The following is a 72,089-nucleotide window of genomic DNA, read 5'->3' as shown; positions in this document are numbered from 1 at the left end:
TGGATGAGAGAGTGAGAGAGAAAGGGTAGAACACCATACTCAATTTAGGGTGAGAAATGTAGTAACCAAAATCACTAAACATTGCTAATAGTAACAACACCTTATATTTATATAGTACTTTGTAACACTTTTTCGAAACTTATTTGATTCTCATAATCACCCATGATTTTAAAGATGAGGAAGTTAAGATGTAGCAGCCAAAGTGCCTCATCTAGTTAGGAGTGGTGGGTGTCACAACTTCAAATCCAATACCCTTTTCCAATGCATTCCTCTCTGAAGTGGGGAAAGTTAGCAGAGCCTTCCTATTAAAATAGGAACAAGATGTGTTCTAAAGCTGACACTTGAAAAACTATACAGTGTTCAAAAATGGTCTATAGGAGTCAACTAAAGAGACTTAAGTTAGATTCTGGAAATAAACTTCAACATGGAGTTACTCTCTATCTCCTTGAGGAAGCTCTAAAACCATGACCTCCTTCATGTCCCTTAAGATTTTTCAGGTTCAATCTGGAGGATAACTTTGATAATTCAGTGACATGTTCTAATTATTCATTCACTCATTGAATACACAGTTATTCAGCACTTATTGGAAGATAAGCATTCCTGGCATGGAGGTCTGTCACTATAAGATTATCTCCAAGTGTAGGAGACTGTTGGACTAGACAAAAAGTGAGTACAATCATGGTATTATTGAATCTTGTCATGTTGGATGAAGGGTCTGAGCTTACTATAGATTCCTATGATACACTGGGATCTTTTCCTGAAGTAATAACTATACCTTAGGCATAAAAATAAATGCAGTCAGTGAAGTATTGGTATATGTTCTCATGGTAGTCTTGCTCATTGCTGGCTTCCTGAGGGTATACATCACACCGTTCACCTCTGGTAACCCATGGTCATGCTAAATGTTTAGCACCAAGAACTTGCTCAAGTGCTTCTTGTCAAATGAATGACAAAGAGCATTGCAACTCAGCTCTGCAGAAGAAAATGATGCTGGGCTTTAGGAGATATTGAGCACCTTTGTATGCACACCACCAGGGAGGAACCATGGGTGAGTCTGATGTGGTTCTCTAACTTGGGGGACATTATACGTTAATGGATATGTATGAAAGCAGAAAAATAAGTTATATGTGATAATCAACCTACTGCCAATAACATATATAGATAGAAAGAATTATTCAGACAATAATATTAGAATGTATTTTATAAACATATTATGTATGCAGAAAATAAAAACAAGAATATAGGAGTATGTGCTTTCAGATTCCAAGTGAGTAAGCATCGTACAGATATAGCCTAATATTTAAAAATTCATCTTTCCTTCATCATTCATGTATTCAACAGTATCTGTTGAGATTCTATTATGAGCCAGGACTGTGCTATATTCTAGAGGTTCAGACAGAACTGAACCAGAACCACAATACCTGCCTTCTTCCTTAAAGTTTAGTGATGGCAATAAGTATTGAGCCAATAATATTACCAAAAAATGCATAATTACTAACTGCAATAGGGATCATAAAGCAAAAGAAAAGGATGGAATAGCAGATAAAGGATAAAAACTCATATAAGTGGGGGAGGAAGTTTCCCTGGGTGCATGCTGTCAGAGCTAGGGCCAGGACAGTACCTTCAAGCTCTCCAGGGGTAGAAATATAGACAAAAATCATTCCTGGAAAAAGCAGAAGAATGTGCAAAGGCCCTGAGTGGAAAAGGGCTAAGCAAATTTGAGGACCAGAAAGAAGGGCAGGAGGCAGGAATGTACAAAGAGATGAGGTAAGTGGTCCAGATTGTGTAAATGTGGACAGAAATAGGGGAGCTCAACAATTAAGTGGACTTGTTTCATTCATTCATTCACTCATGAATGTACTTAATACCAGTAATTTTTCTAGTGTCAAATATCTGAAAACCATATAAGTCAGAGGGATATATTATTTATATTAGTAATCTTAGAGAAAAGGGAACTCTCCTACATGATTGGTGGGAATGTAAATTGGTACAGCCACTATGGAAAACAGTATGGAAGTTTCTCAAAATACTAAAAATAGAGTTACCATATGAGCCAGCAATCCCACTCTTGGGCATATATCCAGAAAATACATAAGCTCTAATTCAAAGAGATACATGCACCCCAATTTTCATAGTGACACAATTTACAATAGGCAAGACATGGATGCAACCTAGGTGTCTATCAATAGATGAATACATAAAGAAGATGTGGCACATATATACAATGGAATATTACTCAGCCATAAAAAAGAGTGAAATAATGCCATTTGCAGCAACATGGATGCACCTAAATATTATCATACTAAGTGAAGTAAGTAAGACAGAGAAAGAGAAATATTATATGACATCACTTATATGTGGAATCTAAAAAATAGTACAAATGAACTTATTTACAAAACAGAAACAGACTTGCAGACATAGAAGACAAACTAATAGGTACTAAATGGGAGGGGGGGAGGGATAAATTGGGAGTATAAGATTAACAGATGCAAACTACCATATAAAAATAGATAAACAACAAGGATTTAGTGTATAGTGCAGGGAACTATATTCAATATCTTGTAATAAACTATAATGGAAAAGAGTCAAAAAAGAATATAGATATATACATACATATGCATATTTAAATCACTTTGCTGTACACCTGAAACTAACACAACACTGTAAATCAACTATACTTCAATTTAAAAGAAGAAGAAGAAGAGAACAAGGTGGTGTCTTTCCAGTTTGGGGATTTATGCTGAAATGAACAGTTTGTAATTAAAAACTGAAAAAAAAAAAAAAACTCTTTTCCTTTTTCAAAGCCTGGGCATGACCCAGGTCCCCACCTGAGGGAACTGGAACCACTGAACTTCCATCATGATGGTTTTGTGGTCTTCAGAGTGGCTGAGCTCCAAATACGGAGGGAGAAAAATGCTTCTCCCTTCTGTGTGTGACTAAATTTTCCACGTATCTCTGTCTGGCTTATAAATATCACAGGCAGCCAGCGAGTTACTGCCTGGTTGAATGATCTCCTTTACAAGCCTCTTTCTAGGTTTTTGAGTAGAGGTTCCCCTTATTAATTTTACCAGCCAGCATTCACTTAGCATTTGCTTTGAGGCATAATTGACAAGCAGGGTGACACCCTCCTGAGAGAGAGCCATAAATCAGAAATAATTTCCAAAATTGGCTGAGGGGCTGAAGTGTTGAATAGGCAAATACAGGTAAAAATCTCTTTATTAGGGCTGACAAGGACAGCAAATGTCAGCAAAGTGTTTCCTAATGTACCAGGTGAGATTAATTTGGGGGCCTTTCCTGAGCCGATGGTGTGTTGTGTGCTCTCTAACAAGACACCTCTTGGGGCTCTGAAGGAGGCGAGTGGTGGGGTTGTAACAGAAGAAGGAGCCAAGTCTTGGAAGGCAGAGAGCTCCAATTCTGCAGCATCACCCTCCTTCTGGAAAAATCACTCTTCTGCCTTACACTATATTTGCATTTTGCATCTTTAGTGGAAAAGAGCTGTAAGTCATGATCCAAAGAACTTGGCAGGATAATGAAACCAACCAACGTGTCCAAAAGGAAAGAAATAATCCACAGCATGGTAACTGAAGAAAGAGTTTCATGAAAAATGGGGATTTGGGAAGGTTGGACTGAACATGTATACAATTTCCTCCATTCAAAAATAATAGTATGAATTAAATTCACATCTTGGGAATGTGAATAATGCCTTGGGAAAAAAAAAGGATAATGCCGTTTTTTCCCCTTCTATTTCAGTTTCACAGGGATTCAAGCATAAGCCCCCTCCAACCCAACTTCATAGACCTTCATTAAAAGGACAAAATTTGGTCATTTCATAAACTGTCTACACAGATGCTTGTTTTGTAAATTAAAAAAAAAAATTGCACTGCTTTTAGAAAAATTCCAGATATCTATTTAAAGATGTTTTCTAACTTATAGCTGACAGCAGCAAGATGAAAAAATAGAAAATAAGATGAAAATTATACACTGGGAAAAATTATATACCAGATCATTCTGGGAAGTCTACACGTAGCAAAATTTTAATCCTATCCTGGAAGGTTCCCCTCTTAACAGCTCATAAAAGAGATCAGGCTAGTGAATTTAATCCGTAGATGTAGTTAAGAAGGCATATTTTTAGAAAATTAAGGAATGAAGATATTTACTAGCCAGCATCAGGAACATAACACTTCTGAGGGTCACTTTATTGGACAAGCAAAAATTAGCCATATTAAAAAAATGCTGAGCAGCTACTAAGATTAGACATCAATTCTATGCCAAACACTGTACTAGGCACCTTTCCTATTTAGTCTTCACAAACCCTGCAAGGCACTAATTAGTATTAAATTCAGTGCAAGCTACAGAAGCTCAAAATAATAGTGACTTAAATAAGACAGGATGGTATTTCTTTGAAATAAAAATATGTAAAAGGCGAGCAGCTCAGTATTGCCACTGAGATTCTGCTTCTCAAAATCCCACCAGATGAGCAGCCTTTCCACCCATGTGAACCTCACTCCCCTGAGGGTGTGGTCTTCTCTCCTTCATGGTCCAAGATGGCAGGTCTAGCATCTCATGTGCATTCTGGGTGCCAAGATGAGGAAAAGATGAAGAAAGGCAAAGACGTGTGTCAGCTCTCTTCAGAAAGTTTCTGGCAAGTAGTTTCATGACATTTATATCTCATTCATCTGAAGTTAACTGCAAGAGAGTGTGGGAATTGTAGCTTTTATTCTGGGCAGCCATGCACCCAGTGAAAACCAGGGTTCCTCTGATTATAGAAGAAGACAAAAATGAATAGAGGGAGACAATGAACACTCTCTAGCATAATATTATTTTTCTCTGTTTTACAGATTAGAAAACAGAATCTAAGGAAGGTAAAATAACTTTCCCTAAATTAAAAAAAAAAAAAGCTCGTAAGCAATTTTAGAGCCTGTATTCTTCTCATTTTGCCATAAGGCATAAAAAGGATAAAACCAACCCAATTAAATTTTTTACACTGCCAATTAAATTCAGTCCAATCCAACTAATTCTAAAAGCTCTATCTTGCTCTCACCATAAGTAAGAAACTATTTTAGGCATAAAGCACTGTGCTGGCTATGAGAGGATTTATGGAACAGAAATGTGAATGGAAATATAGACATGCTATATCTTTTTAGTACGTCTATAGGTGGCAATGTGGATGAAAACATAGATACAGGCAAAATCAGAGACTGATTCTTGGGGAAGCTGAGGAAGCTTAAGTCTCAGGACCACTTACTTGCTTCAGCCTTCGAAAGCCCAAGGAGGGGTCCCAGCGCTGCGTGACATGGTTATCCAATTTTGTGCAGAAGATATTTTAAACATAATGGGTTAAGATTTCTGTCTCTTTCCTTTTGGCTTCAACTTTTTTCACATTTTTGGGTAGAACAGTGCAGTGGCCCCAGTCTTTTTGGGGACCTACCTTAGAGGATGAATTGAGAATCTATTTAGTCTGGGTTTATGAAGATCTATTTACATGGTTCACTGTTATTTCTATGCACAGTCAATTTATTATTAGCAATTCTGGGATAGGAATGCCTTAAGTACACTCTGACAAGTACACTTTTACAAATAATCAAAAGTAATGAATAACATCAATACACTGGGGGGAAAAGTCAGTATTAGGTGATTTGACATAAACCATTCATATTGAAAGAGCTACAAATATCACTTACCTAGAAGGAAGCAAACTGGTTAATGAGTGATGTTGAAGAGTATTTCACTCCTAAGGAAAAATTGAAATGCCCTGACTTCTTAAAGCTCATATATAAAAAGACTTGAGAAAGATTTCCCCATGTTTGACAATAATTCTACATTTTACATAAAAATTGCCATTAATGAGAGTTGTGAATTTTAAAATATTTTTCCAAACGTTCAATAGTTTTAAAACTACAGTTTTTCACCATGTTAAAAAGAAAAACTAAATTTTTTCCAAATTTCTCTATAGAATGAGATATTATGAAATTAGTTATGTGAAGAGGCACTCAAAGAGTATGTAGGAAAAAATGTAAGGGAAAAGTATTACAGAGATGCCAGACTGTTAACTTGAAAATTTATTATGGTAATAATCTGGATTTTGTGATATTTGTGGCATTTGTTAAGCTTTTAAAATTTGCAATTTGTTGTGCTTCTTTTTTTGTTTTAAATAAATGATGCACTTAATACCTGATGCTGTATATTATTAATATTTTTTCTTAAAGAGGACAGTCAACATTGTGTAAGCTTCAAGGTTAATAAAAATTGTCCACTATGGGTATAATTACAAGTCAGAATGTGACTCTCAGGGCCTTCGATAGCTACAGAGCAGGATGAGGATCTGCAAGTTTGGAGGATTTGGGGCAGTAATAAATTTCATTCTATGGAGATAAGAGATGGAAGGGAATATTTGGAGAATAGAAGACTGAAACCTGTAAGACTGAACTAAAGTGAGATGGGGAAGACCTGGGTTCTGAGAGGCTGAGAAAAAAAAAATGCAGGAAGACATATAGTGAAGGGATCTAAAGACTACACTGCTGTGTCTTGCTCAGTATAAACCTCTTCATCTTTCTTGCAATTTTTTTTAAATTAATTAATTATTTAAATTTGTGGCTGCGTTGGGTCTTCGTTGCTGTGTGTGGGCTTTCTCTAGTTATGGCGAGCGGGGGCTACTCTTCATTGTGGTGCACGGGCTTCTCACTGCAGTGACTTCTCTTGTTGCAGAGCATGGGTTCTAGGCACGCAGGCTTCAGTAGTTGTGACATGCAGGCTCAGTAGTTGTGGCTTGCAGTCTCAGTAGTTGTGGCACACGGGCTCAGTAGTTGTGGTGCACGGGCTTATTTGCTCCGTGGCATATGGGATCTTTCTGAACCAGGGCTCCAACTGTGTCCCGTACATTGGCAGGCATATTCTTAACCATTGTGCCACCAGAGAAGCCCCAGCAATTCTTCATTAAAATAAAAATAAATGTGGCTCACCAATGCTGTGGTGCAAGTGGACACTTTGATGAAATACAAGGGGACCAAAATAAGCAGACTTTTCAAGTTTGGTCCCTTGATAAAACTGAGAAAGAAGGAAGCCCAAGATAAAACAGAATCAAAATCCATGTTATAGAAATGGAGAGGAAGGAAATTTGAGGGATGTGGAATAAGCTATATAGAGGAGATGATATTTCTTTCTGCCCTAAAACTTTCTTTGATAGAAATAAAGACTCAAGCAAACCAAGGGAGTCTGTATAAGAGGATGCAAGACATGTTTATTTCTACATGCTGCTTTCCGTTTTAGGAAAAATTAAACTCTATCATTTAGGTCTGTCAATCTGACCTCTTTGCCTAGGTTTTAATCAATACTATAGTTTACTTTGCCATTTTTGTACATAGCAGCATCTTTTTTTCTTTTTACATCTTTATTGGAGTATAATTGCTTTACAATGGTGTGTTAGCTTCTGCTTTATAACAAAGCGAATCAGTTATACATATACATATGTTCCCATATCTCTTCCCTCTTACGTCTCCCTCCCTCCCACCCTCCATATCCCACCCCTCCAGGCGGTCACAAAGCACCAAGCTGACCTCCCTGTGCTATGCGGCTGCTTCCCACTAGCTATCTACCTTACGTTTGGTAGTGTATATATGTCCATGCCTCTCTCTCACTATGTCACAGCTTACCCTTCCCCCTCCCCATATCCTTAAGTCCATTCTCTAGTAGGTCTGTGTCTTTTTTTCTGTCTTACCCCTAGGTTCTTCATGACATTTTTTTTTCTTAAATTCCATATATATGTGTTAGCATATGGTATTTGTCTTTCTCTTTCTGACTTACTTCACTCTGTATGACAGACTCTATGTCTATCCACCTCATTACAAATAGCTCAATTTTGTTTCTTTTTATGGCTGAGTAATATTCCATTGTATATATGTGTCACATCTTCTTTATCCATTCATCCGATGATGGACACTTAGGTTGTTTCCATCTCCGGGCTATTGTAAATAGAGCTGCAATGAACATTTTGGTACATGACTCTTTTTGAATTATGGTTTTCTCAGGGTATATGCCCAGTAGTGGGATTCATAGCAGCATCTTAAACTTTATTTTCCTGTTATTTAGAAAATATTGCTATTATATAGAAATACTGTTAATATTTATATATTAACCTGGCATCCTGTAATATTCTGTAATTAATTCAAGGATTTGTGTTTTATTTTTTGTGGTGTCCTTAGGATTTTCTATGTAATAATTTTGTTTCCTATGAATAATGTTCTTTTAAATATTTATGTCATTTTTCCTTTTTATTGCACTTGCTCAACCTTTAGGAAAAATGAAATAAAATAGGACTTCTTACTGATGTCTTGATCTCAGTTGAAAACATTAAATGTACCACAATTAAATAAAAACTTTTCATAGATATCTCTTTATTAGATTGAGAATATTCCTAGTTTTCTGTGAGTTTTTATCATGAATGACTGTTGAATTTTGACAAATGATTTTTTTCTGCATTTATTAGATAATCATGTGATTTTTCTCCTTTGTGCTACTAATGAGGTGAATTTAACTTTTGAATGTTGAACCAACCTTGCCTTCCTGGGACAAATCATATTTAGACAGAACATATTTTTATGTATTATTGTATGCTATTTCTCAATACTTTGGAATCAGGGTTATGCTGAACTCATAAACCAAATTAAGATGGTTTCCTTCCTTCTTATTTTATGAAAGACATTGTCTGACATTGATATTTTTTCTTTAAATGTTTGAAAGAAGTTAAAATTGAAGGCATCTGGGTCTGGAGATATTTTTTTGCTTGTTTCTTTGTTTTGGGGATGGGGAATAAGAAACTTTTAAATTTTATATTTAACATTTTTATATTTAATTTTAATATTTAATTTTAATAAATATAGAGTTTTATGGACTATTTTTGTTCTTTAAAATATATGTTGAACTCCTAACCCTTATTGTGTCTATATTTAAACATGGTGCCTCTAAGAAGTAATTAAGGTTAAATGAAGTCATAAAGATGGGGTCCTGATCTGATAGCATTAGTGTCCTTATGAGAGACACCCAAGTGCCTAATAAAGTCCACATGATGCCATAGCAGGAAGACAGCCATCTGCAAGCTAGGAAGGGAACCCTTATCAGAAACTAAGCTAGCTGACACTTTGGTTATGGACTTTTAGCCTCCAGAACTGTAAGAAAATAAATTTCTATTGTTTAAGCCAGCCATCTGCAGTATTTTGTTATGGCAGCCTGAGCTGACTAACATATAGGAATATGCAAATTTTCATTTTCTTCCTGTTGACCATTTGGAAATTTGTATTTTTAAAGTAAATTGTCAATTTTGCCTAGGCTATTAAATTTATTGGCAAAAAAACTTAAAACATCCTATTATTATCCTTTTAATTTCTATAGGGTCCATAATGATGCCCCTCTTTATTTTTCTTGATAATTAGAATTGTCTCTCTTTTTACTTGATCAATCTAGCAAGCTGTTTATCAATTTTATTCTTTTTGCTACTTATACTTTTGATGATTTTCTTTATTGCTTCTGTTTTCTATTTCATTGATTTCTGATTTGATTTTTTTTTTTTTTTTTTTTTTTGCAGTACACGGTCCTCTCACTGCTGTGGCCTCCCCCGTTGCGGAGCACAGGCTCCGGACACGCAGGCTCAACAGCCATGGCTCATGGGCCCAGCTGCTCTGCAGCACGTGGGATCCTCCCAGACCGGGGCATGAACCCGTGTCCCCTGCATCAGCAGGCAGACCCTCAACCACTGTGCCACCAGGGAAGCCCCTGATTTGATCTTTTATTGCTTTACTTCTACTCTCTTGGGATTTACCTTATTCTCTCTCTAGTTTCTTAAAGTGGAATTTTATTTTATTTTTTTAATAAATTTATTTATTTTATTTTTGGCTGTATTTGTTCTTCGTTACTGCATGCAGACTTTTCCCTAGTCGTGGCAAATGGGGGCTACTCTTCGTTGTGGTGCACGGGCTTCTCATTGCGGTGGCTTCTCTTGTTGTGGAGCATTGGCTCTAGGTGCGTGGGCTTCAGTAGTGCAGGCTCCGTAGTTGTGGCTTGTGGGCTCTAGAGCGCAGGCTCAGTAGTTGTGGTATATGGGCTTAGTTGCTCCACGGCATATGGGATCTTCCTGGGCCAGGGCTCGAGCCTGTGTCCCCTGCATTGGCAGGTGGATTAACCACTGAGCCGTCAGGAAAGCCCAAAGTGGAAGTTTAGATTATAAATTTTTTTAATTTACTGTTTTTACTTTTAAGCATTTAAAAGTATAAATTTTCCCTAAGAACTGCTTTAGCTACACCCCACAAATTTTGATGTTATATTTTTATTTATCATTCAGTTAGAATAATTTCTAATTACACTTGCAGTATTTTACTTGACCCCTGAGTTATTTAGAAGTCTATTGTTTAACTTCCATATGTTTTAGGTTTTCTTATCTATTTTATTGTTTCTGACTTCTAATGTAATTTCATTGATGTCAGAGAAAAAAGTTTACAAGATTTCAACTTTTTTAATCTATTGAAATTTACTTTATAGCCCAGCATGTGATGTAACTTGTTGAACACTCTCTGTATAATTGAAAAAAAAATATCAACATGTATTTACCGTTACTGGTGTAATGTTCTATAAATGTAATTAGGTCCAGTTTTTGATAGCATTGTTCAAATCTTGTATATATGTAATGATTTTTTGTTCAGTTTTTCTATTACTTATTGATAGAGATATACTGAAATCTCCAAATATGACTCTGAATTTATCTAGTTCTCCTTTTAGGTCTATTTTTTTCTTCATTTACTTTGAAACTGTGATTAGATGAGTATATGTTTCAGACTGTTTTACCTTTGTGAATACCTTTTTTTTTTTTTAAATTGGAGTATAATTGCTTTACAATGTTGTTAGTTTCTGCTGTACAGTAAAGTAAATCAGCTGTATGTATACATATATCACCTCCCTCTTGGACTTCCTCCCCACCATCCCACCCATTCAGGTCATCATAGAGCACAGAGCTGAGCTCCCTGTGCTATACAGCAGGTTCCCACTAGCTATCTATTTTACACAAATGGTAGTGTATTTATGTCAAACTTAATCTCCCAATTCATCCCACCCTCCCCTTACCCCCATGTCCACATGTCCATTCTCTATGTTTGCATTTCTATTCCTGCCTTGCAAATATGTTCATCTGTACCATTTTTATAGATAAGCATTGATACTTTTTTCATTATTAAATGACCCAATTTATTTCCAGTAATAATATTCCTTGTTTTCAATCTACTATGTTTCATATTAATAAAATTACATGAGCGTTCTCATAATTACTCTTCCCATGACATATTTTTTTCCATTCTTTTACTTTCAATCTATCTGTGATTTTATATGTAAAGTGCATCTCTTTTAAGGAGCATCTCATTGAGTCTTAGATTATATCCATTCTGAATTTAAAATTTTTTACATGGAATGTGTTACACCTATTTACATTTAATATACTTAACTATATGTCTAAATTTAAGTCAAACATTTTTCTTCTGTTTTCCTATTTTTTCCATTTTTTGGTTTCTTTGTTTCTCTGTTTTTGTTTTCAATATAGATTAATATAGAAATTTAAAATATCCCATTCTATCTCTTCTATTGATTTTTTAGCTATACTTCTTTGGATTATTGTTTTTGTGGTTGCATTTGAGTTTTACTGTATGTTTTCTTAATTTATCACAATCAGTCTTGAGTTAGCTTTGTACCATTCTGTGTATAATGAAGTAACCATATAACTGTGTAACTTTATTTATACTTTCTCCTACTTTTTGTGATATTTTTATCATACTGTAATTTTAAATATTAAAACCTCATAATACATTGTTATTTTTTTTCTTTAACTAGTCTTTTAAAGAGTTTTTGATTTTTAAAGAATTTAAGAAAGTAAAGGAAGTAGTCTTTATATTTACCATTTCTCTTAGGTCCAGAGGACTGTGAGACCACAGACATGAGGCTACATGATGGTAAGACCCCAGTTAGATATCAGGAAACAGATCCTGACAAATGTGACACTGTGAGTTGGTGAAATCTTTCTGCTTTTACTCCCAGCCTCTGCTTAATTGTCTACATTCCCCTGTAAAGGAAAACTTGACTGAGAGGATTCTCTCTGCCTTTGGGCTTCTCCAGATCAGTCTGTCATGGCATCCCATAGATTCATCAAAAAATCTGGTTTATTTCTTCTTGTCTAAGTAAATACTGTCCTTTCTGAAAGATTTGTTCCTCAGACCACCAGCCCAACACCTTCAGCAATTGACCCAAGGTTTGAGTTTGTCCTATATTTTTCATTTACTAAGAAAAGTCTTGTCTTTCCAGAGTTTAGTTCTTTTGAATTTCTTTGTGTCCACAGATCTTTGATGATATTTTTAAAAAGTATGTGTTGTTTGTTGTTGTCTTTTAATTGTTATTCATTTGGTGATTTCTTATTATTTTCTTGGGAGTTAAAGTCTATCATTTCTTTCTTTATCCTAAGCAAAAGTGGGAGATTCTAGATTGTCTCACTCTTTTCTTCCTTCATTCGTTCTTTGATTCCTTCCTCCCTTCCTTCCTTCCTTTCCTTCTTAATATATAAAATAGATTTCTCTGCACCCCATGTTCCCACAATTCAAGATAAACCAATGCTTTAAAGCTCAGTTTAAGTTTCCCTTCTCTGTGAAAATCTTTCACAAATATACACATACATGTCCACCTCTGACAGAATCTTATTTAGCAGCGTTATCATTCTTTTGGCATTTATATAGACTGTTCTTCATGGTTAGTTTTTTTTTAAGAGTTTTTTAATTAAGAGTTCTTAGTCAAGAAGTGTTCCTGTCCCAACAGAGTTCTACTTCCTTGAACATAGGGGCCATGTTCTTTGTTTGTTCATTTGTTGTTGTTGTTATTTTATTTTTTTAATTCATTGCAGCTCAAGAGCCAACAGAGTAACCATGAATTTGTTTGAAGATAACAGTGCCCATAATTATGACAACAATTCTCTTGTCTGAGATTGCAGGAAATAAGAGATATGAAGTTGCTTTTCCACATAATAAATCTTCATTGGCACAATAAAAGATGTAATGAAGCACTCTCCAAATACACATATGCTTACTGTGTATATATTATTATAACATAAACATGAATATCTTTAAACATAAAGTCAGGATGTCTGACTCTGACAAATATAAATATACTCAAATGTGTAGATAACCTTATATGCTGTGACCATTTATTTTATTCTGGGTACAAGTGTTTAATATAGGCTTTGAGAATTTACAGATTATGATAAAATACATAAAATTATGGTGAAAAATATCTTCTATTTAGTTCATTTAGGAAATTAAACTTAGGAAATTTAGGAAATTAAATTAATTTAGGAAATTAAATCCTCATTATAAACATATTAAGAAAATTTTTAGTGATGAAAATATTGTTTAAAAATTCAAACACAATTCAGTGTGTCTTTCTTTGAAAGCAAATTTCTACTTCTCAGATGCCCCTCCTTTTAGTATCCAGCATACTTGTAATGATTCTTCTTCAAATTTAGAAGTATTATGAAAACATTGTTTATGAGAATGATGTTCACTAATCATGGTCATAAATTAGAACATTATGTTACATTCTTAATATATATAGTTACACAGGCATTACTTGAAAAATGTAGAGTACATTTTGAGTTAAGAGATAGTATTTTCTATAGCAAAATTATCTACAAATGCTATATAAAAATTAGTGCAATAGAGGGGGCAAAATACAGAGAAAATTACTTGAGTGGATCCACAATCAAAGGCCATTAACTAGGATTTGCATCCTGGCAAAATTTTGATAGTCAAGATTTATAATCTAAGTTTCTGGTGGTCACTTTCCATGTCATGATTAAAATTTTGAATAAGTCACCTTAAGGTGGTGTAGCTTCATGGCTTACTTTTACTTCAGAGATTCACCAGGCCCTACTTCTTGTTCATTTCCCTTGTACTCTAGAGTGTCCCTGGATCTGTTCCCCTGTTGAGAGTGTCCTGCTTCATCATTCTCTTTCTCCCCTGTCTCCCTATTTGGTTCTTTAAGGTCAAAAAGAACAGAAAGTTGTGAGACCTATAACAAACTCAAAAAGGCAAATTTATTGGTTAAACATTGGGCTTAAAGAATCTGTTCCTAAAGAAAGTTAAAGAATTTTAATTAGAGTTTGAAAAGCAAACCCAAGAAATTCACTCACCACACTGAAAATAAGTAAAAGTAAAATCTTTCATTTATGTCTTTCACATTACATTGTGCAATGTTACTTAAGGTCATGAGGAATATCTTACTCATGCTTGCATCTCCAGCAGCTCACCAATGTCATGGCTAAATACTGGCTAAACTAACTAAAACAAAACAAAACAAAGCAAAAAGGGAAGAAAGGAGGCAAAGTTAATTTAATTTAATAAGTTAAACAACTTGGACTTTAAAATCATTTTAGTCTGAATCCTAGGACAAACCAATTTATATTGGTTTATATATATATATATATATATATTGGTTTATATATATTAAATTCATATTTAATTTAAAATGTTTCTTGATTTATTTTTCAATTTATCACTCACCCTTTTACAAACCCTTTCAGATCTTAGTTGAATCTCTCACTTATTTGACTTGTCTCATATGTGAATTTTCCTGTACTCTTTAGAGAAAAATCTGCAAACATTGTATGGGTTGAATAATGACTGGCATTTGTTTCTCCTTAGAAGCTGTCAATCATTGCCTCCCCACATACTCCCTCCTCTCAGGGAGTCCATCTTCATCCAGGGACTCTCTCAGGTAGTTGGTCTTACTCATCCATGTTTATTCTAGGAAACAGAAACCTCATCCAAACTGGTTAAATGATACCAGAAATGTCCAAAAGTAGAGTAGCCTTTAAAGTTAGTTAGAAATCTCAGTGATGTCACTACAGAACCTCTTATCTGTTTGATCTGATTTATGTAGAATCAGCTTCCTCCACGATTTCAAGATGGCAGTCAAGAACTCTAAGAGAAACATACTTTTTCTTCTACAGTGAGAGAGAGAGAGAGAGAGAGAGAGAGAGAGAGAAATCTGGATTTGAGCTGATTCAAAAACAAGAGAGAAGTTAGGAAGTTGAAAGAGTAAGTATGGACAAAACTTTTGAAGAGTTTTCTATAAAGGGAACAGAGTAATAGAGTGATAATTGGAGGGAGATGTGGAGTAAAGGGGGAATAAGAGAGTGTGTGGGATATTAAAATTATGATGATGGTGGTGATGATTTTTCCAGAAGGTTGGGCCAAAAATAACTGTTTGAGCATGTTTTTCCATGTTTACTCACCATTTGTATCTCTTTTTCTGTGATGTACTTGTTCTTTGCCTATTTTATTAGGTTATGTGTCTTCACATATTCTTGATTCTAAGTCTTTTTTTCTACATATATTGCAAATATTTCCCCCAAACTGTCACAATTTTAAACTGGTATGTTACTGCAGAAGAGGTTCAAGAATGAAATCAAATGGTTATCATCTGAGAGGATTCAAACCTGGTCTAGAATTTATATTTTAAACATTATGATACTAAAATTTTGCAGATCACCATTCAAATATCTTAAATACTAGAACACTAAAATACTAGCCACTATTTGTTAAGGGTATCACTAACACCAGACACTGTGCTTAAAAGTTGCATACGTGACCTTATGTAATTTTCATAATCCTATGAATTAAATATGGTAATTTGTATTTCACTGATGAAAAATTGAGCTTCAGAGTGTTTAAGTTCATCACCTAAGTTTACACATTAATGACAGGAAAGAGTTCAAATTTGAACCCTGGTCTGACTCCAAGTCACTATTCTAAACCTTTTAAGGTAACTTCCAAAATCAATGATCATTAGAATTTAAATTGACCTTGATCTCTTAACACAGTTACCTGAAGAGGCAGTATAGGGTGGATGTTAAAAGTGTGGAGTTGAGGGCTTCCCTGGTGGCGCAGTGGTTGAGAGTCCACCTGCCAATGCAGGGGACACAGGTTCGTGCCTCGATCCGAGAAAATCCCACATGCCGCGGAGCCTGCACATCCGGAGCCTGTGCTCCGCAACGGGAAATGCCACAACAGTGAGAAGCCCGCATACCGCAAAAAAAAAAAAAAAAAAAAAAAAAAAATGTGGAGCTGAATCTTGGTTATGCCTTTTAGTAGCAATTTTCTGGATCTTCATTTTTCTTATCTGTATGAAAAGAAGAATATCATCAATCTCTTACTGTAGTTATTGGGATACATATGATGATAAAGAAGCACTGGCATACAGGAAGAAGTCAGTAACTATCACCTATTATTATTATTACTATGATTATTATTACTTTTTCTCCCCACCTGACACCCAAATCTCTTTGTCAATGGGTCCAACAAATGACTACCCAGTCCTGAGAGATCAATCTCTCCTGCTAAAGTTAACTCATTACCTCTTACAGAGGTCTGTTCTATTTTTGGAAAGTTCTAGTTATTAGAATGTTCTTTCTTATAATCAGATGAAAGTTGCCCTTCTTGAAACTGCTTTAACAAGACTTTCTAGAATTACATACAACAGAAAACTAAACTTTTGAAGATCATTATTATTATGTCTCTGTAAGTTGTCTACTAACCAAGAAAAAAGTCATCAATGTTCCTCTTAAACTTCTGAACAGAACCCTCTTCTGTAGGTGTGACTGAGACAGCCACAGGTAAGCAGGATTATTTTCTTCCCTGCTTTGCATCATCTATTATGTGGCCATGCCCACTTTGCTTACTTATGCAGCCATATTGTACAGCTGACACATATGCTACTTGCACTCATACTATCCTGATTTTACTGAGGTTTTAGACTCAAATGTAGAGTTTATATTTGACTTAAAAACTCAAGTACCTGGAGTAAGTGGCTGTTTCCGAGATATTGTTTCCCTATTCTTATAGTATAATTAATTTCTCAAATATAATATAAATCAAATGTTTAAACTGGTGCTTAATAACAAAAACCATGGAACTATTCCTTAATAGCTTTTTAAAAAATGGTTTTGATTAATTCCATCTACTTCTTTAGAATTGTCACCTGTGCACACACTACATATGAAACTGCAATATAATTTGATTATGTCTATATACTGCCTTGTTTCTGGAAACTGTTTGATTTCATTTCTTATTTCTTCCCATTAGCCTAATAAATAATCATGAACAGTCCTTCCTCCTCCAGTCATTCTTCCTATGCCTTACATGTGCCATAAAATTCATTCTACTTACCTTGCTATGTAAGGGGTTGCCTGATTCCTGTTTCTAATTCTTTCCCTTCCTCCCTTCCTTCCTTTTTTTCTTCCTTCCTTCTTTTTCTTTTTTTCTATAAATCTTTGTTTAAATGAGGTCAGAGACTTATTTTGTTATATGGGGCAATTAATATGTGAGAGAGGAAAGCATAGAGGAAGGTGTTGGCACATGACATGGTAGATAATTCAACCCAAGCCATCATCCCACAGCATGAATAATGAAAAACTCACCCTCCTGGCACTACTTAATAAACTGCATCTTCTAAGTATTTACAAGTCAATAGTCAGTCATGTATCCCTATATCTTATTGTCATTGTTAGTTTTTTAGTATTCACATACCGTTCCTCTTCTAACAAAAAATACTTTTAGGTGCTTGCACTAAAAGAATTATGCAATCTGACTGAACATTATCACAGAATATATAAAATCAAGTGATGGAGAAGGATGTTGTTCAAAGATACACATATAATTGCATTAATAACATCAATGGCTGCTTTTCCTTCTTCTTCAAACACTTCCACTTATCCTACAAGAATTCCCACTCTATCCAGAAAATTTTCCTCTATCTCTGCTTGTCAGAAAATTTTCTCCTTCCTTGATGTTACTCAGTGGTTTTCAACTGAGAGTTCATGTTAAAATCATAGAGAGAGCTAGGGAAAACCCGACATCCTGTAATCCACCTCAATCCAATTGAATCAATTTGTAGAAAGGAACTGGTCCTTGAGAATACTGCTCCCTTTGCAGCTCCCAAAAGAAGAGGATGACTTATAATTATTTCCCAGATTCTTCAGGGTCAGAACTGTGGTCACTATTCTTGATCCCCATTATCTCTTCTGACAATAATTTCCTTGTGCTTTTATAAAAATTCTTGCACTGATTCTGCATCCTCTCCTCTTTTATCTACAGATGTCTTTATCTTGTCCTCTAATTCATAAAGATTTTGGAATCTGGCTCATAGTTTCCCTTTCCAGCCCTAATCTTATTATCATTCTCAAAAATAGAGTGTGATGAATATAATAACAGGTTCTGGAACCTGGGTTTGAATCCCAGCTCTGTCATTACTAATCGTGTTGCCACGGGAAGATTATTTAAACTCTCTTTGCCATGAGGTGGAGAAGGTACTAGGAGTGAGTGGTACCTCTCAGTGTTAGGATTCAGTGAGCCACCATGTTTGTTTCTCTGGGTTATCGCCCATATTATGCTTTGCTTGGATGATAGTCATAAACTTTTCATTGACACCCTATCAGAATTCTCACCCCTCCTCTAGTCAACTACCTTTTAGTTATCTTTCACAAATACAAATCTAATCATGTGACTTCCTTACTAAAATTCCTCTACCTTACTATTGCTGCAACATACAATATAATTTTCTATGAGCAGCATATAAACCATTCACTGAGCTGGTTTCCAACAAATCTTCCTCTTGTGTCTTCCTTCACTTAACGCTTTCCCCCTTTTCCTTCTTTCTCACTCTGGTCATGTATATTATGCATTCCATAGATATAGCTTCATGTTTTTATCCAGTATACACTGATCAGACTTGAAATATGTGGGCATGTTTCCTTAGATATGTTTTGCAAGCTTTCTAAGCTTTAATATCCTCAGCTATAAAATTAGAATAATAATAACACTTACCTTGAGAGATTCTGTGAGCATTAGATGTATTTACAGATCCATACACATTTACATACATACATATATATTTACAGAAACATATCCAGATACATTTACAGGAGACATATACCCATGATATGGGCTGAAAAAATATCAGTAGCTGCTTTGAATTTTGTCATCAATATTGTTGCTTTTACTCTTATTATTAGTAACATCATTATTGTAGCTCCTCTGTAAAGCTTGTTCTGTGTCCCCTTCTACTTATTCTCTGGGTCCACCAACCCTTCGTATCTATGGCTATGATAACTTTTTGTCCCCTGGGTTGTGACTGCTGTGTTTTATAACCACCATCCCACTAACATAAGATCATTTTGAGAGCACATCCCATCCAGTATCTGCTCCTTGGAAAGAAAATATTCCCTTGATCAGATTCACCAAGTGCTCACTTCAAAGAATTGTATACACTTCAAGGTCATCAGGAAGAGTGTGAATTACCTGACACTGGAGAACCTGACACTGACAGGCTTTCTGCTGTGGCTCAGCTTTCTGTAAAAACAGGAAAACTGCCTCCTGAAAAGGTTGATGCCCCTTCTCTGTGCAACCCTCCCTCTGTATGCAAACCTCCCTAATTTTGCCATATCCAAAGGTTTCTTTCTTCTAAACTCCCCCAAATTGTGTTTATTTCTCATTGAAGAGCTCTCTTCCTGCCCCTCTTTGTCTCTCTCCTTCTCTTTCTGCCTCTGTCTCTCTCCAGTTTTTCTCTCTTCTCCCCCTCCCCTCCCCTCACCTCTTACTTCTGTCAGTTTTGACCTTTTTTATATTGTCATCTCAACGCTCAGGGGGTCCCCATCTCCTTCTCATCCTGCACTGGTTGTCAGGCCAACTCTCTCTTCTCACTCAGTCTCTGCCTGATAATCGTCCAGCAGTGAAGATCTGATTTAGAATCCAAACATTAGAAAAGGCATGAAAAAAATGTATGGATTTTTATCCCTGGCACATGACAGTTACTGCAAGTTATTTCCATGAAGCATAGAGAAGAAAAACAAACATGTTATAGCTTGGGAAAGCCAGTGTCCATACAGCCTTGCGAGGCCAGGGTTCCCGACCTGTCATGAGAAGGTTTTATCAGGGCTCTCGGTCAGACCCACTAAAGGGCAATTTCTCTTTCTTAGAATTAACCCTCAGTTGGGAGTTAGTTCAGGCAAGGCCTTGCTCTTCACAAACACTCCAGGATAAGGTGATAAGAAGATTACAAGTAAAGCCTCTTTTTAGCTATTCTACATCTCCTGTCAGACAGAACAAGTTAAATTACAGCGCAGGCCACAAATACATTGATCATCCACTCGGCTTGTACTACCCAAGGTTTTAAAGAACCATGCTGAGGATACGTGAAGTCATCTCAGCCAGTTTTATTTTAGCAAGGAGGGTTAACCAAGTTCAAAGAGGTGAAGGACTGGAAGGGGTTCCTAACTCCCCAATGCTGAGTTCGATTTATGTGTGATCTTCATCAGTGAATATTTCCTTACGGCTCAGGAGGGGTGTTGAGAGAACACATGGATGATGCCATAGCCCCTGCTCTTAAATGGCTTACATGTGTCTCTATCAGTCCCCGGCCCCTCCCTTGGCTTGGAAAGTCAGGCTCAAAACACAGAGAACAGTGCTAAAAATGGCTTTTATCCTATTTAGAGTTTGTACATCAGTGTTCAAGATGCAACATCAGTTAAGTCTTATTACATTTTACATGTTCTGGTTTATGCCTAAGATATAAAGTTAGTTTTTGTCTGTTTGTTTATTTGGACAAGATGCTCTCTTGTAAAAAGCTTCAATTACCTTCGTTCAGCTTATAAAACCTACCATGTAGTTTAACAAAGATATAAACTCTTTGAATGGTTTTGAGAGTTCAGTCTTCATAGAAATACCATAGGCCATTTTGAGGCTAAAACAGAAAAGAAAAGATAAATTATTAGAAACACTTAAACATTCTATGCATGACACTCTTCTTTATTAAAAAGACCCATTGTAAATTGGAAAGTTCCGAAGTCTTTGTGGTGAGGGAGAATGAATTATAATGACATCACTGGGTCGTGAACTAGGCCCACTGGCTACTTTCCAGAATGAAATTGACTAGGAGAGATCAGATGAGCCCATTCGTAACCATCCAGGATGCAGCCAGGGAATCGAGGTTCCAGCCTCCTATTTAAAACATACTTCCTCTTCCTCTTCGTCATCAAATACCATTGCAATTTCCCAGGCAAGGTTTCTAGCCTAGCAGTGTATTTCCATCCATATTCTAAAGAACACCCCGAAAGTTCTTTGTACTCATTTTCAGTGAAAGGCCTCATGAAAAATATTAACATGTCAACATCTGGCTGACACCTTTGGTGCATTTTCATCATGTTGCTGATGGGAAGCATTTTGCCTTCAAATAAGCATAATTTTCCAGTCTTTTCCATCTCCTTTTTTGTCTCTCTCGCAGCATAATAAATGGTGTCTAAAGCCTAAGAGAAACTCATTTCTGTTAACAGATCATTTGTAAACCTTTAAGGGCAGCTGGTGAGAAAGGGGCATTTTTTTCTTCTGTCTTAACTTTCCTGGTTGTCTCTCTAAATGCAAAATGACACCTCATTCAAAGCTTTCTGGTGTCATCTTAATCTCCCTTATTTTACACTTTCTACCTTTTTGATATTGCTATAGACTGCATGGAGGCTTTTTACCTAATACTGTAATACCTATTATCTGAGGCATTTAGGTATATAGGCTCTTGCCAGCTAAGAATAATGCAGATCAATTGGATGTCAGCAGTCCAATAAAGTCAGATAGTATATATATTTTTTTCAGCATAGAAAAAAGGATGTCTGCCTACCTGACCTTAAAGCCGGCACATTTCAATATTAATATATTTTATGCATGCACATGATAATGTTTTACAATTCTTATGGATATGTAGGGAAGTCTCATTTTTCTCAGTGGAGGATTATTACCTACTCTGAGGGGGCTATGATTATAGATACTTGCTAAGACAAGAATAATTGACCATAATATACCTTTCATATTCCCACAATTATTTTTGCATTGACTAAAAGTGTCAAGAAAATCTGATTTTATTAGCTGGCCCCTAATTTGGACTCCATTTAATTTTTTATCTGGCTTTTTCCCCCAATATGTTTTTAGTCTGGGAGAGTTGGCAATTGTACAAAAGAACAATCTGTTATAGAACCTTTACTGAATGGAAGTTTTATAATCCAAGCATAACATCAAGTATCAAATAAAATAAAAATGTATGAGATCAGCAAAGGGGACATGCTCCAAGGTAAGGAACTGATCTAGGGACTAGGAAAAAAGAAGTTTAAATCAGAATCTGACAGCTCAGCTATGAAGTAAGGCTGTGGAACAAAGGGTCATATGCAGCTTTGACCCCTCATTCCCCTCCACCCACCAAGAGATCAGATCCCGTCAGCACTGAGCCTATTTCCAGTAAGAAGCAAGGAGCGGAATTGTGCTTGTTAAGAAGCAGTGTGGACATATCTAAAGGACACTGGAGGGGAAGAGGGAGGAAGTATATTGCCTCTTCAGGAGCCAGGGGATGCTGTGGACAGGAGGAGTAGCAGTGACATGGTACCCACTTGACTCTCAAAAACAAAATCCACCCTGGTTACCACAGTGCTTCTTTTCATGCCTTTGTCTTCAAAATATTAGAAACAAGGACAAATCAGTGATCACAAGTGGACATTGTGGTCAAGAGCATGACTGCTTCTGAAAAGAACTCAGATGAAGAGGAGGACAAGTGTTACACTGTCACTGTTAATGGGTGGAGGATCTTGGCAACTCCTTTCTAGGACTAGCATTCTGATTTTGGAGATCCTAGAGGCATAAAGGCATTGGCTTTTCAGGTAGTAGAGGAAGCAGTGGACAGGAAAAGTGGAAGTGACATGGCATCCATTTTACCCTTGCAAGTAAATCCTTCCTGGCTTTCATATACATATCGGTCAGTGTAGACTTGTCTTTACTTTATGACTAATCTAACTCCATAAAACTTATTTTTTTATATTTTCCTGAAATCAATAAGCATGGTATACAACTGAAAATGAGACTCATGGGTACCCCACACTCTCAAGTCACCAGTGAGCCAACTACAGTTGGGGCCAGACATTTCCCCCAGGTGATGTGAGTGAAATCTGCTACCATCAACCATACCTCATTCAACTCAACCTCACACCTCATTCCCAGTCTACTGATGGAGGAAATCATGGAGCAGAAAATCTCTCAGCTCTGTGAGGAGTGCAGGCTCATAGGGAGAGGCTATTTTCTTCCTATTCCTAAAATAACTGGTTGCAGGATGGGAGATTCAAGGGGATAACTTGTAGAATCTGGAGGTGCCTGTGGGAAAGGGAACTGACTTATTATGCTTTAGCTGAGTGTTTGCTTGAACCAAGAAACCGTAGCATATCCTAATGCTGCCATGACCAATTGGAAGAATATGGTGAAGGAGATTCTGTTGACCTAAACAAGTGCCTACTTGTGTTTTAGGGCAAAATGCCCATGAGACTGGACTCAAAGTTGGTCAAAAGAGGTCTTCAAAGGGAGGAAGTCTACTAGGAAGGAGATTAAAGATGGCTAGGAGAGTGGGGCTTGCTGGGACTGTGATGCAGTGTGCTGGGAAGAAGACAGAGCCACTGCCCCCACCCTAAGTGGCCTTCCTGCCCCCAGAGGGTGAAAAGAAGACTCAGTGGTTCCATCTCCAAGTGAGTAAGCACAGAAACTAAAGAGGGGTCTGGAGACTTAGGGCTGCCCAGGAGGCTAATTGGCCAATGGAGAAGCAGGCTAAGAACTTCTGGGGACATCAAGGGAACAGGTAAGGTCTTCAGAAAGATGTTCTGAGGTTAAACTACACACCTCAGGGAGAAAGAGTACATCATGAGTGATGGTTACTAGTTGCAAAGAGAATCGCTGAAGCCAAGGACCATGCCCCAATCTGACTTTTCTACCAATTTAGATATATCCTTCCTCCTTTAACTTCTTCCCCAATATCCTCCATTTAACACCAGAAAGTCAATGAAGGACAGGGGAAGTCAAATATGCATTTAGTTCTTCTTGATCAGGTCAGATCAGGAAGGCCAGAAGAGCTTGACTAAGAAGAGGGAGAATGATGAGAGTGTCAAGGAAAACACTTACCTCCATTTTCCAATCCAAGCAGCCATGATCAAGTCTGTCATGGGGTCAGCTGGGGGAAAGAGGAGAAGAAATTTGAATCCAATATGAGATTTTAGTTTTAAAATAAGCTAAATGGAGTTTTAATATCTGAGAAGGAAAGTTATAGAGGCCTGCCAAGTTATTTTTAAAGAATGGAAAAGGGAGGTTTTTGCATAGCATGGTTGAAGATCAGGATTAGAAAACAAAGTAAAACAACAACAAAAAGGACCCATTTTGTTTCTTACTCAATTTAAGGTTATTTGATAAACCAGTTTTACTGCTAAGGTGTTCATTGTACTCTCTGTTTATCTGACCAAAATAATCACCTTCTGACCTGATTAATAATTTAACATAAGCAACAGGAACACCTAAAGAGATTGTTAAGGGGTTATCTGTCATATAAGTAGCTGTTGATGATTCCAAAGCAAACCATGACTGCTTTGTCAAATTTAATTACATATGTAGGACAAAAGTTCCTTGCTTCTCTAGAACCTTATTTATTTGGGAGCATTCACTGCCATTTCTGGCAGCCACTTCCATTCGTAAGGTTTCATTTAAGAGAGACAATTGTAAGAATCATTTATAAATAAACACATAACACTGATTTCACCCTCAGAATAGATAAGAAATACCTTACTTTATGCATCCCACTGTTGCTTTTGGTATCTCAGGGAATGAAAAGACAACATAGTGATTTCATCTTATATTATTGAAGGAATAAACATATAAAATAGATACTTCATGTTAATTAGCAGAAGTTTCCTATGGTGATTCATCATTTCATTTTTAAGACTCCACAAATTTGATGGGTATAAACACAACACCTATAATGAAAGAACAGGGGGCTGTCCATTTAATATTCCAGAACAATTGGTTATACTGGTAGCAATCAATCAACCACTTTTATTTTCCATCTATTTCCTACTGAACTCAACCCTGAGCTCACAATCCACAGCAGCCTTCATTTCCATTTCTGTGTAGAGGGCTCTACTTACTTTGGCTCGTGGGCTCAGGCACCTAGACCAGCCTGGATTCCTGAAATGAAGGCATCCATGGCTTCCCTAGTCTTTGGCTTGTATTCATTTAGTATTTCAAAAGATGAACATGATTTTGATGTACTGTGCCCTGTATCTTATCCTTTGAGTTATCTTTTTCTCACTCTTTGACCTGGATGCTTGACTTCTTTTGTCCTAAATCACAGCCTCAAGACTGGACCATAACAAAATATAGTAAAGTGACTGTAGTTTTCACTGCACAGCATAGCAGGGTAAGTCATCTTCAGCAGATCCTATAGGAAACATTCCTAATAGCTCAAATATCCTGAAATTAATTCACTTGCAGAGTCATTCCATCCTCTTTCAGTTGACCTCAGCGACAACTAGACTAATGTCAGGAAGACAACTTGTTCACCTCTCCTTCCTCTTAGGAAGCCATCACCTGATAGAGCCCATAGGTTGGAGAAGATACCATGTAGTTATAACCAAAAGTGTTATTAACCTTGACCAAGAGTGAGAACCATAGAGTCCCAGACTCAGACTTTAGAGCTGGATGGATGGGCTCCAAATCCTGGCTCTACCTTTTTCCAATGCGTAGACTTAGGCAAGTCACTTAAAGTCTCTGCACCTTCTCTGTAAAATGGAAAAAAAAATAATATTTCCTCAGTCAAGTGGATTAATGAGGTGGCATAGAAGGTAAAAGCCCAGGCTAGATAGCAAACTGCTCTCGATTAGTGTCCAGGGTCACCACTAATCAGGTGTGATCCATGGGCATTGAGTTCTCTATGTTTTAGTTTCATCATCTATTTAATGAGTAAGCAAGTCATTGAAACGCTTTGGATATGAATTTAGTTATTATTGACAAAGTGTTTAGAAAGTGCCTGGCCATGGTTAATACTCAATAAGTGTAAGCCATTATGAATGATATTATTGTAATATACTATTATTTGTATCACTACCCATAATCAAAACAATGAGGTGAATATTAATAATCTTCTTAGCAGGTTTGACTTGGAGCCAACCATAAGTCATTAGTTTACTGAAGGGGGTCTAAAGCCAAAAGACTGAGAAACAAAATGTCCCTAAATTGGCCCCATAACCACTCAAGATCCCAGCCACTTTCCATCTCTGCTGGGAACTTAGCAAATCACATCTTATGGGGGTTTCTTGTCGGGCCCCAGTCTCTGCCTGAGGACCTCTAAGTTGGGTGAGTAGTAAAGAGGAGATAACTCTTTTTTTTTCCATTCTAGAAGAATCAATGGTATTAGAAGAAATCCATTGCTTTGATAGCAGGAGCAAAACCAGTTCAGCCAGGTTTCCTGGGTGATGGGGAAGTTGTAGCACATCTATCAATGCTTACTATACATCAAGCTGTATAAGAAAAAAGACAAGCCTCTTTTCATCCAGGTAAAGCCCATAGATAAAATGACCAAGAACCCCACCATGATGGAGAGAGTGAATGTGAAATACACTGGCTTTCATTCTTCAAAAAATAAAAAAAAAAGAAAACATACATATATATAGTTTTAAGTTGAAGGCACTGTGGAGAATACCAGACTAAAGCAGTCTCTGGTTTGTCTAGTGTGTAATGAAAGTAAAATAAGTACACAAATATCTCTAATGCAAAGCAGGAAGTAGTAAATGTCAAAGAAATCCACAGATGTGGTGCAATTAAAGTGCTAAGGCAGTAGAGAGGGCTTCCTGTATAAGCTCTGCAGCAGAAGTGGCATTTGAATAACTTTTAGGTTCTGTTAAGGACTCTTATGCCAAACACCAACTCCTACCCCACCACCAATGGACCAAGCATTAATCCATGCCCTGAATGTCCCTTTTCCTTTCTCTGCCTAGCAAGCATGTACTCATCTTGTAAGACTCACTTTAAGGGTTATTCCTCTGATGCACCTCTCCAAATAGATTTGGCCTTCCCCCATTTGGGAACACACACAACTTTGTATCCACTTCTCTTCCTTTGACATTTTAACTCATTACTCTGCTACAGTTCCAGTCTTTCAATCCTCAGTGCCCAGGGATAGAAAACTTTGTGGAATGCTTGAACTTTAGTTTTTATAATGAAGAAACTTCTTGAAGAAAATGAAGCTTCCTGCCATCTATGAAAAGGAAAACATGGAAGAAAGGAGCTCCTTGTGTGTGATTGCCTGATGATACATGATTTAATTTAATCGTCATGATCCAAATATTACCAGTTAGCATCATTATCTCCTTTGACTCTTGTGGAAACTGAGGTTCAGAGAAATTCAATGACTTATCCAAAGTCACAGAGCTGTTAAACTGAGTAGCTGGGATTAGAACCCAGGTGGTTTCCTTCACTGTGTGATGTTCTCAAATAAGGAAATACATCAGCAGAGTGACATAGATGCACCACCTCTGAGGGTTACTCGATATTAAAAAGTCAATAGTCACTTTGGCAAACTCTAAAATGGGTGCTTCCTACCACCCCCAAAACCACCATGGAGTTTGCTTTTTAAAAAAATTTGCCTACCTGGAATAAATGCATCTGTTCCTGAGAAAGGGAAATCAGGTTTTTTTTTTTTTTTCTTGCCCTCTTCCTCCATCTCTTCTTCAGTTTCTATCTCTCTCTCTCCCTCTCCCTCTCTCTCTCTCTCTCTCTCTCTCTCTCTTCTTGATGTAGAGGAGGATTAACTCCCTCAAGTGAAGATGGTGGTGATGAGAATGATGATGATGTTGATGATGATGATGATGATTGGGTCAAGCTTATGCTAGGATATTGGTTTATTCCCTAAAGGGTCTGCCCTGGGCTTCAGTTGCTAGGATGGTACAAGATTGAAATTTAATTTCAATTTTTTGATATCATAGGAAATAAAACAAGCTGAATATTTTGTTTAAAAATTGTTTTTTTAAGGAAAAATCAGAAATGAACAAAATGATTTACGTGCAAAATTAGACATTGTTTATAATTTTTTAAACTAGAAAAACTAATTAAAAAATAAAGAACTAGAAAAATTCAATGTTCAATGATAAGAGTTTAATAAATTAAGATAATTTATACATATGGAATATTCTATATTTATTCAAAATATGTTTACAAAGAGAACATGAGATAAAATGTTGTGATATGTTATTAATTCAGACATCAGATTACAAACATATGAAAAGCATAATTTTAATTAGATAAACACTATATATATATATGTATATATTTGAAGAAAAAGATAAAGAGATTAGAAAAACATTAACAGTAGTTAGCTCTGTCTGACTGTGTAACTGGTGATTCCTATACAGTTTCCTAATTCTACCAGTAACATGGAATTATTTTGTAATCAGGAAATAAATTCAGGTTTGATAAATGCTTGTCAAGCGCATGGAATTTCATCTTGGAATTCCTCCTAGTAAAAAAATTTTTTAAATATTTTTTTGGTATTTATTGCTTCATCCCAACCACGGTTTCCAGGAAGGAATCTCTGTCATCCTGTAGCTAGTGTTTATTCATACCTCTTCACTCTTGCACCCATCAGTCTGCCTTCCAAAAAACATCCTTGATACAGTTCAGTGCATTGAAAAGAAAGTAAGCTTCAGAACGAGGCAGATCTGAGTCTGAATCCATTTTCCCATATTTCTCAGCTGTGTAATCTTCAGAAAATTCTACTTTCTCTGAGTTTCAGCTTCAGGATTTGGTGAGAATTAAATAGGGTTTCATATGCAGAGCAACCAACACAGGCCCTGGAATACAATGCATTAGTCACTAACACAGGTCATTACTTCCTTCTGCCTCTCCTTCTCTCTGCACCTCTCCAAACTTACTGATTTTTCAAGTTCCAACTCCCATTCTAGTTCAAAGTCTTTCGTGACTCTCCCTGGGCAGCATGATGTCAATTTCTAATTATGTTTTCTGGACAACTCACTTAGCACTTATACACAGATTCACGCACTTAGTGAGTACATGGCAGGTCTCACCACCCAAATAGAAGAAGCAGCCCACTCATTGCATCTAAGGCTCTAATTTATTATAAACTTTCAATCAGCAGCTTATGATGCAGAGCTGAATCTTATCAAGTTGAGTTTTGAATGCTAAAGTAAACTTATGAGTCATAATATGTGATAGAATAGTAAAAACTGCAGTCTGCAGTCATGTTTCTTCTTGTTTCACCTGGAACAGACTGAAAAGCTATCAGTGGCCCGTGGGTGGTACCTGGTGGCTGTATCTGAGTTGTCAAGATAGGATGTCACCATCCAGAGAGACAAGAGGCCTCAAAAAGCCCAGGAATAGTCCCGATTCTTGTCAGACAGTGGAAAAGTGCTAAGAACATAAATTGGTGAGAGCATTTGATAAGGTAAAGTGAAGTACTTGGGTCCTACAGCTATAATTTCTTCTCTTACAAGTCCATCAGTCAAGTAGATTACTTGGGAGCTTGGTTTCTATGGTAAGGAAGCAGAAAAAAGAGAGAGAAGAACAGAGGCACACAATAATATCTGTCTAAGGGGTGTTTCTATTAGTACTTTTCTGTCTAAAATTATTGACATGCCAAATTTAATGATTAAATCCCAAACTTTACGTCCAAATGCCTGAAATGCCCATATTTTACTTCTAAGAAGTTATGAGTTCTTTTATTCTCATATACTTACTTGTCTTCCAAGCAGTGAACAACATAAATAAAGCTATTTTTATATTTGATAATTTAAAACCATCACTTAATAATATATGTTTAATATAACATTGTTCTTTTCTTTCAAGGTCTTATTTTTTATATTCAGGAGAAAACAAACTATATTTACCTCTTCCTGCTGGTGTGTAGAATGTAAATAGGAATAAATATATAGGTAGGAATCATGTGTTGTGCTGTCAGTTGAGACTGATTTTTTTCTTCAAAAATTGAAATAAAAATGCACTGAGTGGTGCATAGGAAGAATCCCTTTTCATTACATTGTCCCCATGAATGAAAGTTGAATTGTTTGGCCTCAGTTAATTTTTTAGGAAACTTGCAAATGAAGAGGAAGGCAAGCTTTTAAGAAACCTTTGGTCATAAACATAAGATTTTGATGCCAGAGAGTAATTAGTGCTTTGTTCCTCTTTTGAATAGCAAGGGAGGGAAGGTTTTTTGGCTCTCTCTCATTCAATTCTATTGATCTGCCAAAATTTTACAGAATTTAGTAACATCTATTATTTCTTTTTACATACAGTTATCCCTATCCCTTACTTGTATTATTACCTGTTTCTTCTTTGCTTTTTTTATTTTGCATGTCATAAAAATGCTGAATTTGTACAACTTTCAGATAATTATTTTTATGAGCTCACTGCAGGTTATCTTCAGTGCTATCACAAAGCCTTCCAGTGGTCAATGAATCATACAGAATATTTCATGATTCCTCATGCAGCATTGCTGCAGAAGCATAAATCAGTCTGTAGAAATACTTTTAAACGTTGGGAGCAAAGAGCATCCTTATAACATTGTTTTTCTAATTATAAAAGCAGTACACACATTGTGAAATATTTAGAAAGTAGAAAAAAAAGCGGAAAAAAGTAATTAACCTCCTCATAAATATTTTTAATATTTTAATTTATATCTTTCTGTTATGAATGCTAACATGCAAAAATGTAGAGTTTTGTACTCTGATTTTTGTCACTTACCTCAGAAAGAGAATATTTTCCTTTGTCACCAAAGAGTTTTCAAAATTATTTAAGAATCATTTTTATATCATTGTCTGAATAAACTATAATTTAAACTGATATTGACTTTTAGACTATTTTGGGTTTTTACCTGAAAAAAAACCTAACATAGGAAAATAGAAAAATATGATTTTATGCAGTTTAATTTGGTCTGGTTACACAAATTCTCCTTCCCCCACCCCATGCCTAAGTCACACATAATTAAGATTCTCTTCTAAATTCAATGAGTTTAAAAAGTTTAATGAGCCTTTTCTGAAATAACAAAAGATAAGATTCAAGTTAAAGAAAAGCACCTTCTTCACAGGAGATGATAGTTAAATGGTAAACAACAGCTGTCACTAAACTGAGAGCAGCTAGGAAGGGTCTGTCTTTCTGTAAGATGATTCACATACTTGAACTAGAACTTCTGAACTCTAGAACAGGGTGTTCTGTGGCAAACTATGGCCCAAGGGCCAAATCCAGGCCCACGGCTGCTTTTGTATTACCCATAAGACAAGAATAGTTTTCACATTTGTAAATGGTTGAAAACAATCTAAAGAAGAATGATATTTTGGGAGGCCTGAAAATTATATGAAATTCATATTTTCATGTTCATAATAAAGTTGTATTGACTTATAGTCAACACTCGTTTGTTTAAATATTTCATTGGCTGTTTCACACTATTAACAGCAAAGCTCAGTAGCTTCTGAACAAAGCACAAAACTATTTACTATCTGGTCTTTTACAGAAAAACTTTTCAGAAAAAAGAGTCCTGCTCTAAATGATCATCAGGTTTTGAGTAAAGTAGCATTAGAAAAGTCTAGGTTCATTTTCTTTCTGCCCTCACTCTGAATCCCTTTCCTTTTACTTAGCGGTATTATTTGCTCCCATCAGGGAAATAAGGATTGTCAGTATTCATTTGCTATCAGAGTTGCCTTTGAACTTCAGGAAAGCCGCCATCTTGTTTTTGTTCACTTCTCTAAAGCTTAGTGTCTGCCACATGAAACACAAGTAAGTTCTTTAAACTTCTTGTTATCTTGAGACAGGGCAAGACCTTTACCCAATTTATTTAGTTATGGAGGAGAAGAATGAAAGATTGGGTCCTAAGTGTTATTCAATGGCATGACATGGTTTTCCCTGGAAAGCAGCCAGAACTGATGCTTATGAGGTGTTTGTCTGATGAACTGTACCCCTGTGACACTAAGCAGAGCCTGGAGGAGGTGGCAGTCCATCTTTCTAACTCAGGTTTGACTTACAAATCAGAAGAATGTGCAAAGTCCCTGGAAGCCAGACCCACCCCTAAGACAGTCTAACAAGGGAACTATAACCCCTGCTTGTTGAATAACCATTTGGAAGGTGGGATGATTTGGATTGTGGTTGAAGTGTATTATAAGATTTTCGTGAAAGCAAAATAGACCCTAGGTAACTGCTGACTGTGATGTTTGCTTTAGTAACAGGAAGTATGGGAAATAATTATTAGCTAATGTCTATAGGTTACAGAGAAACTTTCTACATAAAGGAAGCCATATGTTGAATGTATGGAAACTTCCAGCACAGCTGACATAAACAGAAAAAAAATAACAGAAATGTTGGGAGGTTGAGAGGAAGGGAACACTGTGTCAAAATGCCTCCAGGATAAAATTCCACATTCAGAAAAATAAGATGAGCCCAAATATTTGATAATGAAATTCTCTTATAATAGGATTTTATTATTACAGAAATCTGGATGTACCATGAGTTACTTCCTGCTACCCCAACTGTCCTCAACTTCAGTTTTAAAGTCAGATTGGAATTGTACATGCTCTGTACAAACTCATGAGGCTCTAAGAACTGATTTTTGTTCTGGCCATGAAAACAAATTCTACAAGAGTGTTTGACAGTGTTTACAATAAGTAAAATTCTGGGTAACTGAGGTCAGTATGAAATGTAATGACTTTGCAAAGACACAATTGCCTTGTATGTGTTACTGCATTAAATTTAAGTGACATTTTAGTTTTTCCAATTAAAAAAGTAGTATATTTATTATAGAAAAATTAATAAAAAAGAAATTTTAAATAAAACCTCCATAATCTCTCTACCCAAAGGCAACGTTACTTAAGGAGTGCTTCCTTTCAGTCTTTTGCTGTGATATTTTTTCACAGTTTTAATTATACTCAAAGTTCAGTGTAGTCTCTTGCTTTTTCACTTAACTGCATAACATAATTTCCATATAAGACATTTACAGTTATCTTGAAAAAGGCTTAGGGATGGATAGGCAACCTATTAGAATGTTTAGATATTAAGAATAAAACTAAATTCAATACCCAAAGTGCACATTTTCTGTAATCACAGAAGAAGCAAAACTTTTGTAACTTTTTTTTTTTATCTCATGAATTCTTTTTTGGCCAAGATCTTACAGTCTGAGTGAAGACCAAAACAAAACAAAACAAAAAAGTGGGGGAGGAATAGGATGGGGAGAAACCAAAAAAAAAAAAAAAGTCAAGAAAAAATGAAAAGGAAGAGAGCCAAAGAATTGAAAAGAAAATATGCCATTCCCGAAATACATCTGGTCCTGCTGAGAGTAACAGTGTTTGCGTAAATGTGTAGACAACTCCCTAAGCTGAATTTTTTTAAAGCCTACCTCTCTGATACTTATTGCATTAATCCCATGGTCCACACAATTGACATTCAATAAAGAAAAATAGACCCAGAACAGAATTCATTTTTTAAAATACTATAATCTTTTAAGTTAATATTTTATTTCACATTTTCCCTTCTTATTTCAATATTGGCAAATTAGATATGGAAACAAGGTCATGCCAGAGTGGCATGGTTGGTATTGACCTGGCAGGGAGCCGTCTCCTTGCAATGGGTCACACAGCATGGCTGTGGCCGGTCTCAGGAGTAGCACAAAAGTCATAGGATCTGATGTCAGAAGGCAGAATTCCTTTTACACTCCAATTACTTACTTACTCTCCAATTCTTTACACTGCCCAAAACAAGTTTTTCCTTGAGGTCTTCTTTTTGTGAAATCTCTGTATTAGGGCTGTGTGTGTCCCTGATACAAAACCCCAATGCCACTTGCCCTCTTCACGGGAACCAGGAGAGAAAGTAATCCGAGCTTTTCTTGGTCTACCTCAACACTGAAACATCATAACATTGAAGTGTAGATTTATAGCATGCTTTATGTATATTTTCTTAGTCCCAGGGCCCCCCTTTTCACAGATACATACACAACATGTCATGTAGAAAATATAAATCGTTGATGGTATAGGCACTTTCTTCCTTTTTAAACCTTTCCAAAGGTCTTTTTGTTAAATACACCCAGATGCCGTTTGACAGATGAGGGGCTAATTGCTCTGTGAATTACCTCTATCGATTCCTGTTTCATGTTGAGCCAAACAAACAAAAGATATTAATGCTTTGAAAAAAATGAATGATGACCTTTCTCTGCAAACACAGCTTGCGGTCTCTGATTATTGGTGATTCCAGAGAGCAGCGGTCAATGGCAATAGCTGTAACGCTATGATCACTATAATAAGCTTGCCTGACCTTCTCTGCCATGTTAAGTGGTTTAAATTTATTTGCCCAACAACAGAAGAGCTTTCATTTAAAGTCACAGAACATTCAATTCAATTTAAAGACGTAGTGTCTTCTTTCCTCTCCTTCCTTTCCTGTCCATTTCCCCACTTCAAATACCTCCATCCCAAGTTTCTGAATTGTTTTGCCATTGCAGAATAACCACCTTACCTGTGAAACCCATTCCTTCAGTTCTTGTTGGAATTCTGAATGCCATTTTCTCTTTTCACTTGTTCTTTCTTAAGACGCTAGAACATTTTGTTTCTCTCTCTGTGTAAGTTTTTTTCTGTGGATCAGGTTTGGTATTCTAGATAATATGAGCTGTATAAGAAATCAAGAATGCATATTATCTAGAACACCAAACCTGTATACTGTATAGCACTGAACTCTACTCAATATTCTATAATAGCCTATATGGGAGAAGAATCTGATAAAGAATGGATATAGGTAAGGAAATTTTGGGCTGTGTTAAATGACAATATAGATACAATCAACGGAAAAAAACAGAATGAATGAATAGTGATGCTGGGTAATAATTCTAAGAAAACCAAGAAAATTGTTGCTCAAATAAATATTTAGAAACATTCTCATTTAAGAAAAAAAAAAAAAAGGAATGAAAGAGGGTGTAGTCCTAAGTTCACTAGCCTGGGAGCCAAGAGATCCAGTTCCATTTTTGTCCTTAATTAATGAGACTTTGAATCAGCCTTTTTTTTTTAACCCCCAGAGCATGCTCATCCAACTTGGTAAATGCAGAGGACTGGGCCCAGTGACCTCAAAGCTTCTTTTCAATTGAAACATAATAATTTTCAAGATCTCTACTTAAAAAAAAAAAAAATGAAAAAAAAACCCCAAAAAACTCTTTCATGTAAATAGCAAAGTTATAACTTGGCAGTTAAGAAAACATGTTTGTGGTGCCTTTAAGGACTTCCTGAGTTTTTGTCAACAAAACTTCTTAATAGTGAACATGAGTAAACCACAAATGGCTAAAGCCTTGAATGGTTAGGAAGTGGATGCAGCCCCCCTTGGTTTAGGTGGAAATCTCTTGAAAAGGGTACCCCTGACACTTCCACCAGTTTCCTGGTAAAAGACAAGCCAAAAATACCAAGGAAGTAGTTCTCCTTAGAATAGTTTGGTCCCTGTGCTATAAGATTAAAGCAGGAAGCAAAGAGAAAAACACCACAAATAATCAAAAGGTTTCCTGCCTAAGTTTGACATTCTCAAGAAGTGAGGTCTGAATTTAGATAGAGAACTGGGTGATTTTTAAGGTGACTTTCCTTAAACATTGTCTCCTCAAGACAGTGACCAATAAAATCACCAAGCCATTCTTGAGCTATACCTGAGTTTGCCATGTTAAGAACCTCATGGAGTATAAGAAAATGCGAGATATGGTTCCTGACCATGTCAGATTCCTCGCTCTGCCCTCAAAGCAGCAGGATCTTTCTCAGCAATAGGATATTTGCAAACGCTGCATGCTTTCTCAACATAGAATGCCTTTCCATCTTTCTCCCCTTCAAAATCCAAACCTAGGGGCTTCCTAATCCCTACTTACTCTTTAAAATTTTTCTAGGCTTATCTCTCCTCTGCCAGAATGCCTTCCATAACACCCTATGGGTTTCATCATAGCACTGAGAATATACTTTCATCTCAGCACTTTGCAAATCTATATGATTTGCTACTCCTTTGTCTCACTCCCCTAGAAGTTCACCCTTTGTGTCTCAGGCTGTTGCCACAGAAGTTGGGTCTTACTAGGTGTCCAACTGATGCTGGAGGATGGATAATGAATGAGTCCTACTGTATCAGGTAACTATTTCTGTAAAACAAGCCACTCTAAAAGGCAGTGGCTTTAGACAGCCATTGTTTATTATCACTTGTGAAGATGTAGGTCACCTGGGGCTTGGTTGATCAAAGCCGAGCTTGGCTGGGATGACTCCATTATCTGTGTTTTTCAGTTTCCTCTTGGAACCTGGTATGTGCTCCTCAAGGCCACAGCAGAAGCACAAGAAGGAAAGCAGAAACTCCCAAAGCCTGTTGAGGCATACTATCATTTCCACCTTGTTCTTTTGGCCACAGCAAGCCACATGGGGAACCTAAGTCAAAGGACAAGTCGATACACTCTTCTCCTTTAGTCACATGACAAGGTCACATACTAAAGGGTATGGGTACAAAGAGAGATGAAAAATCAGTCTCAGTCATGAATCCAAACCCATTAAGAAGGAAATACTGACAACCATATTAAGATAGGAATAGAAAATTGGTTACTCATCATTAAAGCCATTTGGCCAAACTCCAGTGTCATCTCCTTTATTCTCATATCACCAGCCCATAGCCCAACCATTTAATGACCTATGTGGTCCATAAATATTTACCAAATTAGATTGGATCATAGACAGTAAATAGAGTAATCAGAATTGGAAGAATCCTGATATCTTCATTTTTATTTTTTTTTTAATTAAAGAAAATAGGTATGGTGGTCAGATGTGTTATGAATACAAAACAAAAAGCTTTAAACACAAAATGTTTGTCCTTTATGAATGAAGACACTTTTACGCCATATTTCACTATGGAACTTGGTTTAAAAATGTTCAAGGCCCTAATAGTAGCTCACACAATAACCTTCTTTTCACTTTTAAACAAGCTTGGAGAAATGTCCTGTAGGCATTGCTGGGGCTTCTTCTTTAGAGAGTTTCCGCTCAACTCACTGCGTTGGTGTTAAACCTCTAATGTCCAGGCGTTGATTTACTAGGAAGAGCATAGTTCACTTAAAAGCAGAAAAAGCCCTGGCAGTAATCAAGCCCTGTGAATTCCTGGCCCTTTTCCTTGAAGGCCCAGTGGGACCCACTCAACTGGGCCAACCCCACACTATGCACACTGGATTGGTGGTCCTCTTATCATAGAAAATTCCACCAGAGCAGCCAAAAAATACAAAAGGAAGCACATAAGAGAAAAAAAAAAGTGAATATAATATACAGGCCTGTGGATTGAGTTTTATGAAAAGAAAAAAATAAGGAGGGGAATTTTTCTTAGCTCTTTTTCAAAATTCATTGGACAAGAAATAATGGGACAAATGACATCAAATATAATAGCTTTACTATTTTTAATGATGCTACGAGGACAACTTTAAAATGTCTCTCCTCATTTTCCCCTATAATCGGATCATTTAAATGTGACTATTTGATCAATAGAATCATACATTTTCCCATGATTTTACATTTCATTTCCTATGCTGAAGAGTTTGTGTTTATTAAAGGTATGCAGATCCAAATATTCCCAACATTTCTTTCTTGCTTGACTTTAGTTTGTAAATATGTATGGTATCAGAACCCTGCCCTAGCTGAGAAACATGAAGTTCCTGGAGGAAACAGGATTCTTATGGTCGTTGTTTATTAAACCCACCAACATTTCAGAATCTAGTCCTTCAGTTTCAGAAAAGATTAGTGAAAGAAGAGAATGTGCTTTCTTGCTTCGCCCTGCCCAGTCTCCTGGATTTGTCTGTGTGTTTCAGCATGTAGAGTCTTCTTTACATGGGAGCAGCTCCAGCATTTTAATTTCTCCACATCTCTGCTTATAATTCCTCTCTATATTTTCTGCTGAGAGAACTTTTAAGTAATCAGCTGAGAGTGTAAATGTTGAATCCTGATACCATTTGAGCAAAGGAACTGTGACAGAGTTCTCATGGTCATCAGTAAAATTCTGTCCAATGTAAGACTGGACCTAGGAAATGCAAAAATCCCTAATAAATGTCAGACAGGGCTCAACTTCTTATCTGTTGCCTATGAAATGTTAGAAAAGAAATGAGTTTGTTGCTAGGAATTGATATGATCCAACGTTCTTATTCATTCTTTTCTGTTCTATCATTTACTCTAATGTTGGGTAAGACACTCGTTGAAAATGTGGGCAGGGGACAGGGAATTGCCAGAAATGGGAAACCATGCTGCTTCACAAATATTCACAGCTGCAGCTTTCTGTAGCCACGCTCCATTTTCCAGTGGACTTTAAAAGAAAAATTCATGTTATTTTGCCATAAAAGGGAATAAGTTCTTAAGTCCAGCTTCCCAAAGACCTCAGACACGAAATTACCACAGCACTCCCTAAGGTCCAGAGTACAGAATTTTCCTCCCCTCCCACATGCCTATCCCTAAGAAAAGAGTTTTCCCACTAGATAAGATAATTAAAAGCATTCTCAGAATAGAAAACAAAACATGTATGGCTTGGACATGAGCCTATTTTCAGGCATAATCAATTTATTGCATATTTACAGTTTGGTATTCCAACAGCTGTGAAACTATTATATGTGGGATTTAATGGCTTAGTGGAATCAATAAATAAAGTGTACAAGAGTAGTTGTGTGTGTGTGTGTGTGTGTGTGTGTTTTATTATTCTGCCTACCTCTGATTTGTAAACTAACTTCACGGAGAATCCTTAAAAGGCACAATACACCAGCCCATGTGAAGTCATTGGTTATCTCTGAGCTGGAACCTGTTTTTTTAAATCCTGTCTAGGTAAATTACCTTTCCAGTGCAGGGTATTTCCTTTTAGGAGATTCCTTGGGAAGGGCCTCCAGGGAACTGAGTAACTTTTTAATGGTTCACTCAGATTAAGAGGAAGGAAATGTGAACTCCTCTCGGGGGAGGCACCACACTCGAGGCTGTCTGCATCCTGTAATTCTTCCCGAGTCCGTGAATCATACTTTTAAGACGCCTTTTCAAGGGCATTTGCCTTCCTTTAAGAGAAGGCCAACACAGAAAAGACAAGGTTTAAAATAGGTCTCAATCAAGCTTTAGTGATAAAAACAATTGCCTGATTCTCCCCGTCTGTCCAGAGAAGGTCTCTCTGCATCCTTTACCTGCATGCTGCCCCTCACCTTGCACAGTACTTGACTGGATTACTTTTATACTTATTTTGCTTTCAGAATTAAGATGATTTCTAATATCATCTAAGAGTCTCTGAGTTATAATTCTGGACCATGTTGTCCATTACAACCAGCCTTTGAGACTGATTTCACTTACGCTGTAAGAATTTGAAGAAATGAGCTATCATAAGAAGCTTTCTCCAAGTATCTTTAGATAGAAATCTTGCTTTTAAAACCATGTCTTTATTTAATAAAATATCTTGTATGTAGGCAAATATAGACTATGTTTGCACCTTTTCCCAAAAAGCAAGAACACTTCTGAAAATAGTGTTGGTACTGGGTAGAGTTGAACAGGGATTGAAGCATGAGATCATTCAAAATTTCTGTACAAGAATGAAGTAACAAGAGCATATTTCTAAAAGGCAATATCAATTGTATTGCAGTATCAATAGTATTGCAATATTAGTTACTCAGTGAATAAACTGTATTTTATTGATCATATACTAAACAGCAACTTCTAATTTTTTAAGCTACTACAGAGAATGGAAAAGCCCTATAAAAATATGCAAAAGGACAAATGTGCAATGATAAGGCATACTCATGTGAACCCTAATGTAAACTATAGACTTTGGGTGATAATGATGTGTCAACATAGGTTCATCGATTGTGACTAATGTATCACTCTGGTGGGGATTTTGGTAATGAGGGAGGCTAGGCATGTGTGGAAAATCTCTGTACATCCCACTCAATGTTTCTGTAAACTTAACGCTACTCTAAAAATATTAAAATCTTTAAAAAAACTATCCAAAATTAAATTCAAATTATATTAACAAAATGCTCTGTGTTGGTTTGTATAGATCTCCTATACAATCTCCTGTTTGTGATTTCTTAATTTAAGAGTTTCTAGGAAATCAACATTTATTTATTTGTGTGTGTGTGTGTGTGTGTGTGTGTGTGTGTGTGTGTGTGTGTGTTTTGTTGGCTGCCTCTCTATGGGAGCCAACCTGTACTGACTTGAACTCATATGTTGCAAAATGTAACCTGGGCTGAATAAGGTCTATGTAGTCTTTATGTCCATTTAGTGTGAGTGTTCATATGTGTTTTTGCAGACATATTCATGTATGCCACGCCAGACCCCACTGGTGATGGGGGGTAATGTATGGATATATGCACCATGTTACTTCCAAAAATCCTAACAGTTCTGACTTATGAAACACATTTTACCCTAAGACTTTTGAACAGGAGATTGTGGACAAAATACATAGAAAGACAGAAAGTAGGAAAGGAAGAAAAGAGCAGAAAAGGGAACAGTTTAGTTCTATTTTATCTCTTCCCTGATTTTTTTGGAGATTTGAGTCCTAGGTGTCCATGCAGATCTCCATTACTATAATGGTCACTTTTTATTGAAATTTATTGTCAGTAATAAAGTACAAAACCCTAGAAACATAATTGTGTTTTCTACTCACATATATATCTTAGAGGTTTTTTTTTTTTTTTTTTTTTTGTGGTACACGGGCCTCTCACTATTGTGGCCTCTCCCGTTGCGGAGCACAGGCTCCAGACGCGCAGGCTCAGCGGACATGGCTCACGGGCTCAGCCGCTCCGCGGCATGTGGGATCTTCCCAGACCGGGGCACGAACCCGTGTCTCCTGCATTGGCAGGCAGACTCTCAACCACTGCGCCACCAGGGAAGCCCACTTAGAGGTTTTTATATGAATGCTTATAGCCCACATTTTGTTTCTATAGTTCTATTGCAAGAGAGTACCTGGAAACATGTCCTTCTTTCCTCTTATCCACTGATGTCTATGATTGTATGGTTCATTGCTTTAGAATAAAACGACAACAAATATGTCTGAAAGCCAAGTGTACATTCAATTTTAGCAAACTTAGGCCCAAGGAAATAGCCCAACTAATCATGTCTTCTGGGTTTAAATTTTAAACATTAAACTTATGTTCCTATGCACGTACCTCAACATGTTAAGATCCCATTAAAATAAAGAAGCCAGACACTTAATTGTGTGTTGAAGGTTTCCAAGCCATACTGCCGGCCAATAGATGGAGGTCCAAGTAACATTACACCTGTAACTCTGAAAGAATGTCTTAGATAAGTAGTCATTCAAACATGAGGCGCAACTGGTTAAGTTTAAGTTTTAGAAATATTTTCTTTTCTCTCCTTTTGGCTCCTTTGCCCCAGTCTTCAGTTTAAATATCTCCTGTTTTTCTTTGCCAACCATTGGATTCTTCCATATACTTGCATACACTCCATACACACTGAACAATGCTTGAGGGGTGAGGCAGTTTTCTTAATTATCCAATCTCATCCAATTCAAGACAAAGGGCATTTTGCATTTAACAACATGCTGAAAAAATACATAATATTTTTAAAGACACTAGAGTTTTTTACCAATCTAGATTTTTAAAGAAATGTAATCTTTTATTTACCTAATCATAGTGAATAAAACAATTAGTACGTTTTTTTGAACATAAGCATCACAGCAATATGGGCAAAGATATTGAAAGATGAAGTGGTAGATTTTATTTCTTTGAATCGGTGGTTGTCTGAGATGGCAAAACTGAGAGATAGCCTTCTCCATCCATGATAACTTCCGTATGTTGTGGTTTTTGAGGTAAACCCGAGTGTTTATGTGGTGGGAACATGATGGGAGACAGAACTTAGACACGTTCCCTTCCAGCCATCCTGAACCACAGTGTCGTTCTCTGTAAGGTGGTAGTAACAATAACTCCCTCACCGAACTAATGGGAAGATGACAGGAAATTTATCAGGCAAATTTCCTGGAGACCTCCATCTCTGGTAGCCTCTGCACGATAGAAATTGCAAGGTTATCAGAGGCCAAAATTCTCGACCATCAATTAATTTCATCAAATGTTACTATGTTAATTTTCTTTACAAATATTATTACTGACAGGTTAGTCCTTTCAGAGGGCCTAAATCAGGTGCTAGGGAGACAGTTCTGAATGAAGCAATGTTGAAGGCTTTGAAGTGTTTGGGTGTAGGAAAATTGTCTTCCTCATAAAATGTTGAATGTTTAATTCAGTGTGAAAGAGTAAAAAACGTGAGGCTAAGGACTGAAAGCATAAATTAGGAGTTTGTTGTTGAAAAGGAAGGAGGGAAGGAGGGAAGGAAGAAAGGAAAGAAGGAAGATCAAGGAAAGACATTCCAGTCTCCAAGATCCTCATTAAATTTTTTTCCCAATGCTTGAGAATTGAAAAAAAGACATCATAGGCAGATTCTAATATTCTAAAACTGCAATCCAATTGCATAAAAGCATAAATTTAAATCTAAATCATTTGGGACAAAATATTTAAATATCCTCTATTTTTGTTTAGTGCTGATATCTATAAAAATCAGTTCTGTTACACAGATCTATATTATAGAGATTATATATACAAATATTTTATTACTTATGCATAAAACATGATTTGTTGGGGGATATAAACTATGGCTTTCTCAGGTATCACTGCTACTTGATTGTTCTGAGTATTGGCTTTCTGACAGGGTTTGGAATGAAGCCATTTTTATTAATTTAGTTATTTTTTCTGATATAAAAGGCCGTCTATCATGTTAATGATGTATTGGTCTGCGGTCCCACCGAACAATAATTACAGAATGTTCCTAATAGTAAATCATTTGTCACAATCACAGCTCAGTACAACAACCTTTTGTTGAGCAGTGGAAGACATTATCCCAATAGCAATATACCTTTATGTGGACCCGTTAGAGGAAGCTAACACCCAGCGCCCTGCAAATCCCTGAGTTTCAAGTCTGAAATGACCTCCCCAAAATGTCAGCTTGGGGATGTGCACATGTCCTGCTGAATTTCCTGCAGTCAGCCTATCTGATTAGATGGAACCAAAACATTCTGCTGAGGATGGAATAGGCTAGGTTCCAAAAGAATCTAAAAAAAAAAAGCTCTCCTCTGAAAAAGTGGCAAAGCAAAATGATCAGAAAGGGGAAAATGTTAAAGATTTTACTAAACTCTATTTTTAGGAAGAGCTGGACAAAGAAAGCTTCCAATATCCCACCCTGCCCCATCCCCCACCCCCAAAATTAGAATTAACAAGAAGGCATCAATATCTAAATTAAGTGAAAGTCACATCATAAAAATGATCAGGCTCTGTTTTGTAAAGAGTCACAACTTGATTTCAGTTATTGCTAAACAATACTTGTAAATAATAAAAGCAAATATTACTGAGTATTTCTACCTGCAGGAACTGTCGGTTTTCTTGCTGCTATTCCTCCCTCTCTCTCTCTTTTCTAAGTAGACTTGATTTTTTACAATAGTTTTAGGCTCCCAGCAAAACTGAGAGGAAGGTACAGAGAGTCCCCACACACCCCCGCACCTCACAGGGTGCACAGCCTCTCCCCTCTATCAATAGCCTCCACATTTGTTACAATTAATGCACCTACATTGACATACAATCATCACCCAGAGGACACCGCTTGCATCAGGACTTCTTTTAAGCAAAAACTTTGAGATGAGCTCCGTTTTAGAAAAGAGGACACAGAGGCACAGAAGAGTAAAGTCAGCTGTAAACTGTGGAGGGAAAGAAGGGGGATTTCTGAGATTTTGCCAATTTCAAATCCTACCCCGATTGATTAACCACTGCTCATTATTGAGGTAACAGTGAAATAAATGGACATCATTTGTCCAGCACCCATACATTTATTGATTTTTGCCAAGGTGATGTCAACCACGCTTGTTGGGCAACAGTATCCTCCTTTCATAGACAAAGTAACCAAACTTCAGAGGAGGGGAAGCCAGGATTTCAATCAAGGTGCTTTGACATGAACCTGCACTATGTCATACTGCCTCTGTCCCTGGGATTCTGCAGGAAAAGCTGCCATGGAGCTGCTGACAAATAATTGAGTCATGGCTTGCTTTGCTGGAGTGACTGTGTTTTTTATAACATTGATATCCAAACCAGAAATCCACAGATTTTATCTAAAAAACAACAACAACAACAACAACTTTAAAGTAGATTTCTATTTTTAATTTTTCTAAATATGTGGATTTTTGGTTAGAAATTTTATTGAGGATGGAATGGAATGAGTGTATACATAGGAAGAGATTCTAAAATACTTATTCACTAAGCCTGGTGATTTGAAAATAGCCTAGCCTCAAAGTCAATTAAAATATAAAGGGTACGGTTTGGGGCAGGGGGAGCCATAGCTGTGAAATGCCTCTAAAAGGCCATATAACAGAATAAAGAGGTTTTCCTTAAGCATCAACAATGGAAATTGTTCTAGAAGTGTACGCAGAGGAAGATGGTGAAGAGTGTAAAGCCCATACTTTCCAATTCTCTTTGGGTTTTAAAAAACCTCTAATAGAGCTCTTTGCCCCCAAAGTGAATTTGTGAGGTTCAAATTAGCATTAAATGGAATAATTTGCATGTACCTTCTCCCTTCAGATGTTTACCATGTTTTTTAATATCTAGAATTCTGTTAAAGGTATCTGAGGATTCAGCAAGCATGGCTTGCTTTGGATTTTTAATATCAAATTCCAAATAATGATTACTTAGTATAGTAAAATGCATATTCCTATAGATTTTTGACAGCTACTGGTAACAACGAAGAAGTCCTTGGGCGAAGCTTGAAGGCCAGTATCAAAGGACACCAGGGGACCAGAAGGATGGGTTTTGCCAAGCCTTGCATCCCTTTTCCTCCTGTTCACTAGACAGCCTGTCTACAGAGCTTACAGCATCTTCTCTAAGGAACCCGGTTCAAACACACAGGCATCCTTGACGTGGGTACTGCTTTTCCAAAGGGGAGAAGGTCCCTTAAAAAAATCAGAAGGCTTCCTCTTGCCCCAACCCCGATGTCCCCTACCCCTATGTTCTGTCCAGAAGAAAAATCCCTCAGCCGCAATGGTTGTTTTTATTAAATTCTCCTCAATAAAAAGCTCAGGCAGGATTTATTAGGTACTCAGGGCGGACGTTTAGTATTTTGCCAGTTATTAAGTGAAAATCAATAGAAAGCAAAGAAAATGGAACTCACTGCACTGTTAGCGCACCGGTGTCGCCCAGATATTATGTCGGCTGTCTCGTAGATTCATGACAGACGAAAGAGGCTGGGAGAGAACTTTCTGCTTACATTGCATGTGCCAAAGTGGGGTTATTCATTAGAGCAGGCAGCCGGCCAGATGGATTTCCAGTTCAGGTTTACCATTTATCTTTAAAACGCCTGTATCGAGTGAGAAAGAACACTGATATTATGTGATATCAATGGCAGGTTTATGTATCTAAATCAGGATTTATTGTTATTTTGTTCCAAAGACCTTTTTTTCTCAAGAAATACCATTTCACTGGAAGAAAATAATAGCTAAAATCTTGTCAAAGATAACCTTTCATGCTGTCCGCGCACCACTAGCTGTAAAACAAATAGAACCCAGTATATAAATAGTTTTAACCACATCCTTACAAATCATTTCTTCTGAATCTATTCCCCCCATTTCAATATGTGTGCATGTGTGTGTGTTTAAATACCGCAAACATGATTTTTGGTCATTTGATGTTTTCTTTGACAGGAGTTTAAATAATGCTAGCAATTGTTTGAGTCGTGTTTAAAAGGTTTAGCAGGTTTATGTCCTTCGGTGGAATGCTACTTTTTCAAAAAGCATGCTTTGGAAAAGCAAAGTGGTCTGCTCTTATTCTTTTCTTCCCCCACCTTAGAATAAGCTTTAGAGTCAAAAACACTGATCACTTTTTTTTTCAAACTATTTGAGGGTCTTCAAAAGCAGGGATGTGTTTTCCTTTCACTTGAATGGATTTTTTTCGATAGCCTCTGGGTTTTTGATTCCTTCTCATTTAAAAGCCAGTTTATAGCCAACCTGATCAGGTTGGATCTTCTGTCAGTCTTGCTAAGTAACTAAGCTGGCCAAATGCCAGGGTGAACCACTGTACTCTCTTCATAAATTGCTCGGAAGAAAGAATATAATCCATGTATTTGTAAAGTGTCATTAGTGACACGATGAGGAGGAAAAACTGATATCTGGGTTTTGATTGAAGCAGTTGCTAATAGGAACTTGTGAACATATTTTAAGCCTCCTTAGTTTTACTCTTTTTTTTTTTTCTTTATGTTTGGGAAAAGAGACTGTAAATTTAGCTCTATGTAGACGAATATTAGACAGTAGCCAAATATAGATGCTTACTTAAAGATCAAAATGCACTTAAATGACACCAACTTAGAACAATTCTCTAAACATCAACTAAAGCTTTTTGCTTCTGTTGAACAAAAGTGATGTTATATTACAGAGAAAAAATAATAATAATAATAGAAGTATATAAAAGGATTAAGAAATATTTGTTTTTACTGATCTCCTTCTTTATCGAACCAGGTGAATTCATCAATGTTTACTAGAAATCCCTTCTTGTATTTTCCTATTTAGACATGGGGACCGGTTTTTCTCTTTTTAAATGTGCCAACAAGCCAAACTGCATTTGCAACATAGATGCTATCCTCAAATAAAAACATGGGAGGATCTTTCTACTTTTCCCGTTTCTTTAGAAAGGTCATGCTTAACTTTTCCTGTGTTTATAAAAGTCTGTATGTACTTATGTGTATGTGTCTGGACCTGTTCATGGGGAGTCAATACAGAGCAGTGTGGTTAAGAAGTGGGCTTGAGAACTACATTGCATAAGTTCAAATCCCAGCTCTGTCATTCACTGGCCATACGATTTGGGCAAGTTGTTATAGACGTGTACCTCAATTTTCTCATCTGTATAATGAACATAATAATCTTATAGATTTCTAACCAGGAATAAATGGGTCAATATATATAAACTTCATAGAGTATTACTTGCCTAGTATTAAATCCTCTGAATGTACAAAATCCAGAACATAAAGTTTCCCCTTTTAATACTTTAGTTTTTTTAACAAAATAGAATGTAGTCCCACTGGGAACTCAATGAATCCTCCATTTTCCTATTTACCCATGTATTTGGACTCTGCAGAAAGATATAAAGTCTTAAGTTTCAGTCATAATGAGAAGCCCACTTAACCAAAATTTTGTATTAAATACATTTGCTTTAAAAGAAGCTTTTTTTGATGGTATCAACATTCAATCTGAAATAATAACAACAACAACGATAATGATAATAGTCAAGCAGGATAACTAAAATACTGATTTGCTAGTAGCTGTAGTGATACAGTAATCATGAGGCTTAATGTCTGAGTGGGGACCTACTTATAGATACCATCTTAATTTGTTGAAAACAATGTCTGGTTATTTCATTATCTAACAATCAACATCAGTAACACATGCAGCTATGAGAAAGAACTGATACTGCTAATTAATATGACTTGGGCAGTCAGAAAACGAAAACATTGGAGCCAAGAAAAATCCAAGTCAATGACTTGGATCCCTTGCTCCTGTACATCATGTCACTTGAACACCTGCCAAGACTGCTTTACTTTGACTTTACAGAGTTAACCCACTAGGCTTTCATCTTGCTTCCCCTCTGAACTTTAGGTTTCTTAATTGTACAGCGGGTGTACTCTGCCTTCTTTCTTCTCACTCCAGTGAAGAGCTGAAGGAAGAGAGTGGAAAGCACTTATTAAAAGAAAACAACACTTTCTATAGTCAGGCTGATGGGAAAATTGGTACAATTTTAAAACACAGTGCTGTTATGAAAGAGTAACTATTGTCTACTTTCATGCCTGTCCCTGGGTACTCCATATTCTTTCAACAAAATTGTGTGGGCATTAACAACAGGGAGGTGCACAGTGTAAGTTCTGCAATTAGGCTGCCTGGCCTAGCACCCACTCTTCCTCAAGATCTGCAAGACCTGAGCTAGTGATTTACCTCTCTGGGCCTCAGGCTCTTCATTTACCCTGTTGAGGTAACAGCTAGTCCCCACTTACGTACTGAGAAAAATAGTACTTACTCATGTATTAAGTGAGGTCATACACCTAGTAAATACTCAATGAATACTTTTGTTACGATTTGTTCTCTAAGGGGGCAATATATGCTTGTCAATACTCTGATAAGTCCCTGACCTCACTGAGTTCATGGTTGATCAGGAAATTCAGATAAGCACCCAGGCAACTTCCATATGGTAGGATATTGGAGAGGACAACCTCACTGTTCTTTAAGGCTCTGGGTGGGGGTAAGAAAGACTTCCTTGTGGAGGTGATATCTAAGCTGAAAATTTAATGAGGTCATAAGGTAGTGATCTTCGGATCACTGTAGACCTGTGATGTCCAAGGGAGATCTCTGCAGGGATGGAATGATCAATAGTAGCACCATCCAAGATGGTGGCCACTAGCCACGTAACATGATTGAGTGCTAGAAATGTGCCGAGTGCACACTCCATTTTCACTGTCATTTAATTTTATATTTTTTAATTTCAATTTCAATAGTCACTTGTACCTAGTGGCTTAAGTACTGAGCAGCATAGCTCTAGACAAGAGGGGAAAACATATGTAAAGGTCCAGAGGTGAGGGAGTTCTTAAACATTGAAGAACTGATATTTTGAAGAGCAGATTCATGAAGGATGAGATCTTTGGAAATTAGCAGAGGCAATGCATGGCTTACTGAAAAGTTCAAGCTTCCACTGAGGGCCATGGAAAGCCATTGAAATGACAGTAAGAAGGAGAGAGATGTGATCAGATTGGCATTTTAGTAAAACCACTTCAACTGCAGTTAGTATAATAGCTAGAACAATTAACATTTTATAGTTAACCTTTTCTGATAACTCGACCTCATTTAATCTTCCAGTAAACTATATGAGATAGATCTATAACATCTCCTTTTATCCATCTTTACTTACCTGTCTTCAACTTAGCAACTTATGTTCATACCACGACTCCCTCTCAGAAGACAGAGTTGATAAAAGTAAAACATTCACATGATATTTGTGCACAAATTCAGGCATGAGAATGTTTGATGAATCAATTTGGAAATGGCACCAGTTTACTTCCAAAGAAATATTTAAGAATCTTTTTCCTAAATGTGACCTGCTTTGGAGGTGCAAATCCATCATCCACCCGTGGGCTCACGGGCTGCCCAGCACTCCTGGCACATGAATTATCTCCTCCAGCTGTTGGCGGTGAGAGGGCTGAGCTTTCCCGTGCACACAGGAGCCGTGGTGATGATGGAGCAGCCTCGACTTGCTTCACGAGCATTTCCTTTCACTCACGCATCCATCTCCATCCTCTCCTCCCAGAGAAGTTGAAAGGAGAACCCGGCCTAGACAAGGCTAGCCAAGGCCATATGCTGACAGCCCATGCTGACCTGACTCTCCATGTTAGGTCTGCAAAGATAAAAGATGGCACCCTTCCAAGTGGAAATGAGGAAGGAGCACAGCCTTCCCAGGCTGAAACCACCTTCTTCCCGTCTCTGTCTCTCTCTCTCTCTCTCTCTCTCTCTCTCTCTCTCTCTCTCTCTCTCACACACACACACACACACACACACACACACACGAAACTTTCATTCAGCAATTCTTTCAGTTAAAACATTTCAAAAACACACTAACATCTAATTTTATTAGATCGAGTCATTTTTTCTCTCTCTCTCTTTTAAGGAGGATTACTCATAAAATCATCCTTCCTTAAAAAAAAAAAAGACAGGGAATGTAAATGCTGCACTAATTTAATTACACACTGGCTCTGTAAGACACTAATGTAAATATTCTGGTGAGGAGGCCTAAGACACTTGAAGTAATTACTTAAGGACTCCCTTTCAAAGAATCTCTCCCTTTTTTATTAAATGCCTTTTAACATTAGCACTTTCTTCCTGACAAATTAAATGAAATTTCATTACTCTCCCTGACTTAATGGCATGAGGCTCCTGCTGAGGTGTGAGTTAACCCTCCCTGGACAGCTGACAAGGGAGCCTCCATTCAGTCAAAACGCCAGTGTCCTAACACACAAGAGAAAGAAGGCCCCGAAGAATCCTTTGTGTTTTCAGCAGAGCATCCAGAATCCTTCATCTCTTCGATGTTTTTTCAGCTCTGAGCCTTACAAAAATCTAAAAAACAGTAATATTGCTGTTTCCCAGTCTCCTCAAGTTCACAGCAAAAAAATTAAAAAATTAAAATAAAAATAATATCATCAGCTGAGACCCCATGATGGCCATATCAAGGACTATAACAATAGCAAACAGTTACAGATTACCTATTAAATACCTTCCAAGCAAGTTACCTCTTTTAACTCATTTAAGCCCTCACAAAAATACTATAAGGTAAATACTGGTTTACCCCACTATCTGAAAGTAGAGCATTCCTATGAAAACTTTTGTAGACTGAAATAGTGTAAACTGAAGAGGCAATTACCTTAGGACACGACTTGCTAATGGATGTACAAAATACATCGAGATAAAGCACAGATGCTCACAGACACAGTTCAAAGCTATGGAGCCTGGATGCTGAGATGCGGTGTGTAGTTCCTGCGGAAGGAGCTTGGGGGAGCTGTTCTCTCTAACCAGGGTGTGGGCTGCCTCCAGAAGTGCTCTCTGCAAAACAAATGCTGAATACTAATTTCACTCTTTGTCTTTTTTTCCTAAAAGCAAAACTTCTCTTCAAATTTCTTTCAGTTAATGAAAACAGATAACTTGTGCAGTCTTTCATAAAAGTAAAATGGTGTAAAGCAAACTTTCAAAACTCGGGGAATACCAAAACAATTGATATTCCCACTCTAAATTGAGGAAATGAATGTACAGAGTGGTTAAGCAACTGACCTGGGGTCACAGAGCTAACAAGCAGGAGAACTGGGATTCAACCCAGTTGTGTAGCAGACATCACATACTTTTGCACATACAGCTATCAACCCTGGACAAACTCAGAATTATTCCCATATCTCTTTTTACTTTTGTGCAAACTGAGAATCATATGTTACACAACAGCCCCAAGATCCTGCATTGCATCTCTATCCAGGATCTCATCCCAGCTGTGTCTTCAAAACAACTGAGCTTCAAAATTAAGTTTCCAAAAGGTGAGACCTGGAAAAATTTATTTCTAGATCTGCTTTATTAAACCTGTGAGGAAAAAAATATATAGTAATTTAATCTTGAAAGAAAATAAAGGAACCATTACTTATAAGATTGAATTTATTCTTAATAGCTTAGGAATCAAGTTATAAATATTTAAGAAAATACAGAATAACTACTCAGGAACTATGGGCTGAGGTCCTTATCCTATAGGTTTCCATATGAACTGAGCATAAATCCATGTCCATTTTTCTTAAAGTAGTGAAGAAAGCTTTTACAAAACAAATCCTGCCAAATTTTTTTTCTGTTTTGAGAGATATACTGTGGTTGAGAATACGCCAGAGAAAGAATATTGAGATAAGGTTGACACTCATGAGAATGGCTTGGGGATGCGCTCCCTAATGGGTATCCCCAGCCCTTTTTTTTTTTTTTGTATCTTTTTCAGAAGAAATGGTCCTATTTTCTGTCCATCAAGTTTTGCATCTAATATTTTTGAAGACTACTTGTTACTCTTTGCTTAGACCTATCTTTCCTTCTCACTCTCATTTTGGGTTTAACTTTACCGTATCTTCCATAGTTTCAGAATGTTCTGTGTACTGCATAGGTTCATGATGAAAGAACATTCTATCTGGTCAATTTGCATTTCAAGAGACAGGGCCAACTTTTAATGAGAATGCATTACGATTTTGCTTCCCTTTTCTCTATGTGACCCAGTGATATTTCTCTTTGGCTGAAACTGTTTTCTCGAAGCACAAGCCCTTTTCCTGTCCATGTTACCAGTAGCTCGAATTTCCCAATGTCATATTCCATCTTCCCAAAAGGGTGTCCTTTCTAAGACCTCAGGCCATGTGGAATAAAAATAATCAGCTCCAAGTTCAGAAGACAAATGTTACAAGGGGGATTTTTTTTCTCTCCTCTTGGTTGTTCTTAAACATATGTAGTTTTAGGGATCAGTATGTCAGTGTTTTGAAAGAAGCAAGGACTTGAATTTATTTTGGTGCAGTTATCAGATTTTGAGGAGCTGGATCATTTGTTTTCCTCTTGTGAGGTCCAGGTAAAACTTCATTCCCTCCATGGCCGGGTGCTTCTGACAAACAAAAATCAAGGACCCAAAATAAGTATTTTATCTAAAAAATGTGAGCTATCCCAAAACAAACATGAAAAAGCACAGCTGCCAAATTCCACAAGTAAAAAAGAGTTGAAGGTTGAGACAGCTCAGGATCTCGCTGGGGAGTAATGGGTGAAGTTTGGCCAGCTGCCCTTAAGGCCTTCAGGGACACTCAATCCAATTGCCATGTCTTAGCGGATGTGAATTTCAAGGTTACACCTGGGTGTTCAAGGGCAGGGCCAAGTGTAATCGGCACTTAGATCATAGATTAATCTTATTTGCCATCTATTAGGTTTGATTCCTCTTCCCTCTCTCCCTCCCTAAAGCCAGGATTATTGTGATAGTTTAAGATAATGGATTCTAACGGAAGAAAGGTCATGCAGGCATGGAGATTTGGAACCTTAAGATAATATGATTAATCTAAAAGCTTCTTTCTCAAAAGGGAGGGAGGGCGACACTCTTCATATGTCTGATTGAGAGAGGAGAGCTGAAAGACCAAGAAAGAGCAACAGAAAAGGGAGTGCAAAGGAACTGAGTCCTTGTCAACAACTGCAATTAATTATCATTGTCAGGCTGATCTTTCATTAGTTTTCACACTAATAAGATAGATTTGCCTCATGCCTGAAGCTGATAAAACCTTATTGGCAATGTTGATAAGACTATGTCAGTATGGAGAGGCATTCATGGACATCTTCATCGTATTTTATTTTTCTAATTTTCCAAAACTAAATGACTCAGTGGATATTGCTAAACGTAACTACATCTAGGTGGTTGGGACCCTAAGGTGCAGGAAAAGTCCTTAACACAGCGCTTGGCGTGATCTAAGCAGTAAGTAAATGTTAACCATGGTTATAAATGCTACAAACACAGGCATGCGTGTTATATATTTTAAAGTACGCAGTTTACTCCTATCCCTTTTAGATATTTCCAGATAAACCTAGCCAACCAACATGGAGCGATCCATAGAAAGAAATTAAGGCTGATAATATTTATTTATTAATCATGATGAATCAAGATTCTAGGCTTCTAACCATTATTCTTGGTACATCTGGAAAAAAAAATGAAACTTAAATGTGGGTTCTCTACTGTTATATTTTTCCATTCTTCTAGGAGAACCTGTTTTGTTTTATTCTTTAGTTATTGTAAGTGCTAAATAGTTTTCATCATTGTGGCTCAATGTTATTCTGGGGTTATTTAAATGTACAGAAACATTTGTATATCCTTTTGCTTTATGTATATATATAAATGTGTATAAATATATATATATTTGCTTGATATACACATATAATGTTATATAACATTATATAACATTATAATATGTGTATATCAAGCAAATATATATATATTTATACACATTATATTATATACATATGTGTATATCAAGCAAATTTATATATATTTATATATATTATATGTATATATGACCTAAAATCATTTCCATTAAATTCAACTTACCTTTTTTTCCTCACGTCTTTTAACTAAATAAAAATGTGCTCTTGGATTTTTTAAGGCAAAGAGCAGAAGAGAGGAATAGCCCTCCAGTGTAGCTGACTCCCTCCCGAAGGCTCAGATTTGTAGCCTTAGGGGAAGAAATATGAGATTTTAATTTCTAATTTCATAAACAGGTTCTTTCTTTTAAAAAATGGATCTCCCTTGATTCCTTCACAAGGAATAAAAACAGGCCAGGTGTTGTTTCCTTAACCAAGATGATGGGCAGGATAGAGAGGAGGCCATTCCTGGACATAGGGGACCCAATGCAAGGAAGGCATGCAGGGCAGCAGCACAGTTAGCATGTGAGCCACGGATGCTTCATACAACATGTGAGATAATAATAGATGTCCGTCAACATCTGTTGAGATTCTCAAGACTCCACACAGTATTAAAGCTGTAGGAAATAATTACTTCTCAGTACAAATCCTGCAGCCTCACATGAGAACCAGCTGCCATATGAGTGAAAATGCTTGTGTTCAAATCGGATTCACCGGCAATCGCTTCAAGATGTACAGAGAAGCTAGAATAAGTTGATGTAGAACATACGGAAAAGTAAAACACATCCCTCTGGGTGAAACTTCCTTTTTCTGAAATTTTGAAACTTCTCAGTAGATAAAATGCTGTAATTCATGGACTTCCCGACTGGAAAATGTAGTAGTCACTAATTCATTCTGTAGCTAAGGGAGTAGAGAAAAACATACTTATAATTTCTGGAACAACAACAAAAAATTACCTTCCATTCTCTAAAACTAAATTTTGATTTAAAAAAAAGTTTGACTTTCAAAAATGTGTAAAATGGAGCATTGGGGAGTGTAAAAAGCAAAATGTGTGGATTCAAATGCTGACTCAGGGAAATTAGTCGATTCCTGACCATTTGTTTAAACTGGCTAAGATTGAAATGTTCCAGGGTCGCCTGTGATATCAGTTCTTCAGTGTTTTGTTTCATTTCAGTGTGTAATAATTGGAAAGAGAAACAAACAATGTGAGCCCTATCCTGTTCCCTTTTTCTAAGGAACCACCACAAAATACACCAAAACAAAAATGAAGCAAACACCGGCTTTGACTGCTCAGTTTATTCTGATCTAGAGGGTGTTCCAAGATAACTGGCTGGGTTCTGGTCTGTAATACTCCTTCCTACCCTAATCTCACTCCCACTTTCTGATCTTCCTTATCCTCAGAAAGAGGTGTTGGCATTCGGCAACCCCCATACCTCACAGCTTTAACTAATATATGATGTGTTTATTCTTCCCAGGCCACAGGCCATATCACTCTCAAATGACTGACAACAACTCTGAAATGAAGTGGGCCCAAAGTGGGCTCTAATAGGTATGGGAAGCCTCTCTAGTCAAACATAAAGCAAATTAATGTGCGCCCCTCCTGCACCTTCAGTCTGGAAATGTCATAAAGTAATAAGCAGGGAGCCCCTCTCAATGTGGAGGGCTGAATTTCAATCAATTTACATATTAAAGGGACAGGCCACATTTCATTTGCTCTAATATAAAAGGCATAAGTTTCTAAATTCTAAGGTGTGTTTTTTTCTAAAGTGTTCCTGACCTTAGACTGAATGCACTGATGAGTAATGACACAAATGCAATTATGTATCTATCTCATTCACTGTCTTTTAGTTGTAAAGAAGGAAATCGAGAAAAGATTTAAGAATAATTTGTATGGCTATGTGTTACCATTATTTATATGATGTCAGAATGTGTGTGTGTGTGTTAACAAAGTGGTGTAGAAAAATAGACTAAGGAAAATACAGAGAGCTACAATATAAATTGATAATGCATTTTAAAATGTTCCTATAATTTCAATTTTACCCCTTTCCACCATTGCTGGGGAAAGTGGTCAAAAAAAAAAAAGTGATAGACCTAATGATTGATATGCTTGAGAAGATTGACATAAACAGACTCATAATTTTTATCAATCTTTGAACCTTTAATATCCTAAAATATCTGGTCTAAAATTGTATCACAAAGCCACCTACTCTGTGATTAGATGGCTGTGGATTGTAAGAGACTTCTTATGCCTGATTTCCAACTTGCTTTAGTAAATTCCTTTGTTCTTCATTTATGTTTGATATGACTTTCCTACGATGTTAGTCATCAGACTAACCAAGTAAGTTATTAGTGTGTAAAGAGAAAACATGCATACATGCATTCTATCTCCTCTCTCTCAGACACACACACACACACACACACAATGCAATTTTTGGTTATCTCTTCTGAAAGCAAAAAAAAAAAAAAAAACCCTGTGCGGGCAATTTAATATTGCTAAAACAAATGAGCACACAACAAACAACATTTGTTGTTATTTTGTTTTTCAGTTGCTGCTAGGATGTCCTAGAAGAATTATTTACTTCAAATGTTTTGAGTCAGTTTACAAATAAAGTGCAATGTAAGCTTTCTTCTGAGTGAAAATAAGCCAATTTATCTCTTATTAAAGAAACTGAGAAGGGTTTGCAAACGCTGATCATTTTAAGGAAGAAAAAAAAGAGCTAGGAAACAGATTCTCTAAAATTTTTTTTAAAGTTTTGTAACTTATCCCCAGAAGTTTTCATTATTTAGGATTTTTTTTCCTTATTCTTTCTTTTCTTTCTTTTTTTGTTTCCCCCAGTTTGTTCCAAATGAATGGAATTAAAATGCAGCTTCTAAGAAAATCTATCTAAACCCAAAGCCAAAGAGTCGCATCAAAATAGGAAAGCAAAACAAAACTGCACCTGGCATAGAACATATTTTATTAAAGGATTATGCATATTTTCTTAATTTTTCCTCTCTTTTAGATTATGAGATTTACAGGTAAACTTAAAAGTTATGTGATTACTGTTTGTAAAATTCAAAACAAACTTCCTCTTCTTTCTGACGTTTTTGAAACTAAAAGATATTACTATTGTGTGTTCATTTTATGTGTGTATATGTGTGTGTATGTGTGCATGTGTTTAGACCAGCAATAATTTTGATCCCTGGAACCTAGTACATTCTTTCTTGTGTAGTAAGATAATTCAATATTCTGCTGATTAAAGAGCCAAGATCAAAAATACACATTTAAAATAGTGTACTTTATAAAATAGATTGTGATTGTCTTTATAGAAATTAAAATAGAAATAGCTTGCTTCCACATGCCATAATAAGGAAACTCTGCTGCTTTGACTTGGGTTACAATTTTTGTGTTTTCATTAATCTTATTAATTTTGTATTTATTTCATAAAGCATTTCTGCTTTTATATTTTATAAGAATGTTCCATGTAAAAAAAAAAGTGTTTATTTAAGATCTTAATAAAAACTTGGCCTGACAAAGGGAACATGTGTTAAATGTTTATGCCTTTAAAAAAAATTGTCTTGTTTGTGAAAATATTAAAAATTTAGAACACCAAGAGGGTTAAACAAAACAAAATCTTTTCAGCATTACTGAAGCTTATTTACAACAATATGCTATGATATGTATGGTCACTTAACATCTTGCATTATATACATGTGGTTCCAAAAAGTTCTAATTAGAGGAAATCCTAGTATTGATATTTGAAAAGAAACTGGTAAGACTTTGCCAATTAATAGAAATAAAAGCCTGAAGCTGGACACTCGGCAACCTTAAAAGTCAAAAGATCTTTCTACCTTCAAGCCCCACACAGAGAAAAAAGAGCAGAATCCAAGATGGCCTTTCAGAAGGGAGAAAAACCACATATGTTACAGAACATGTTATTTTTTAATGCATTTTAAACTGAAGTATATCCAAAAATGCAATCAGAAAGTGTGGATGACATATATTATGTGGGAGACAATCATGCGTATTTTTGGGGGTAAGTTATACCTACCATTATTTCTGTGGACACACAAATAGAAGATTAGCTTTTAATAAGGAGATACAACATTTTAAGTGTATAGCTTTTTAAAATCAGTCTCTCTTTGCAAGTAAAGCTTTATTACTTTTGAGTTCTTGACAGGCACTTGAAGAAAGGTCACATAATAAACTGTGCTTATTTCTCATTGCAGAAAAACAATAAGTCATGTCTGCATCCATTATTTACCAAATTGTCTTCATTTTTCTTCACCTGCTGGGTTTTCAGGAAGAAAGACAAATAATATTATAAAGCCAGCCTAGATATTTTCACAATTATCCAGAAATATGATAGTGAGCTAGTCTTCCAGATGTGAAGAGAGTAAAGGAAAGAATTTGTTATCCAAGTCATTTACTGGAAATATATTAAAGGCTATTTTCACAGAAAAGATACATCTGAAATCAGAAATATATGAATTGGGAAAAAAACATTTTAATAGAAAGTGATGCAAAAAATTTCATTATACTATTTTCTTTCAAAGAAATTATATTTTTTTATAGGTAAACGCCAAGTACCTTCTTTTTCATTTTTTTTCTCCCTTCCCTGCTCTGTCTTTGATAGTTACTGGCCTGATTAAACTCCTCAATAGAGCAAAGAAATATTTTTAAATGTGTTAGCAAAGAAAATAAGGTATTTTAATGTGTTTCCTTAACAATCAGAATATCTTAGTGGTTAAGAGCCTGTCGTCAAGGGCCAGACTGCAAATCCGTGCTCTGATCCATGCATGCACTGAACTGGTCATTTAACTTCCCTGTGCCTCAGTGCTCCTGTACAAGTAAAATGATGGTAATGTTGTTTATAGTCTCTGCTCTTAAGTAAATTGCCCAAGATTATATAATAAGCAGGCTGAAGCTGGGATTTGAACATAGACAATTTAGATTTAGCATCTATGCTCTTAACCAAAATCTAGCATGCCCCATATTTCTTCAACTACAGGAAGGAGCTTCAGAAGACAAACTTATGTCCTGTCCTGCCACCCTAATGTTATTTTTTTCAGTGGGTCCAACCTAGCTTAGTCAAAGTGTCTTATCACAAACTGGATTCCACAGAACTCTATTAAGAGGACATAAAAACTCAGGAATGTAGAGAATCCATCCTCTGCCATAGTCAAGAAGACAATCTGTGGAGAAAGAGAACAGAACAGATGGAGAGATCTGCAAACATAGAGACACATAAGGCTCCTATGACTGGAACAAGTCTCCTGGCTTCCTGAGAGCCTTCCAGGCTTTATCATGCCCTTGGTCAGCAAGAATATTTGGCGAGTCTGTGTGTGTGTGTGTGTGTGTGTGTGTGTGTGTGTGTGTGTGTGTGTGTGTGTGTGTGTGTGTTTTGGGGAAGGTCATGAGATTTAAGCCAGTTTCAGAGAGTGTTTATTCTTCATACACATAAAATTCTTAAAGCATACTGGTAATATACTTTGCTATTTTAATTGAATTTTGGTATGTATTATTTTTTTATGGTTTCCCAATGCACATGGCATCAGATTAACATTTTCTAGCCTCTTCTTTCAGGTTCATTATTACCTGGCTCCAAAACAATCAATGGCCCCACTTCCTGCCCCTCTTCCTCCTTTTGGGGCTGCAGCACCTTTGCCCCTGCTCAGCTGTTTCTTCTGCCTTCATTCCCTGCTCCTAGATTTTCTAGGCGGTCTCCTACTCAACTCAAAATTCAACAAAATATCCCCTCCTCTGCAATGTCTTTCTGAACAATTTGGGAAGGATTAATCATTTCTTGTTCTTATTCTCACAATATTTTATTTGTCTTTTAATATAATATATGATGTTATTATTAGAGGTTAAAATGTTTCCCTTCCAAGGGCAGAGACTTATCTTTTTAACTCTATCACTTAGGATGGTGCCTGTGGCAAAATAGGTGCTCAAAAGAAACAAAATCTGTTTTAGTGCAGCTGAACTTGGCAAACATCATAGGAAACTTATTTATGTATATATGAAATTTTGTGAATTCTACAAAGTACTTCATCCAGAAGTAGTATAAATACATATATTATATGAAATCTATATAGCATATGGTACTTACAATAATCAGCAAATATAGAGGTTAATGAAAATGGAGAAATATATTAAAATGAAGTTTTTTAAAAACCAAAAGGCAGGGGTATACCTTCAAGATGGTGGAGGAGTAAGACACGGAGATCACCTTCCTCCCCACAAATATATCAAAAATACACCTGCATGTGGAACAGCTCCTACAGAATACCTACTGAATGTTGGCAGAAGACCTCAGACTTCCCAAAAGGCAAGAAACTCCCCACGTACCTGGGCAGAGCAAAAGAAAAGACAGAGACAAAAGAATAGGGACGGGACCTGCACTTCTGGGAGGGAGCTGTGAAGGAGGAAAAGCTTCCACATACTAGGAAGCCCCTTCACTGGCGGAGATGGGGGTGGCGGGGGTGAGCCTTGGAGCCACGGAGGAGAGCGTAGCAACAGGGATGCAGAGGGCAAAGCAGAGAGATTCCTGAAGAGAGGATCAGTGCTGAGCAGCACCCACCAGCCTGAGAGGCTTGTCTGCTCATGTGCTGGGGTGGGTGGGAGCTGGGAGCTGAGGCTCTGGCTTCGGAGGTCAGATCTGAGGGAGAGGACTGGGGTTGACTATGGGAACACAGTCTGAAGGGGGGCTAGTGCACCACAGCTAGCCGGGAGGGAGACCAGGAAAATGTCTAGAACTAAGAGGCAAGAGACAATTGTTTCAAGGTGCACAAGGAGAGGGCATTCAAAGCACCATCTAAACGAGCTTCAGAGATGGGCATGAGCTGTGACTATCAGCGCAGACACCAGAGACAGGCATGAGACACATAGGCTGCTGCTGCAGCCACCAAGAAACCTATGTGCACGCACAGGTAACTATCTACACCTCCCCTCCAGGTAGCCTGTGCAGCCCGCCACTGCCAGGGTCCCATGATCCAGGGACAACTTTCCCAGGGGGAACACACAGCGCACCTCAGGGTGTTGAAACATCATGCTGGCTTCTGCCGCCGCAGGCTCGCCCCACATACCATACCCCTCCCTCCCCCCGGCCTGAGTGACCCAGAGCCCCCTAATCAGCTGCTACTTTAACTCCATCCTGTCTCGGTGGGGAACAGACGCCCTCAGGCGACCTGCAAGCAGAAGTGGGGCCAAAACCAAAGCTGAACCCCAGGAGCTGTGCGAACAAACAGGAGAAAGGGAAATCTCTCCATGCAGCCTCAGAAGCAGTGGATTAAATCTCCACAATCAAACTGATGTACCCTGCAACTGTAGAATACCTGAATAGACAACAAATCATCCCAAAATTGAGGTGGTGGACTTTGGGATCAACTGTAGACTTGGGGTTTGCTTTCTGCGTCTAATTTCTTTCTGGTTTTATGTTTATCATAGTTTAGTATTTAGAGCTTATTATCATTGGTAGATTTGTTTATTGATTTGGTTGCTCTCTTCCTTTTTTTTTTATATATATATTTTTTTCCTTTTTCTCTTTTTGTGAGTGTATATGTGTATGCTTCTTTGTGTGACTTTCTCTGTATAGCTTTTGTCATTTGTCCAAGGGTTCTGACTCTGTTTTATATTTTTTTGTTTTGTTTTGTTTTGTACGGTTTTTAGCACTTGTTATTATTGGTGGATTTGTATTTTGGTTTGGTTGATCTCTTCTTTCTTTCTCTCTTTCTTTTTTTTTTAATAAATTTTTATTTTTAATATATTTTTTTCTATTTTATTAACTTTATTTTATTTAGTTAGTTTTTATTTCTTTCTTTCCCTTTTTTTCTCCTTTTCTTCTGAGCTGTGTGGCTGACAGGGTCTTGGTGCTCTGGCTGGGTGTCTACCCTGAACCTCTGAGATGGGAGAGCTGAGTTCAAGACATTGATCACCCGGCCCCATGTAATATCAAACACAGAAAGGTCTCTCAGAGATCTCCAGCTCAATGTTAAGACCAGAAAGCTACAGTGCTGGACACCTTATGCCAAACAACTGGCAAGACAAGAACACAGCCCCACCCATTAGCAGAGAGGCTTCTTCAATCATAATAAGTTCACAGACACCCCAAAACACATGACCAAATGTTGTCCTGACCACCAGAAAGAAAAGATCTAGCCTCATTCACCAGAACACAGGCACCAGTCCCCTTCACCAGGAAGCCTACACAACCCACAGAACCAACCTTAGCCAATGGGGGCAGACACCAAAAACAATGGGAACTACGAACCTGCAACCCACAAAAAGGAGACCCAAAACACAGTAATTTAAGCAAAATGAGAAGACAGAGAATCACACAGCAGATGAAGGAGCAAGGTAAAAACCCACCAGCCCAAACAAATGAAGAGGAAATAGGCAGCCTACCTGAAAAAGAATTCAGAGTAATGATAGTAAAGATGATCTATAATCTTGGAAATAGAATGAAGAAATTACAAGGAACTTAATCAATAGCAGAATAACTGAGGCAGAAGAACGGATAAGTGACCTGGAAGATAAAATAGTGGAAATAACTACTGCAGAGAAGAATAAAGAAATAAGAATGAAAAGAATTGAGGACAGTCTCAGAGATCTCTGGGACAATGTTAACCACACCAACATTCGAATCATAGGGGTCCCAAAAGAAGAAGAGAAAAAGAAGGGGACTGAGAAAATATTTGAAGAGATTATAGTTGAAAACTTCCATAATATGGGAAAGGAAATAGTCAATCAAGTGAAGGAGCACAGAGAGTCATATACAGGATAAATTCAAGGAGAAACATGCCCAGACACATATTAATCAAACTATCAAAAATTAAATACAAAGAAAACATATTAAAAGCAGCAAGGGAAAAACAACAAATAACATACAAGGGAATCCCCATAAGGTTAACAGCTGATCTTTCAGCAGAAATTCTGTAAGCCAGAAGGGAGTGGCTGGACATATTTAAAGTGATGAAAGGGAAAAACCTACAACCAAGATTACACTACCCAGCGAGGATCTCATTCAGATTCAATGGAGAAATTAAAACCTTTACAGACAAGCAAAAGCTGAGAGAGTTCAGCACCACCAAACCAGCTTTACAACAAATGCTAAAGGACCTTCTCTAGGCAAGAAACACAAGAGAAGGAAAAGACCTACAATAACAAACCCAAAACAACTAAGAAAATGGTAATAGGAACATACATATTGATAACTATGTTAAATGTAAATGGATTAACTGCTCCAACCAAAAGACATAGACTGGCTGAATGGTTACAAAAACAGGACCCATATATATGCTGTCTACAAAAGACCCACTTCAGACCTAGGGGCACATACAGACTAAAAATGAGGGAATGGAGAAAGATATTCCATTCAAATGGAAATCAAAAGAAAGTTGGAGTAGCAATTCTCATATTAGACAAAACAGACTTTAAAATAAAGATTATTACAAGAGACAAAGAAGGACACTACATAATGATCAAGGGGTCAATCCAAGAAGAAGATATAACAATTGTAAATATTTATGCATCCAACATAGGAGCACCTCAAAACTTAAGGCAAATGCTAGCAGCCATAAAAGGGGAAATCGACAGTAAGACAATCAAAGTAGGGGAATTTAAAACCCCACTTGCACCAATGGACAAATCATCCAAAATCACAATAACTAAGGAAACACAAGCTTTAAATGATACATTAAACAAGATGGACTTAATTTATATTTATAGGACATTCCATCTAAAAACAACAGAATACACTTTCTTCTCAAGTACTCATGAAACATTCTCCCAAATAGATCATATCTTGGGTCACAAATCAAGCCTTGGTAAATTTAAGAAAATTGAAATCATATCAAGTATCTTTTCTGACAACAATGTTATGAGACTAGATAACAATTACAGGAAAAAAATCTGTAAAGAATACAAACACATGGAGGGTAATAATACACTACTAAATAACCAAGAGATCACTGAAGAAATCAAAGAGGAAATCAAAAAATACCTAGAAACAAATGACAATGAAATCACAACCACCCAAAACCTATGGGATGCAGCAAAAGCAGTTGTTAAGAGGGACGTTCATAGCAATACCATCCTACCTCAAGAAACAAGAAACATCTCAAATAAACAACCTAACCTTACACCGAAAGCAATTAGAGAAAGAAGAACAAAAAATCCCCAAAATTAGCAGAAGGAAAGAAATCATAAATATCAGATAAGAAATAAATGAACAAAAATGAAGGAAACAATAACAAAGATCAATAAAACTCAAAGATGGTTCTTTGAGAAGATAAACAAAATTGATAAACCATTAGCCAGACTCATCAATAAAAACAGGAACAAGACTCAAATCAATAGAATTATAAATGAAAAAGGAGAAGTAACAAGTGACACTGCAGAAATACAAAGGATCGTGAAAGATTACTACGAGCAGCTATATGCCAATAAAATGGACAACCAGGAAGAAATGGACAAATTCTTAGAAAAGCACAACCTTCCAAGACTGAACCAGGAAGAAATAGAAAATATAAACAGAGCAATCACAAGCAGTGAAATTGAAAATGTTATTAAAATTCTTCCAACAAACAAAAGCCCAGGACCAGATGCCTTCACAGGTAAATTCTCACAAACATTTACAGAAGCACTAACATCTAGCTTTCTCAAACTCTTCCAAAATATAGCAGAGGGAGGAACACTCCCAAACTCATTCTATGAGGCCACCATCACCCTGATACCAAAACCAGACAAAGATGTCACTAAAAAGAAAACTATAGACCAGTATCACTGATGAATATAGATGTAAACATCCTCAACAAAATACTAGCAAACAGAATCCAATAGGACATTAAAAGGATCATGCACCATGATCAAGTGGGGTTTATTCCAGGAATGCAAGGATTCTTCAATATATGCAAATCAAGCAATGTGATAAACCATATTAACAAATTGAAGTAGAAAAAACATATGATCTCAATAGATGCAGGAAAAGTTTTTGACAAAATTCAACATACATTTATGGTAAAAACCCTCCAGAAAGTAGGCATAGAGGGAACTTACCTCAACATAATAAAGGCCATACATGACAAAACCACAGTCAACATCACTCTCAATGGTGAAAAACTGAAACCATTTCCACTAAGATCAGGTACAAGACAAGGCTGCCCACTCTCACCAGTATTATTCAACATAGCTTTGGAAGTTTTAGCCACAGCAATCAGAGAAGAAAAAGAAATAAAAGGAATATAAATTGGAGAAGAAGAACTAAAACTGTCACTGTTTACAGATAATATGATACTCTACATAGAAAATCCTAAGAATGCCACCAGAAAACTACTAGAGCTAATCAATGGATTTGGTAAAGTAGCAGGATACAAAATTAATGCACTGAAATCCTTGTGTTCCTATACACTACTGATGAAAAATCTGAAAGAGAAATTAAGGGAACACTCCCACTTACCATTGCAACAACAAAAAAATAAAATACCTAAGAATAAAACTACCTAAGGAGACAAAAGACCTGTATGCAGAAAACTATAAGATACGGACGAAAGAAATTAAAGATGGTACAAACAGATGGAGAGATATACCATGTTCTTGGATTGGAATAATCAACATTGTGCAAATGACTATTCTACCCAAAGCAATCTACAGATTGAATGCAATACCTATCAAACTACCAATGGCATTGTTCACAGAACTAGAACAAAAAAAAAAAAATCACAATTTGGATGGAAACACAAAAGGCTCCAAATAGCCAAAGCAATCTTGGGAAACAAAAATGGAGCTGGAGGAATCAGCCTCCCTGACTTCAGACTATACTATAAATCTACAGTAATCGAACAGTATGGTACTGGCACAAAACCAGAAATATAGATCAATGGAACAGGATAGAAAACCCAGAGATAAACCCATGAACATATGGTCACCTTATCTTAAATAAAGGAGACAAGAATATAGAATGGAGAAAAGACAGCGTCTTCAATAAGTGGTGCTGAGAAAACTGGACAGCTACATGTAAAAGAATGAAATTAGAACACTTCCTAACACCATACAGAAAAATAAACTCAAAATGGATTAGAGACCTTAATGTAAGGCAATACACTATAAAACTCTTAGAGGAAAACATAGAACACTCTGTGACATACATCACAGCAAGATCCTTTTTGACCCACCTCCTAGAAAAATGGAAATAAAAACAAAAATATACAAATGGGACCTAATGAAACTTAAAAGTTTTGTACAGCAAAGGAAACCATAAACAAGGCAAAAAGACAACCCTCAGAATGGGAGAAAATATTTGCAAACGAAGCAACTGGCAAAGGATTAATCTCCAAAATGTACAGGCAGCTAATGCAGCTCAATATCAAAAATGAAACAACATAATCCTAAAATGGGCAGAAGATCTAAATAGACATTTCTTCAAAAAAGATATACAGATTGCCAACAAACACATGAAAGGATGATCAACATCTCTAATCATTAGAGAACTGCAAATCAAATGTACAATGAAGTATCACCTGACACCAATCAGAATGTCCATCATCAAAAAATCTACAAACAATAAATGCTGGAGAGTGTGTGGAGAAAAGGGAACTCTCTTGCACTGTTGGTGGGAATGTAAATTGATACTATGGAGAACAGTATGGAGGTTCCTTAAAAAACTAAAAATAGAACTATCATACAACCCAGCAATCCCACTACTGGGCATATACCCTGAGGAAACTGTAATTCAAAAAGAGTCATGGGGCTTCCCTGGTGGCACAGTGGTTGAGAGTCCACCTGCCGATGCAGGGGACACGGGTTCCTGCCCCGGTCCGGGAAGATCTCACATGCCACAGAGCGGCTAGGCCCATGAGCCATGGCCACTAAGCCTGCACGTCCAGAGCCTGTGCTCCACAACGGGAGAGGCCACAACAGTGAGAGGCCCACATACCGCAAAAATAAAAAAAAAGAGTCATGTACCACAATGTTCATTACAGCTCTATTTACAATAGCCAGGACGTGGAAGCAACCTAAGTGTCCATTGACAGATGAATGGATAAAGAAGATGTGGCACATATATACAATGGAATATTACTCAGCCATAAAAAGAAACCATATTGAGTTACTTGTCTTGAGGTGGATGGACCTAGAGATTGTCACACAAAGTGAAGTAAGTCAGAAAGAGAAAAACAAATACTGTATGCAAATACCGTATCCTAGGGGCCGGACAGGAATAATGACGCAGACGTAGAGAATAGACTTGTGGACGGGGGAGGGGGAAGTATAAGCTGGGATGAAGTGAGAGAGTGGCATGGACACATATACATTACCAAATGTAAATAGATAGCTAGTGGGAAGCAGCCACATAGCACAGGGAGTTCAGTCCTGTGCTTTATGTCCACCTAGAGGCGTGTGATTGGGAGTGTGGGAGGGAGACACAGAGGGAAGAGATATGGGGATATATGTTTATGTATAGCTGATTCACTTTGTTATAAAGCAGAAACTAACACATTGTAAAGCAATTATACTCCAATAAAGATGTTAACAAATTGTTTTTAAATAAATAAGAAGAAAAACTAAAGGCAGACTAGTGTTTTCTTTCCTTTTTCATTATAAAAGTAAAATATTATTTTAAAATAAACAGCATAAAAGTTTAACATTTTGAACTAGAATTTTGAACTAATTCAAATCAGAAGATGGATTCATTCTTCTTACTATTAAGAAATGTGCATATTCGTGTGTGTGTGTGTGTGTGTGTGTACTAAGGTTTTAAAATATAAAGTATACATTATTTTCCTCAAGCAAAATATTCAAGCAAAAATATTCTTAAGGACTTACTTTTACATATTTTATTATAGTGAACACAGTATATTTGATAATTTTATATATATTTATAGTTATATTTATAATTGTATTATTATAAATATATTATAACATATATAATACAAATAATATATGATAAAATATAAATAAGCATAATAAAATAATATATATAATAAAGTAAAAATATTATATATATATTTCATTATTGAATACACATTCTAGTAATAAACTCATTTTCCATTATTGCTTCTTCTATCTGCCTTTTCCTCACAAATGGGAACATCACAGAACATTCCAGACTAGCAGCCGGGAGATCTAGGCCTGGCCCATCAGCCCACTTAAGTCTTCAACACAGGTCTCCTCTTAGCTCTTCCCTACTTAAGTCTGAACGTTGTTGTGAAGATAAAATAGGATAATGTGCATGATAGTGCCTTGAAAATTTTAAAGCACTATATAAATGTAAGATGTTATTGTAAAAGGGTGTTTAAAACTATAGCATAAAAAGACTTGTTATAAAAATAAAAGTGACTCTAGTCACTTATTTTTATGAGGTACTTTTCTCTCTTTGGAAAAATATAATTTACTAATTCGCGAGAGAGCTATTAATTTCTCAGTCTTTCACAGCCATTAAAGAAGGGATGATGACTTCAATTCAGTTTACAAATGGAGTGGGCATACTGCAGGGGAATGCTACTCTCATGTTACATATAAATGAAATTAAATTAAATTAATGAAAAGGGAAGAAAAGCATGTGTAGATAAACAACTAACTCATCCCCTCTGAGGCCCAATCGATGTCTGAAATGAAGCACCAGTTAAAATACATTCACTTTTGCACATCTCTTTCACATGCTTCTTCAGATTTCACTTGGAAATTATTTCTAAAATACTATTAATAAAAATAATATCTGTATGGCATCTACAACACTTATGAAAAAATTATCATCAGGTTTTAAATTCAATGGGGCTTAGTGAGCCTCTGTGTATCTACAATGAAATATGAAAGGAATACTTAATGATTTTGTACAGTGTTTCCAGAATCCACTGCACAAATCTCTCAATGTCAGAAAGTCATCTTAAATGGTAAATGGTGGAAAACTGAACTCATGTCAATAGATAAGGATATTCTCCATACTTTGATTTTTGACTATTATATCAAACTGCTTTGGATTCTTTAATAATTTCCAAAATACAATGATCAATCAAAAGTGTAGAGTGTAAGAAAAGGAAAGTAATTCTCTAAAGGGCATGAAGCTTCATTTGTTCTGTAAGTTATCATCTGATTCAACCTTCATGATGGTTAGTAATAATCTGTTGCTGACAGCACATCCTTATTGAAGAGGGAGATCTCTGAGTGATCTTAGGGAAATTTGTGAACCTCTCTATGACACAGTTTCCTTATTAGCAAAATGGGGACAGATACTTAATTTTCAAGCTCTTTGTAATGCTTAAAAGGGTTAAATGTTATAAACCAAACTACATAAACTTTAATCAATGTAACTTTTATTAATATGCCACGATGTCATTGTAAATATACGTGAAATGACATATTCATTGGGGAGGGGTGTACTTGTGGCATGACATAGGACTCTCTATACATAGCTATTTTGTCGTGTTTTCATTGATAACTTGTAAGAAGGTAAAGGACACATTAATATAATCTGCTGATGTCATAAACATAAGGGTATCAGAAATTAGATAGCTGTATTGATACCTAAAATGAACTTAAATTAAGAAGATGAAACTTACAAACATGTAGGGCTTGTAGAGAAGCTTCCTAGTGCATCTAAACACATGACAATAAACAAATGACTCATTCAGAAGCACCAAGGCATCCATTCTCTTCAGTCCATCAGCCACACCAGGACAACACTGCAACCTTCTCTTTGCAGCTGAGGAGAATCAAACTTTTACATTCATCAAGTTTAGATGAATTCATTTTAATGAAAGGAGACACTCTGTCATTGCTTATGAGGTACAATAAAATATTGCACTTGTTATGGACTCTTGAATCCGAATGCTATTGTTGGATTAACACTTATTGAACATTTCATAATTTGGGGGGAATTTTTATGTGTGCATTATCTCAGACATATAGTATTTAACTTAATTTTAAAAAAGAAAAAAATGGGCTTAAAGACTTAAAATCTCTTAACCAAGATCACAAGGCTAGTAAATTATAATACTGTAGTTATTGTGAGTCATTTGTTGAGAAAGCCCAGTCTTTAAGTTATGCTGCAGACCTGATGCTGTATCTTCCCCATGGAACCTTTCCCTCTCTCCCTCCCTCTCTCTCTCTCTCACTCTGTCTCTCCTGTGACTGGTCACTTTATATTTAACAGAAATCCATCTGCAGTCTCATGGCATAACATGTTCATGACCAGCACAGTTTTCAGTTATGGATATTACCTCTAAATTCTGCTGAGGAATGAACTGGTATTGAATCCTCCTTGTCTTTTCTGAAGATAAACCTAATTTCTTGAAATGGACCATTTTCACTTAACTTTAATATAATCTGCTTGGAGCATCTACTGAAAATAGTATCTAAGCATAAGTTGCTGATTAGAGTCTTAGAAATAACTGAAAAAAAATTATGACTGAGTAAACCTTTACTTTTCAACAAACTTCATATACTCTTGGTTGTCCATGTTTCTTTCTATTCCTAATATTTTTTATTACAGAAATGGAAAAATTTCCTTGTATAAAAACATGCAGGCCATATCAGTGAGAAAGACTGTCAGTCTCTACGTTGTTTAGTTTTAGCATGAGAAAAATCCTTTAGTTTAGTGGTTTTGTTTTTAAATCTGATAACATTTTTAAGCTATTATAACTTGTTTTTTATTTCATTTAATTTAGTATTCTGCTTTATTCACCCACACGTCTAAGGCTTTCAGCAATGTGCCAGCTTAAAAATGCATCTAGGAAACAAAATGGTACACTAGGAATCTCCAAGCTTTTGTTCCCCCAAAAGAAACATTAACAAAAAAAAATTCTGCACCAACTTTGTCAAAACTCTATAAAATAATCACAGGCTTAGAGCAACCAAGTTAACAGCCAATCAAGAAAAAGTCATCTTTAAATGGTAGGAAAACTTTGTGGCATTCTTATTCATCCTTGCCCCTACTCTCTCCCTGGCACAGTAGTAGTCCTCGTTTTGAGATGGTAGCAAACTGGTTCCCAGTTCCCTCCCTTGAACAAGAGGGAGCAACATAAATCTTATCTGCAAGTAATTGTGGACATCTGTTCTAATCTGTTTGGGGGATAGCTAAAAGACTAACATGAGGTGCTCATCTCTAATTTGCCTAATTCAGAATTCAGGCAGGAAAACAGCAGGCATTATTTGTAAAAACTACAAAGTGACAACAGATTTACAGACCCCTGGAGCAAGGGATTATGAATGGACTATACAATAACCATCTATCTAAAGCTGGAAGGAGAAGCTGGAGTGAAATTAGGAAAATTAAAACATTCAAAAGCAACCATGTTTAAAAAAGGAATTTAGAAGGCTGAGCACATATCCAGGCAAGATGCTTACTCAAAAAAGTCCTGTGAAGACCTAAGCTTTCACCTTGGGCTGAACCCTAGATTTAGAGCAGGACTAAAAAAGCATTGATGGAGTGCCCCAGAACAGTCAATCTGCAAAGACTGGAAGAGATCCTGGCATTCAAGGAAATTTCTATCAAACCATTAGCTGAACATAAGACAATAAAACAGAGACTTTAGTGATCATATAGGACATGAAATGGTCTTTGAAAAAATAATTTGGAAAAGTGTCAAACAAATAGACTACTACAGCCTTCAACAATCAAACAAACACATATACACACACACACATGCACACACAAAACAAAAACAGCAATTTCTGAGGAAGGCAGAGATCTGATTTCCAGAGTTGCCACATTATACTTGTCAAATGCTCAATTTTCAACAAAAAATCACAGGTATACAAAGAAACAGGAAAACATGGCCCATTCAAAGGAACAAAATTAATTGACAGAGCCTGTCTCCAAAGAATTTCAGATGTTAAAATGACTAGACAAAGATTTTAAAATAACTGTTAAAATATGTTCAAATAGTTAATGAAAAATATAGTCAAGGAACTAAAGGAAATGAGAAAAAACAATATACAAATGAAATGAGAATACCAATAAAGAGTTAGAAATTATTAAAAAATAGCCAAGTAAAAATTCTGGAGCTGAAGAAGACAATAACTAAAATGAAAAATTTACTAGAGTTTCAACAGCAGATTTGAGCAAATCAGAAGAGAGAATCAGTGGACTTGAAGATAGAACTGAAATTATCAAGTCTGAGGATTGGAAAGTAAAAGAATCATCATCAACATGATTTTGAGGCATCATCAAGTAGGCCAACATAGGCACTATGGAAGTCCCAGGAATAGAAGAGGAAATGACAGAAATATTATTTGAAAAAATAATGTCTGAAAGCTTACCAAACCTGATGAAATGCATGAATCTACAAATCTAAGAAGCTCAATGAACTATATATCCAACAAAACAGGCTTGCAAAAATGAGAGGAAACCTAAGATATTTTGTGATAAACAAAAATCACAGGGAATTTACTACCACTTAAATCTGCCCTACAGAATGAAGTAAGTCGGAAAGAGAAAAACAAATATTGTATATTAATGCTTATATGTGGAATCTAGAAAAAAGGTATAGATGACCTTATTTGCAAAACAAAAATAGAAACACAGACATAGAGAACAAATGTATGGATACCAAGGGGGAAAGGGGTCAGGTAGGAGGAATTGGGAGATTGGGATTGACACATATACACTATCGATACTATGTATAAAATAGACAAATGATGGGAACATACTGTATAGCACAGGGAACTCTACTTAATGCACTATGGTGTCCTAAATGGGAGGG

General features: G+C 36.6%; 1 long non-coding RNA gene across 2 annotated transcripts; it reads right to left on the bottom strand.

Annotated features, from left to right (window-relative positions):
- Positions 1-28,139: 28,139 nt before the first annotated feature.
- LOC132532199 (uncharacterized) lies at positions 28,140-49,261 on the bottom strand. 2 transcript variants are annotated; one of them, XR_009544353.1, is made up of 3 exons: positions 48,880-49,261; positions 45,107-45,292; positions 28,140-28,759 (listed from the first exon to the last, which is right to left on the bottom strand). It is a non-coding gene; the product is annotated as an uncharacterized LOC132532199 (long non-coding RNA). The 2 variants fall into 2 exon arrangements; XR_009544354.1 differs by lacking the exon at positions 28,140-28,759 and adding an exon at positions 41,078-41,177.
- Between the last annotated feature and the right edge of the window lie 22,828 nt (positions 49,262-72,089).

This window comes from Lagenorhynchus albirostris, chromosome 1 (genome assembly GCF_949774975.1).
Source record: "Lagenorhynchus albirostris chromosome 1, mLagAlb1.1, whole genome shotgun sequence".
NCBI classification, from domain to species: domain Eukaryota; kingdom Metazoa; phylum Chordata; class Mammalia; order Artiodactyla; family Delphinidae; genus Lagenorhynchus; species Lagenorhynchus albirostris.
The sequence above is the reverse complement of the archived record's forward strand: the minus strand, read 5'-3'. Positions and strand labels throughout refer to the sequence as shown.